Below are 72,089 nucleotides of genomic sequence, written 5' to 3'. Positions count from 1 at the left end.
CCAAAACTGCTAGAACCAAAGTAGGTGCCCAGAAAATCTGGGTTAAACCAATCCGGCCAGTCATGTTCAAATAGCCATATCTTGGGCTATAAAACTTCAAATAGAGTGATTCAAAAAGGAAATTAAATATAAGATAATAAGGAACAACTTTTATGAAGAACACTTTATCAAATTTCCACATCAACTTAATCAATGGAACAGTGCAAAACAGAACACCAAATCTAAAATTTTGAAAATGCAATTAGGAGACCTAAAAATTGAAAGGGTAACTAAAACCAACAAATTTAGTAACCAAAATGTGGTATGTGGGTGTAATTGAAATTCCCATACCTATTAAGCATAAGAAAGTCAAAAGTTTGACTTGAATAGTATCATGAATAGTAACCCCAAAATGTAAAATTTAAAAAATATTAAATTAAGCATATTAGGGCTAGACATACATAATTGTGAACTTATTATTGAATTTATTATACGTTATAATACTGAAATACTATAAAATTGTGTGTTTCAATTGAAAAGAATACTGGGAAAGAACCCGAGACATCGAGTCAAGGCCTAGAGGCGACTCGCACAAGGTTTGTGCACAACATAAAATTTTTCTGTAAATTCTCTTTGACAATTTGTTTTGATGAATAAATTATAATTTATCTTTATTGCAAATTTGTGACTGAAATGAATATTATGCTTTTGACCTAAATTGTTAGAAATGCAATTGTATGTGTTTAAATTGTTAATAAATGTTTAGTAAAATGTTAAGATTGTTTTGAAACCACAGTGTCATGACCATATATCTAAATGCCTCACTAGCATGCCTAGTGGAAGGAATTAGTTTTGAATTTTGATTTCCTCTCTGGCTGAAGTGTTGAGGTGTGTGCTAATAGAGGAATAAATTGAATGGGTACCCATAGTTTGAGCTAGCTAGCCTTGAGATTCCTCATAAGCCTCCGGCTATTGAGATGAATATTGTTCTGATGGCATGATATAACTGTGTGTTTTTATGAAATTGTTTTGTGACTTCCGAAATGAGAATGTTTGACTAAAAGTATAAATTGTGTTTTTTTTTTCTGCTTTTCCTTTTCGGTACCATAATTGAATAAATGTGATTTGATTTACATATAAAATTGCATTTTTGTTATGTTGTGCACCACTGAGTCATTATACTCAGCGATAGCTTTTCATTGCTGTCGTAAATAGAGAGACTATTAGAACAGCGAAGTGAGCTTCTAAGGATTTCAAAGCTACTTCTAGACCTTTTGTCGGGTATAATCTTATACCTTGATTGTACATGTTTATTTTGATGTAATTAACTGTATGTACATTTGCAAATTGGTTATGAGCAGTTGTACAGATTTTGTAATAATATTATTTTAGATTTTTCGATGTAATTTTGGACTGATGAATGGAAATTAATTTTTTTTTTCTTTAATGCAATGTGTATGAAATTAATTATTACTAATTTTAGAAATAATTGAATTGACATTTTGAGTCGTGACATATTGATTTGAATTATGGAGTTGGGAGAAATTGTGTTGAGTTGAATTTGGTGGTTGAATTTGGTTGAAGTGCTACTATTAGAAGTGTTTTTCTACAGGTAAAAATTTTTTGTTTTTCTCAAATACTGCCGGCACTCTGCTGAAATTGTTCCAAAATTTACGGAAAAATAAAAATGGACAAAAATTTTAACTAGTTTTTAAAATTCAATTAAATGTTTTTAATACCTGCTAGAAAAGCTCACCACTTTCAAAAAGTAAGAAAATTATTTTAAAATCCCTTGTAGTGTATTTAATGGGTTATCAGTAGACGGAGTCGGTAATTCATTAGGTATACTACAGGATCATGTTATGCATTACAGAGGGGTAAGGTGTGATGTGTTTTAGTGGTATTAGAGCAAATTTTTAAAGTATGTTTTGACTTGTGAATTTGTATATTTTCTTTGATAAGTACAACTGCTCAATGTCCTTATTTGTTACATACAGTGCATTACATTATAATTATGAACTAACATAGGGAAATCTCCTTGTGTTATTTGTTCAGGAGATATCCTCACCCCAATTTGAAATGGAAGAAGGGGATCACTTTGTTGAGCAGTCGGTAGAGGCTGAGGCCCAAGAGGAAGCCCCAGCCCTCCAAAATTTTAGTGGTTCAACGGCACCGGCTCCACAAATGCCACAGTTTTCTACACAGTTTGCCCAACAAATGGCTGTAATGTTTTAACAGATGGCTGGGGGTATGCCTGTTCAAGCTCCACTTCAGACTCCTGTGGTGCAACCTTAGGCTCCAGTCAGACAGTATGATAAATTATTAAAATATGAGGCTACAGAATTCAAGGGTACAATAGACCCTTTAGAGGTAGAGCAGTGGCTAGAGAGAATGGACTGAGTGTTCAAGAAACTGCACTGCCCAGATGAACTAAAATTTGAATATTTCGTGTCATTACTTCAAGGTGATGCTTACGATTGGTGGAAGACCATCACCCATAGCTTGGCAGAACCACCAGTATTGACCTGGGATGACTTCATCAGAGAATTCAGATAGAAATATGTCCCAGATGCATATGTGGATCAGAAGATACAAGAATTTTTAAGTCTGAAACAAGGCAACAGATCAGTGGTAGAGTATGAGAGGGAGTTCTCCTGCTTAATCCACTATGCTGGGAGTCTCCTATCTACCAGTAGAGAAAGGTGCAAGAGGTTTGAAACCGGCCTGAAGCCTAGTTTAAGAGTACAAGTGGTCGGCTTTAAATACAGTAACTTCTCTGAACTCATGTCTCAAGCACTTGAGGTAGAAAGAATTGAGTCAGAAGCGACACCAGTGAAAGAGAAAATAGAGAAGACTGAAAATTAGAGAAAGATAAAGGTGAAAAATCAGTAGAGCAAAGTCCTAGTGGTACTTTGGGGGACCAAGCAGAGGTAGAAGGTTTGGAAGGGGCAGATCTTTTGGGCAGAGACCTCCTCAGTCTGATCAGCAGTCGACCAGGGGTTCTTATCCTCCCCACCCCTGTGAGACATGTGGTAAGACCCACAGTGGTGTTTGTTATTGGGCTACAAAAGCTTGCTTTAACTATGAAGGCACAGGTAATCTGGCCAAGGACTGTACCAGTGCCCGTAGATTTGGGCCAACTCCTACTACTGCAAAAAGATCCATCCAGAGTTCTACTACCAAAGGTTCACAATCGGTTAGCAGAGAAAGAGGCAGAGGTAGAGGCAATACTTATGGAAATCAGGGTACCATTAATCAATCAGAACAAGGGAGTGCTCCGACCAAAGTTTACACGATGAGACAGCGGGAAGAGGCTGAGACTTCCGATATTGTAGCCGGTACTTTTTTTATCTCTGATCAGGATGTCTTTGTCTTGTTTGATCCGAGTTCTACCCACTCATATGTTAGTGCTAGCATAGTCAGTTCCCTTGCTGTTCCGTGTGTTAAAATGGGGTTTGAAGTGCTAGTAACTAATCCGTTAGGACAAGAGGTCTGGGTCAATAGAATCTATAGAGATTGTCCTTTGGTGATCCAAGGACATGTTTTTCTGTCAGATTTGATCAAAATGCCCTTCAGAGATTATGATATCATCTTGGGCAAAGATTGGTTAGCCAGGCATCATGCAATGATTGACTGTAGACTGAAGACAGTCACTTTTGGTCTCCCTCAATATGGTGATGTGGTAATACACAGGGAGAGGCAGTTACTGCTATCAAATATAATTTCGGTTGCACTAGCCAGAAAGATGATCAGAAAAGGGTGTGAAGCATACTTGGCACATGTGATAGACACCCAAGTGGGGAGTCCAGTATTGAGGGACATCCCTACAGTATGTGACTTTCCGAATGTGTTCCCTGATGAGTTGCCAGGATTACCTCTAGAAAGAAAGGTGCAGTTTGAGATTGATGTCATGCCTGGTGTGGACCCAATCTCCATAACACCATACAGAATGGCACCAGCAAAACTGAAAGAATTGAAAGTGCAGTTACAAGAGCTGCTTGACAAGGGCTTTATTTGCTTTAGTGTGTCACCTTGGGGAGCGCCAATGTTGTTTGTTAAGAAGAAAGATAGCACTCTCCGCTTATGTATTGACTACCGGCAGTTGAATAAGGTGACAATAAAGAACAGATATCCATTATCCCACATTGATGACTTGTATAATCAGTTGAGGGGTGCAGTTGTATTCTCTAAAATTGACCTGAGATTGGGTTATTATCAGCTGAAGGTGCAAAAGTAGAGTATCCCTAAAACTGCCCTTAGAACTCGATATGGCCATTATGAGTTCCTGGTCATGCCATTCAGGTTAACCAATGCTCTGGCTGCTTTTATGGATCTGATGAACACTATTTTCAGACCACACCTGGATCAGTTTATGGTGGTATTCATCGATGACATATTGGTTTATTCGAGGAGTGCAGAGGAGCATGATCGACATCTGCGGATTATACTGCAGACTTTGAGGGAGAAACAGCTATATGCAAAATTATCGAAATGTGAATTTTGGCTGAAAGAGATTGCTTTCTTGGGGCACATAGTATCAACTGAGGGCATTAAGGTAGATCCCAGCAAGATAGAAGCTATCCTTTATTGGAAACCACCCAGGAATGTCACAGAAATTCACAGTTTTTTGGGTTTCGCTGAATACTACTGTCGTTTTGTAAAAGGGTTCTCCATATTGGCATCTCCATTGACCAAGCTACTTCGAAAAGATGTGACATTTCAGTGGACTGACAAATGCTAGCAGAGTTTTGATGAATTGAAGAGATATTTGATTGAAGCTCCAGTCCTTACTTTACCTACACCGGGTAAAGAATACACAGTTTACAGTGATGCTTCTCATAATGGGTTAGGTTGTGTATTGATGCAAGATCGGAATGTTATTGCATATGCATCACGCCAGCTAAAACCGCATGAGAGGAATTATCCAACACATGACTTAGAGCTTGCAACTATTGTATTTGCTCTTAAGATCTGGGGACACTACTTATATGGAGAGAAGTGTTACATCTACACAAATCATAAGAGTTTAAAGTATCTGGGCACTCAAAAAGAGTTAAATTTGAGACAGAGGAGATGGTTAGAACTGATTAAAGATTATGATTGTCTGATAGACTATCAGCCAAGGAAAGCTAATGTGGTGGCTGATGCCTTAAGTCGCAAGACTATGGCAAGTCTATAAGTTTCTCCTTTGTCCGTGGTACATGAGTTGAGAGCATTACATGCTAAATTAGAAATTAATGATAAGGGGCAGACAGTAGTTGCATGGCCTGTACAGCCAGTGTTAATCGATCAAATCAAAATGGCTGCACAGAATGATGAGAAATATCAGAAGCTATTAGAAGAAGTTTAGCAGGGTAAGAAACCATAATTCTCAATAATAGATGACGGTCTACTGCTACACCAGGGTAGAATGTGCGTTCCTAATAACGTTGACATGAGACAGATCATTATGAAGGAAGCACATGAATCACCTTTTTCTATGTACCCTGGTAGTACTAAAATATATAGAGGACTGAAAGAACATTACTGGTGGATGGGTATGAAAAGAAATGTAGCTCATTTTGTCTCTAAATGCCTAACTTATCAGCAAGTTAAGGCAGAACATCAAGTGCCAGCTGGTTTGTTACATCCACTACCAGTACCAGAATGGAAATGGGAGAGAATAACTATGGATTTTATTATGGGACTTCCGAGGACACAGAAGAGTCATGATGCAGTATGGGTTATAGTTGACAGACTGACCAAGTCTGCTCATTTTCTGCCAGTTTGGATGGACAACAGTTTAGAAAGATTGGCCAAGTTGTACATTGATGAGATAGTAAAACTACATGGAGTGCCAATATCCATTGTATCTGACAGAGATCCTAGGTTCACTTTTAGATTCTGGGGTAGTCTTCAGAGAGCCCTAGGAACTAGATTGAACTTCAGCATGGCATTCCACGCACAAGCAGATGGCTAGCCTAAGAGGGTAATTCAGATCTTAGAGGACATGCTACGGGCTTGTGTGATTGAGTTTGAGGGCAGTTGGTACACACGCTTGCCTCTGATTAAGTTTGCTTATAACAACAGCTACCAATCAAGCATTGAGATGCCTTCATATGAAGCTCTATATGGCAGAAAGTACAGAACTCCCCTGTAGTGGGATGAGGTAGGTGAAAGAAAGATGATTGGGCCAGAAATTATTCAGCAGACTGAGGAGAAAATTCGATTGATCAAAGATCGCCTCAAAGCTGCATCAGACAGTCAGAAGTCCTATATTGATCTGAAGAGAAGGGATATTGAGTATACAGTGGGTGAGAAAGTATTCTTCAAGGTTTCCCTTTGAAAGAAAATTATGAGATTTGGCAGAAAGGGGAAACGAAGTCCTCGTTTCATCGGGCCATATGAGGTTCTGGAGAGAGGTGGTCCTTTGGCATACCGTTTGGCACTACCTCCAGAGTTGGGGAAGATACATTATGTCTTTCATGTGTCTATGTTGAGGAGGTACAAATCTGACCCATCTCATGTGTTACTAGTGGAAGAAATTGATGTAAATCCAAACCTCACATATGAGGAAGAACCCATAGAGATTCTGGCTTATGAGGTGAAGCAGCTACGGAACAAGCAGATACCATTGGTAAAAGTGTTGTGGAACCATCATTCAAGCCAAGAAGCTACTTGGGAACGTGAAGAGGACATGAGGAGACAGCACCCACAGCTATTCGGAGACTAATGCCAGGTAAAATTTCGAGATAAAATTTATTTTAAGGGGGGGGAGAATTGTAACATCCCTATTTGCATAGCTTGGTACATTTTACTATTCTGGTGACCGATGTCGGTCCGAAAAATTAAGGGAATTAGAACTACATCTAAGACACCTAAATAAGCCCTAAATGCAAATAAGTAGTGATTGTTAGATAGTTAAGCATAAATAAGAAAAACAGAACATAAAAAGTTAAATGAGCCGGGAGTTACAGTGATAGGTGACCTTCCCGGGAAGTGACTACGAGGTCAGTCTTAACCCGAATTTTGAATCGAAAAATGCAACGCCGCGGTCTTTATGACTACTGTGAACACAGTGGAAAAGAGAAAATAACGAAAAAGAATTGTTAAGTAGGTCAAATAATTAGATTAGAGATCCGGAAGAAATATTGAATAACTTGCAAACCGAATTGAATCAGCGAGGGGTAATTTTGTCAATTCACCCCTAGACCTGACTCTTGACCTAACTGTCCAACAAAATCAAAGAAAAAAAAATTTCGAGATTGAGAATTAAATTAAAGAAACTATTGAAAAATAAAGGAAAAAGAAAAAGAAATTGAAAAAGCTTTATTGCATCATGTGGATGACATCATTGGTGATGTCAAAATTAAAATTTATTTGCCCCCAATAATTGACCAAGTCAAATACATAAATTAACATAAAATACCTAAAAATTAAACAAACCAATCACTCTTCTTCTCCTTCCTAAGTTTGGTCACCCATCTTCCCTTAGCCATCTCAATTGTTAAACCACCATGAGAGCTTGTTTCAAGCTTGGATTTCTTTACTAAACCCTAACTTCCCCCAAAATTAACCCACAAAAGCTTGTTATTTTCACTTGAGGAGGCATTAGAAGAAGGAAAGAAAGGAAGAAAAGGAAGAAAGTGAAGAATCGGAAGTCAAGTGGAGGTAAGCAATTTAAATTGAAAATTTTAGTTTATTATGTGTGCGTTTAGCTCAATTAATCTAGAATTCAACGTAGAAATCAAAAGAAAATAACTATAGGGGAGTAAGATGGAATTTGGCCAGCTTATGTGAGGGTTTGAATTGATTGAAATTGGTGTAATGGAAGGGTTGTTTAAGTTGAATTATGTACATAGAGTATGGATATATACTTTGAATGCATTAGATTTTAACTTTATGTAATTAGGGTTCTTGAGCATTTTTACAATTTGGGGAAAAATTGACAAAATTGGTCAATTGATGCAATTGACCTAAATTGAGTTGAGAAATGGTCAATTGGGACCATTTGTGGTGTGTGTGAATTGATAGAACCAAATTGTAATTCGGATTGGTTAGTGTGCATATTCTGGCAGCTTGACCTAGGTCCCTTTCAGGGACCAAAACTTAAAATTTACCAACCCAATTTGTGTGAGGCCAATTGGGCATGAAAACAAACACATAATAGCACATTTTTTATTTAGGAATCATACCCAGAAAATGACCATAACATAGTGGACAATTAGGTCAAACTCGGGTGTAGTGCATTGCCACTGTACCAAAATGACCAAATAAATAATATTTGTTCATTTGACCATAACTTGGGCTATATAGGTCCAAATGACCTGATTTTTATGGAATTGGAAAGGTATGACATAGCACTACAACTTTCATGAAGAACACCAACTCAAATTCTACCCATAACCCTGTCATTTTGCCACCTAAAGTTAATGGTCCAAAACTGCCAGAACCAAAGTAGGTGCCCAGAAAATCTGGGTTAAACCAATCCGGCCAGCCATGTTCAAATAGCCATATCTTAGGCTACAAAACCCCAAATGGAGTGATTCAAAAAGTGAATTAAATATAAGACAATAAGGAACAACTTTTATGAAGAACACTTTGTCAAATTTCCACAGCAACTTGATCAATGGAACAGTGCAAAACAGGACACCAAATCTAAAAATTTGAAATTGCAATTAGGAGACCTAAAAATTGAAAGGTAAAACCAATAAATTTGGTAACCAAAATGTGGTATGTGAGTGTAATTGAAATTCCCATACCTATTAAGCATAAGAAAGTCAAAACTTTGACTTGAATAGTGTCATGAATAGTAACCTCGAAGTGCAAAATTTAAATAATGTTAAATTAAGCATATTAGGGCTAGACATACATAATTATGAACTTATTATTGAATTTATTATACGTTATGATGCTGAAACACTGTAAAATTGTGTGTTTCAGTTGAAAAGAATACCGGGAAAGAACCCTAGACATCGAGTCAAAGCCTAGAGGCGACTCGCACAAGGTTTGTGCACAACATAAAATTTTTCTGTAAATTCTCTTTGACAATTTGTTTTGATGAATAAATTATGATTAATCTTTATGGCAAATTTGTAACTGAAATGAATATTATGCTTTTTACCTAAATTGTTAGAAATGTAATTGTATGTGTTTGAATTGTTAATAAATGTTTAATAAAATGTTAAGATAGTTTTGAAACTATAGTGTCATTACCATATATCTGAATGTCTCACTAACATGCCTAGTGGGAGGAATTAGTTTTGAATTTTGATTTCCTCTCTGGCTGAAGTGTTGAGGTGTGTGCCAGTAGAGGAAGAAATTGAATGGGTACCCATAGTTTGAGCTAGCTAGTCTTGAGATTCCTTATAAGCCTCCGGCTATTGAGATGAACATTGTTCTGATGGCATGATATAACTGTGTGTTTTTATGAAATTATTTTGTGACTTCTGAAATGAGAATGTTTGACTAAAATTATAAATTGTGTTTTGTATATGCTTTTCCTTTTCAGAACCATAATTGAATAAATGTGATTTTATTTATATATAAAATTGAATTTTTGTTATGTTGTGCACCACTGAGTCATTGTACTCAGCAATAGCTTTTCATTGCTGTCACAGATAGAGAGACTAGTAGAGCAGCGGAGTGAGCTGCTAAGGATTTCAGAGCTACTTCTGGACCTTTTATCCGGTATAATCTTATACCCTGATTGTACATGTTTATTTTGATGTAATTAACTGTATGTACATTTGTAAATTGGTCATGAGCAGTTGTACAGATTTTGTAATAATATTATTTTGGATTTTCCGATGTAATTTTGGACTGATGAATGAAAATTAATTTTTTTTTCTTTAATGCAATGTGTATGAAATTAATTATTACTAATTTTGGAAATAATTGAATTGACATTTTGAGTTGTGAAATATTGATTTGAATTATGGAGTTGGGAGAAATTGTGTTGAGTTGAATTTGGTTGAAGTGCTACTATTGGAAGTGTTTTTCTATAGGTAAAAATTTTTGTTTTTTCTTAAATACTGCCTGCACTCTGCCGAAATTTTTTCAAAATTTGTGGAAAAATAAAACTGGATAAAAATTTTAACTGATTTTTAAACTTCAATTAAATGTTTTTAATACCTGTTAGAAAAGCTCACCACTTTCAAAAAGTAAGAAAATTGTTTTAAAATCTCTTGTAGTATATTTAATGGGTTATCGGTAGATGGAGTCGGTAATTCATTAGGTATACTACGGGATCATGTTATGCCTTACAGAGGGGTGAGGTGTGACATTATGCAAATGAGTGTCCTAACAAAAGAGTGATGTTTATGAGAGATGATGGAGAATGGGAAAGTGGTGAAGAACGTGCTATAGAAAATGAGCATGATGATAGTGATGTTGTGTTTGTGGATAAGGGAGACCAGGCGCCCATGAAGTGTCACGCCCTTGTCTCCATGCGCACACATAGTGAACAAGCTGAATTGGAGGATAATGATGCTATACAAAGGGAGACAATCTTTCATACAAGGTGTTTGGTGAATAACAAAGTGTGTAGTGTGATTATTGATGGAGGGAGCTGCTGTAATGTTGCTAGTTCTCTTATGGTTAAAAAGTTGGGATTGTGCACTACCAAACATCCCAAACCATACAGCTTGCAATGGCTAAATGATTGCAACAAGGTGAATGTGGTGAAGCAAGTGGTTGTTCCATTTAGCATTGGGAAGTATTATGATGAAGTTGTTTGTGATATGGTGCCAATGGTTGCTACGCATCTTTTACTTGGAAGACCTTGGCAGTATAACAGGAGTGTTTTGCATGATGGGAGAAAGAACAAATACACCTTGGTGAAGGATGGTGCTGATATCACTTGACACCATTGGTACCTTCTCAAATTCATGAAGACCAAATGAGGATCATGAAATCCATGGGAGAAAGGAAAGAGAATCTGAGAGAAAAATCAAGAGAGGCCGAGCTTGATAAAGGGAAAAATGAGAGGAGTGTGAGATCAAAAGAAGTAATAGAAAAGAAAAAGAGTGAGGGCTCGGGGTAAAAGGAGAGCCGAGAGAAGAGCATGAGCTTGTATGTGAAAGGAATGGATGTGAGGGAGGCTTTACATTATGAGAGACCTCTTTGTGTACCTTTGTACGAAGAGGCACATTTATGTATTTCTGACCTTCACGCCAATTTGCCTAGTGGTGCTATTTCTTTGTTGTATGAGTATAATGATGTCTTTCTGGAGGAGTTGCCACCTAGATTACCATCCATTCGATGGATTGAGCACCAGATTGATCTTATTTCTAGGGCACCCATACCAAATAGACCCGCTTATAGAAGTAACCCAGAAGAAACAAAGGAGCTCCAAAGGCAAGTGGAAGAACTCTTAGCAAAGGGATATGTGCGTGAGAGCATGAGTCCTTGCGTTGTTCCAGTGATTCTTATACCAAAGAAGGATGGGAGCTATCGCATGTGCGTGGATTGCAAAGCCATCAACAAAATCACTGTAAAATATAGGCATCCCATACCTCGACTGTGACACCCCTTACCCGTCTATAGTGTAGCCGAGCAAGTTATGCCACTCAGTGTGTCGGAACACCAATTCATGTTTCAATTTCAATTAATCACTTTTAATTCATTTATTTATAATTTCTGATAAAACTAAATTTTTTCGCAAATTTTATAGAAAATTCGGCAGAGTGCCGGCTATAAATTGGAAAAACAGTTCTTCTGAACCTGTTAAAAACACTCCCAATAATATCATCACATTATTCTCAATCAACCTCCAATATATACTCAACAATTTCTTAATTCACTTCAATATCTCAAAATTCAATTCAATTCAAAACAGGGTCAACTCAATGAAAAATGCTCAATTTATTACTGAACATATTTCATAGATACTTACATCAAAAGCTTGATTACATGAATTTATAATATACATTACAGAAAGTTACAAAATACAAAATATCAAAATATCAAGAGTGGCCTAATGTCCTACCAAATGCACTGCAATGTGAGGTGACTATGAACTCTGAGTGCAGATATGAAGGCTCACCCTGTATGAGGCCTGCTAGACTCCCCAGCTATGTCTCCAGTACCTGTGCGTGGCAAAAGCGACGCGCTAAGCAATTCTGCTTAGTGGTGACAATATAAAATAAAATAAAATAAAATAAAACATGTGTACATAATGTATATTTACATTTTTGGGTGAACTAAGTCTCAAATGTTTATTGCAATATTATTCAATTGAAGTTTGGTAAGATTTATTAATACTGCCTGAGTAACCTATACTAGTTGGATCGGATGGATAAATGGGTAACCGCATCGGGTACTAAGTACCTCGCACCATCACACCATCGGTCACATTGTGTCTCCGGCAGCAATGTAGCGCTAATAAGCTGTGATAATTATCGGGGATTAAACCCGAGTATAACAACTCAATATCATAGCCAAAGGCTATTATGTCACAGAATGGCATGGGAAGCCATGAAATACAGAATGGCATGAAGCCATATGCAGTACTGCTAACAAAACCCTATTGGCATGCCAACCTATCCAAACCAATCACATTAGGCCTACTAGGGCATTTAACACTTTTTATTTATGTAATTCTTTGAAATTAAATTTTTATTATTACTATTCATTTCATTGGTCAACCAAAATGTTGACTTTTGCATTGGCTATAGGTAAATTAGTTTAAATATCATCAACATACCACATTTTGTATTTTAAACTTGTTGGTATTGGTTGCCAATACCATCTCTAAGCTTAATGTGAATTGGACAAAATTTTCAGTTTTCAAGCTTTGGATTTACTATTCTATTAGTTACTGTTGCAGTGGGAATTTGGAAAAATGATAAACATGAAAGTTGTTTCTTATTTTGTCTAGTTGAATTTCTTTTTTTGAATCACTCCATTTGGAGTTTTGTATCTCAAGTTATGGCCTAAAAACCATAACTGGCCGGATTGGACAGATTCCAAAATTCTGGGTAAAATTGTTTCTTCCAGATTTGGTAACCCAAGTTTGGTTGGCAATTTGACTAGGTTATGATCATAATTTGGGTCAGGTTTCTTCATGAAAGTTTTTGGTCTATATCTCAACTTGTTGGTGGTAAAATTTCAGGTCAATTGGACCTTGATACATTGAGTTATGGCCAAATGACCAAATATTATTCATTTGGTCATTTTGCCCAGGCAGATTGCAGGTCACCCGGAATGGAGCAAGGTTTTGGTCCACTTAGTTTGGTCTTATGGGCATGGTTTCTTCACCAAAGTTGTGCCATTTTGTGTCTAGTTTCATGTATATTTGGCCAAACACCAATTGAACCTCTACAATTTAAGTTATGGCTGTCCAAACAGGCTGGGCTCACATCTAAACCTGCAGGTCACATAAGGCAGCCACTCCAACCTCAAATCCCACAACCCAAATCACTTCATTTTTTATTCAAACCAAACCAAATGGTCACTAATTGACCATTAAAACCTACTCCCATCATCACAAGATCAAAGTCTCATTCTTCAACCCAAACCCTAACTCAACATCTCCAAACCATGCATTATCATTGTATTTATCAATTCACTTATAAGATACACATTAAGGGCAGCCATACTAGCATGTTAGCTCTCCAAAAATCATCATCATATTACCCTAACTAGCGCTGCCAAAATCTAGGGTTAGCATACCAATGGTGTTTCATCAAATTTCTTTGTCATTTACACACATTTTATAGTTCTTAACATGAAATTTAAGTGAAATTCAAGGTTTAGGTCACTAACCTCTTTTAGCTCAAATCCAAGCCAACCAAAACTTTAATTTTTCTTCAAAATTTTGCTGCCCAAAGCTTCCTCAAGGTGTGGGGTGAATTTTTTGTGAAGACAACTAGGGCTTTTAGTGGAAGAAAGCTAGGGAAATGGAGGTTTAGAAATTTGTTAATGGTGGTTATGGTGGAATGGTTCATGGCAAGAGGAAGAAGAAATAAAGAAAAGTCTGATTTTCTTCATTTTCCAGCCCATTTGACCTCTTTTAAGTTAGTTTATGCCATGTGTCACCATGTAATTGGGTGAAGGCACACTAATGACATCATGTGATGTCATAAATTCCCATTTAATTTATTTTTTTTTCTTTTCTTTTCTACTCATTTTCAATTCAATTTTTAGTAATATTTATTCACATTTTATGTCATAATAATTATTTACTTAACTGGACAAGTCGGCCAAAAATCATCTCTGAATACAAAATGACCAAACTGCCCTCCGTTTGGCTTAACGGGCCAAAATTGTCTGTACCGATTGAAATTTTTTTCTAAGTATTTTCTTGGCATTCTAATGCCATAAGAACCTCTATAACCCTTCTCTGGAGTCCCAGAAATTATTTTATAATTTTTCCCCCTGGTCTAGGGCTTCTAGTTGCGAGAACCGCAATTTCTCACTAGGTTACCTATTGCTAGGGCACTGGCTCATTTAACTTGGTTGTATTTTATTTCTAAAATTTTTACTAAATTTTTCTTATTAATATTTGAGTTAATTATGGTTCCTCACTTTAGTTTAAATATTTTTTCGAATGTTCTAGCTATCCGAACCGACACTGGTCACCGGAACAGTAGAATGTACGGAGTTGCTACCGGGAGGGTGTTAAAACTCTTCCCCTCTAATTTAAGTTTCGTCCTTAAAATTTACCTAATGCAAACAGTGAAGGAACGGAAGCATGAAAAACACAAGTTTATACCATTGAATTCAAAAATTTTCACCTAGGGTCACATGCATCATGCAAGATTTATTTTTTATCTATTTGATTTCAATGATAAACAACATATTAAAACTCTTTTAATATGTTTTTGGATCTGTATTTGCCATTTAAGATTTTAAAATTAATCAGATTAATTTTAGAACCCTAGATTAAATCAAGAACGATTACACTAACCTCTTGATGCACTGCAGCGTGTCTGCGCCTTTGAGATTCGTCTTCAGGACACCAGATGTTGTCCCTCTAGCTTGTCCATACCAAGAACACCTATGGCAGCCCTTGAAGAGCTTCTAAAGCTTTTTCTATTAATTAGAAAATCAAGTTCTGCCTTTTAAGAGATTAGAGATGTAAACAGGATACTAGAAACAATTTCTAGCATTCTTAATTCAAGAGATTGATGGCTAATCTCTTTGAATTGATGAGAGATGAAGAAGAATAGAGGGAGGGCTGCAAAATGGCGTGACAAAGGAGTGTGGCTGCTGGTTGTATTTTATTTTCTCATAACAACACTTAAATAGCTAGGTTAACACATTAAACCCTTGCCACATGTCACCCTTTGATTAGCTCTAGGTTTAAGTGACCCAATCACATTGTGCCAAGTGTCAAACCTATATTTAATCTTGATTTTAATCATCTTACATGATTAAAAAACATTTGGCAAGCTTATGTGTTATGCCATGTGTCACCATCTCATGGTGCCACGTGTCACACTGCAAAATGACCAAAATGCCCCTGTGTCTTAATTTTGAGTTCTTAACCCAAAATAATTATTTTCTTCTTCTAATTAATTTATATCAAGTATAAATTAATTAATTAATCTCTATTAATTAATTTCTCATTAATTAAATTCATATTTAAACACTTTAAATATAAATTTAACTTATATTATACATCCAATAATCTAGATTTAGTTTCAAGTCATGCTAGGGACTTTGCAATCTAATTGCAAACCAAACCTATTTAATTAATCAATTTAAACTCTTTAATTAATTAATTAAATCATATTTAATTAGGTGATAACTTGTGTATGTGTGTGACTTACTAGGCTCATCACTAATTGGCAATGAGACATGATATCAACTCTTAATATCATCAAAACTCTTTCTTACCATAAATGATTTCTCTAAATCATTTTATGAACCTCATAGACCATGGTTAACACCTAGCATAGCATGCCCAATTAGTCATAAGGTTTACCTTAAATGAACCTATAATCATATGTTACCATGCACTAGAATCTCTCTGTTACAAAATCCCAACTCAAGCTGGAGTCATGGTTTATGTCAAACTCCATTTGCTATGAATATTATGTTCTCTTTTAATTCCAGTTCTTGATTAAAAGATTTTCTCATCGTAAACTCTTTTACAATAAATCTATCTGTCTGCCAGAACTTGAAATATCAAGAACAATTAAATGAACATAGGATTTTATCTCTATTTACTTAGAGGAACATATTCCATCTTGATCAACACCTACCTCCATATATAACTAGTAGGAGCCAACACATGCCCATATACTTATACACAATACAAGTATGAAAGCAGTATCAAACTCAAACTACCTATATACAAGATAACTGTGCTATCTCAGGTCTAAAGATTATATGAACTGATATGATTTATGACAAAACATTGACAAGAGTAAACTCCATGTGCTTGTTATAACCGTCACTGGTTCGGCCTACTTATCATTTATAAGTGCCTATCATGTTTGTTATATGGCATGAGACTCACCATTCCATCTTATTTATATCTCATATAAATAACTTGGGAACAAACATGAATACAATCTTTCTGGATAAGTCATGTCCTTATTATGAAGTATCCTCGATTGTGAACCTATTTATGATACTTTGTGCTAGAAATATTGTCACTCATATTCTTAACAACTTAAGAATAATATTTCTAACAAAATATCAATGGACCTTTTCTATTACACATAAATATATTATGTAAACGGAAAAGTGGAAATGCCTTTTATTAATAAAAATATGTACAAGATACATACTAAATGATATGCTCTAGGGCATACTACTAACAATCTCCCACTAGCACTAGAGCCATTCATTACAATATCTTAGACCTATCTTCTCAAGATGTCGGTCTAACTAAGTCTGTAACATAGGCTTAGTGAATGGATCAGCTAGATTTTCAGCTGATGCTATTTTCTGCATGGCTACATCGCCTCGCCCAACTATTTCTCCGATAATGTGGTAGCGCTTTCTATGTGTTTGGATTTCTGGTGAGACCTTGGTTCCTTAGCTCAGTATGATCGCTCCATTATTGTCACAGTGTAGTGGAACTACTGACTCAATGGAAGGAACTACTGTAAGTTCAAACACGAACTTCTTAATCCAAACAGCTTTCCTTTGCAAAGATCTCGATGCAAAGAATATACTCGACCTACGTAGTGGAATCTGCAGTCGTGCTCTGTTTGGAACTCTTCCAACTGATTGCACCTCTATTACAAATGAACACATATCCAGAGGTAGACTTTCTATCATCGATATCTGATTGGAAATCAGAATCAGTATAACCATCCAATCGCAAGTCTCCACCTCCATAAATCAAGAATAAATTCTTAGTTCTTCTCAAGTACTTAAGAATATTCTTGACAGCTATCCAGTATTCCAAACCTGGATTGGATTGATACCTGCTAGTCAAACTAACAGCATATGCGAAGCTGTTAATACCTGGATTGGATTAATACCTGGATTGGATTGATACATTGCATACATTAAACTTCCAATAGCCGAAGCATATGGAATCCTGGCCATCTTATCTCTTTCTTCAGGTGTCTTTGGAGACATCTCTTTAGAAAGATGGATACCTTGTCTCACTGGTAACAATCCTCTCTTGGAATCAAGCATGTTAAACCTCTTTAACACCTTTTCCAAGTATAGAATTTGGGATAAACCAATTATTCTTTTCACTCTATCTCTATAGATGCGAATCCCAAGAATATAGGTTGCCTCCCCTAAGTCTTTCATGGAGAATGTATTTGACAACCATACCTTTATAGTCGTCAACATACCTGTGTCATTACCCATCAACAGTAAGTCATCCACATATAAGACAAGGAAAGTGATAGCACTGTCACTAACCTTCTTATATACACATGGCTCATCCTCATTTTTGATAAAACCAAAGGATTTAATGGCTTCATCAAAACGAATGTTCCAACTCCTCGAAGCTTGTTTCAACCCATAAATGGATCGCTTTAGCTTGCATACCTTGGAACCATCTTGGGATTCAAATCCCTTAGGTTGTTCCATGAAAATGTTTTCTTCAATGTATCCATTGAGAAAAGCTGTTTTGACATCCATCTGCCAAATCTCATAATCATAGTACGCAGCTATTGCTAATAAAATCCTAATTGATTTAAGCATGGCAACAAAGCAGAAAGTCTCCTCATAGTCGATTCCTTGCCTTTGGCGAAACCCTTTCGCTACTAGCCTTGCCTTATAGGTCTCTACCTTTCCATCGTAACCAATGTTCTTCTTGAAAACTCATTTGTTCCCTATAGGTATAATCCCTTCAGGTGTGTCAACAAGATCCCAAACTTGATTCTTATACATGGAATCAATCTCGGATTTCATAGCTTCAATCCATTTTGAAGAGTCTATATCTGATATAGCTTCTTCATAGATAAGTGGATCATCTCCATGATCTACTTCTTCATGTGTAGACAACTCTTGTTCTTCTTCATGAAGAAAACCATATCTCACTGGTGGGTGAGATACCTCGGTTGTTCTACGAGGAACAGTGTAGATGTTTCATCAACTGTATTGGTTGACTTGTTGGTTCTTTATCCATTTGATCTATTGGTTGGTCAAAATTCTCCAATTCTAACTATATTTGCCTTCCTTTGCCTCCTTCTTGAACAAACTGTTGTTCAAGAAATGTGGCATCTCTACTTATCACAACCTTTTGTGAAGTAGGCAAATAAAAATAATATCCAAAACTATCTTTTGGATATCCAACAACTCGACCTTTTCTCGATCCGTCTCCAATTTATCGTTGTTCAACTTTTTGATATAAGTGGACAACCCCAAATCTTAACATGCTTAAGACTTGGTTTTCTTCTATGCCATATCTCATAAGGTGTGGAAGAAACTGATTTTGATGGAATCCTATTCGAATATACAAAGTCGATTCTAGTGCAAATCCCAAAAGGAGATTGGCATATCAAGATAGCTCATCATACTACGTACCATATCCAATAGGGTACAATTTCTCCTTTCAGATACACCATTCACCGTATGCGTTCTGGAGGAGTCACCGAGAAACAATGCCATGCTCTCTCAAGTATTCATCAAATTCAAGATTTCAAATATTCACCTCCACGATCTGATCGAAGAGCTTTAATATTCTTTCCTGTTTGATTTTCTACTTCAGATTTAAATTCTTTGAACTTTTCAAAAGATTCATGTTTGTATTTCATCAAATACAAATACCTAAACCTTGATTTATCATCAGTAAAGGTAATAAAATAATGAAAACCCCCTCTAGCCATTTCTTTAAATGGACCACATACATCACTATGTATTAGCTCCAAAATATTTTCAGCTCTTAGCCCTTGTCCAACAAAGGATGATCTAGTCATTTTACCCTGAAGGCAAGATTCACAAGTTGGAGTAGGCTCAGAGCCCAATGAGGATAGAATCCCCATTTTCTCCAATTTTGCAATCCTATCTTCTGCAACATGACATAACCTTAAGTGCCAAATATATTTTGAACTTGAATTGGTTTTCACCATGGCATTGCATTCTTTTAGATCACTTGCATTCAATTTGTGTTTGTCATTTTTATCCAAATAATAAAGGCCATCATTCATATAACCCGAACCAACATATTTATTTCCAAAATAAATATTGCAAACATCATCGATGAATCAAATTCATAGCCATTTCTAGTCAAACTAGATATAGAAATGATGTTCTTAAAAGCATCAGGTACATATAAAATATTATCCAAACACAAAACATGTCCAAACATGTAAAAAGATTTAGATTCTATGGCTAAAGCTTCAACAGTTGAGCCATTGCCAATCCGGACTCTAATATCTTGAGAACACAAGTCGCCATCGCTTGCTAGTTCCCGCATATCATTAGAAATGTGAGAACCGGCACCAAGATCTAAAACCCAAGTCGTAGATGAACTATGAGTATCATCGAATCTAAATAACAAGATATGGACATACCTTCCGAAGGTGTATCCTTCTTGTCCTTCAAAGAAGCAAGATACTCTGGGCAGTTCCTTTTTCAGTGCCCATCCTTTTGGCAGTGGAAACACTTTCCTTTGCCACCATCAGCTTTAGTCTTCCTTTTCTGTTTAGCTATTTTCTTAGAAGGACCAGGAATCTGAGGTTTCTTTTTCTTATTGCCCTTCTTCTTGTTGGACTTTCCAGTAGAAGAAGATGCAACCAAAGCTACCTCTTTTCCTTTATTGCCTGGCATATTCTTTTGGGCAATAACCAGCATGTTGAGTAAACTAGCTAAGGTGCATTCCTGTTTAGTCATATGGAAATTTATCACAAAATTCCCAAAAGACTCAAGAAGGGACTGAAGGATCAAATCCGTCTGTAGTTGGAAATCCATGTTAAAGTCAAGATGTTCCAACTGCTCAATCATCCGAATCATCTTGTGGACATGATCCCCAACATTCTATCCCTCAGACATCCTCATACGGAATAGCTGTCTAGATATCTCATACCTAGCATTCCTGTTGTGCTCACCATATAACTCTTGTAGGTGAAGGAGGATCTCACTCGCACTCTGCATGTTCTCATGTTGCTTATGTAACTCATTACTCATGGAAGCAAGCATGTAACACTTAGCTCTCATATCATGCTCCTTCCACTTGTCCAAAGTATCATGTTCCTCTTGTGTGGCCTCTGGAGGTAAGGGACCAGGAACATTTGAGTCTAGAACATATCCTATATGTTTAAGGTTTGGCTTTTAATTCTGCAATTGTTGTATGATCTAAGGCCTATTCTTTGACTAATTAAAGTGTTTAATTAGTAGTTTTAATCACACAATTAAATTATGATTCAAATCAGAATTTTAAAAATTGTTTGAATGTGATTCAAATCTGAATTTTAAAAGTTGTTTGAATGTGATTCAAATCTGAATTTTTAAAGTTGTTTGAATCATATTTAAATCTGATTTTTTAAAATTGATTGAATAAAATTCAGATCTGATTTTTTTAAAAATGTTTGAATGTGATTCAAATCTGATTTTTTAAAAAATGTTTGAATGTGATTCAAATATGAATTTTTGAAGTTGTTTGAATGTGATTCAAATTTGAATTTTTAAATTTGTTTGAATGAGATTCAAATCTGAATTTTTAAATTTATTTGAATCATATTCAAATCTGAATTTTTAAGTTGAATATGAGATATTCAATTTAATTTAAGTATGTATGTTTTATTTAATTGTTAAATAGTGATATGCATGATGGATGATCATGGACTATAAAAGACCAATGTGATTGGATTTATTTTTTTTATGTTTCTTTGGAATTGTAAATTAATTAATTTATTTTAATTTATTTTGGGCATGTATTATTAAGTTTGTAATAATTTTTGGGTTGTAATTTCATTTATTTAAGTTCTTGTAAATTCACCTTGGTATGCCAAGGATTACTATGTAATATTGGATTGCAAGAAGTTCAAGGAGGTCAAGAGCATTGGTGGGACCAGTGGAAGGAATTCAAGATCAAGTGTTGATTATGTACTCCTTCAGCAACTCTTGTAAAATGAATGAATGAAATGCACCTAGGAATGCCCTGATTCAATTATTGGTGGCTCAGAATTGAATCCCTTAGAAAGTCCATGATCATACCATATTTACTACTTATCCATGAATGCATGAGATGTATGGGAATGTATGCAATTATATGATATATGCATGCTAAATGGATAATGTGCAAAGTGAGACTTTAATAGTAAATAGAATGACCATAAAATCTTCCAAACAAATGATTAAGTTGGAAATGCTATAATTAAAGTAATTATAACATAGGCCCTCCATTGGGGCAATTATTTTAAGAAATTTTAAATAGTTGCATGAGATGCAATTAATTTAAGAGATTTTCTTAAGAATAATTGTTAAGCATGAGATGTTGTAAATATGTAAATGGTTTGGTGGCCAATATTGGATGTACCTGAGGACATTAAAATTATTTACATAATTACTGGCTCAATGGGATCAACTTAACTAATGCAAGATAAGTCAATAATGGATGTACCTGAGATTTTGAGCATTAGAGGCTAGGTAAAGGATTGAACCTCACATGAGATGTGATGGGCAAGAAGATAATTATTTTCTTCTTCTAATTAATTTATATCAAGTATAAATTAATTAATTAATCTCTATTAATTAATTTCTCATTAATTAAATTCATATTTAAACACTTTAAATATAAATTTAACTTATATTATACATCCAATAATCTAGATTTGGTTTCAAGTCATGCTAGGGACTTTGCAATCTAATTGCAAACCAAACCTATTTAATTAATCAATTTAAACTCTTTAATTAATTAATTAAATCATATTTAATTAGGTGATAACTTGTGTATGTGTGTGACTTACTAGGCTCATCACTAATTGGCAATGAGACATGATATCAACTCTTAATATCATCAGAACTCTTTCTTACCATAAATGATTTCTCTAAATCATTTTATGAACCTCATAGACCATGGTTAACACCTAGCATAGCATGCCCAATTAGTCATAAGGTTTACCTTAAATGAACCTATAATCATATGTTACCATGCACTAGAATCTCTCTGTTACAAAATCCCAACTCAAGCTGGAGTCATGGTTTATGTCAAACTCCATTTGCTATGAATATTATGTTCTCTTTTAATTCCAGTTCTTGATTAAAAAGATTTTCTCATCAGAAACTCTTTTCTGAATAAATCTATCTGTCCTGGCCAGGAACTTGAAACATCAAGAACAATTAAATGAACATAGGATTTTATCTCTATTTACTTAGAGGAACAGATTCCATCTTGATCAACACCTACCTCCATATATAACTAGTAGGAGCCAACACATGCCCATATACCCATACACAGTACAAGTATGAAAGCAGTATCAAACTCAAACTACCTATATACAAGATAACTGTGCTATCTCAGGTCTAAAGATTATATGCACTGATATGATTTATGACAAAACATTGACAAGAGTAAACTCCATGTGCTTGTCATAAATGTCACTGGTTCGGCCTACTTATCATTTATAAGTGCCTATCATGTTTGTTATATGGCATGAGACTCACCATTCCATCTTATTTATATCTCATATAAATAACTTGGGAACAAACATGAATACAATCTTTCTGGATAAGTCATGTCCTTATTATGAAGTATCCTCGATTGTGAACCTATTTATGATACTTCGTGCTAGAAATATTGTCACTCATATTCTTAACAACTTAAGAATAGTATTTCTAACAAAATATCAATGGACCTTTTCTATTACAGATAAATATATTATGTAAACGGAAAAGTGGAAATGCTTTTTATTAATAAAAATATGTATAAGATACATACTAAATGATATGCTCTAGGGCATACTACTAACAAACAGTTGAGGGAACTGTTGTCTCATCGTCTCTTCACTTTCCCAAGTTGCCTCTTCAATGTTGTGGTGCCTCCAAAGCACTTTCACCAGTGGAATTTGTTTATTTCTCAATTCCTTCACTTCTCGAGCTAGGATCCGTATAGGTTCCTCTTCATATGTCAAATCTGGTTGTACTTCAATTTCTTCCATGGAGATGACATGTGAAGGGTCTGAGCGGTATCTTCTTAGCATAGACACGTGAAACACATTGTGGATCTTGTCCAGCTCTGGTGGTAAAGCTATCCTGTAGGCTACTGGTCCCACACGTTCAATGACTTCATATCCATTGAACCTAGGGCTCAACTTACCTTTTCTTCCAAACCTCAGTACCTTCTTCCACGGTGACACCTTGAGGAACACTTTATCGCCAACCGCATATTCTATTTCTTTTCTCTTCAGGTCGGCATAAGATTTCTGTCTATCTTAGGCAACCTTCAGATTGGCTTTGATTAGTTTTACTTTCTCCTCAGTCTGTTTCACCAGGTCTGGCCCTACCAGTTTGTCTTCGCCCAATTCAGTCCAGCACACTGGAGTTCTACATTTCCTCCCATACAGTGCTTCATACGGGGCCATTTGGATGCTAGCTTGGTAGCTATTGTTGTATGCAAATTCTGCCAGTGGGAGGTATCTATCCCAACTTCCCTCAAACTCAATTACACAACTCCTCAGCATATCCTCAAGGACCTGACATATATTTCATGTTATTATTATCATTTTAGTTCAATATTTGTATTAATTCAATTGGTTCAATTGTTTACCTGGATTACTCTTTCTGATTGCCCATCCGTCTGAGGATGGAAAGCTGTGCTGAAGTGGAGTTGTGTACCCAAGGACTCATGCAACTTCTTCCAAAATCTCGATGTAAACCTTGGGTCTCAATCAGATATGATGGAAAGTGGAATTCCATGCAGTCTAACTATCTCACTGATATACAATTCTGCTAACTTCTCCAGTGAGTAGTCAGTCCTAACTGGCAGAAAGTGTGCTGATTTCGTCAATCTATCTACTATCACCCATACTGCATCATACTTCTTTTGGGTGAGAGGTAGACCACTTACAAAATCCATGGTGACCCGGTCCCATTTCCATTCAGGTATGCGTATAGGCTGTAGCAAACCTGATGGAACTTGATGTTCTGCCTTAACTTGCTGACATGTCAAGCATTTAGTCACATAGTCAGCTATGTCCTTCTTCATACCAGGCCACCAATACTGAAGCTTCAGATCATGATACATTTTTGTACTTCCTGGGTGCATAGCATAAACACTGGTATGTGCCTCTTTCAGAATACTGGCCTTCAATTCCCCATCATCTAGTACACATACTCTTCCTTTGTAGTACAGACACTCATCTGCTTTCACCTCATAGTCAGTTGCTTTTCCCCTGAGATTTTGCTCATAATAGCCATTAACTTTTCATCTGCCTTTTGCCCATCTAAAATCTGTTGTAGCAGGTTTGGCCTCACTTGCAACTCAGCCAAAATAGCTCCATCTCAAACCAAAGATAGACAGGCATTCAATGATCTCAAAGCTGTGATGGACTTTCTGCTCAAAGCATCAGCAACTACATTTGCCTTCCCAGGATGGTAGTCAATTACACAATCATAGTCCTTCAGGAACTCAATCCATCGTCTTTGTCTAAGGTTGAGCTCCTTCTGGGTTGGCAAGTATTTTAAGCTTTTGTGGTATGTGTAAATGTAGCACTTTTCACCATACAAGTAATGCCTCCATATCTTCAGTGCGAAGATAATTGCTGCAAGCTCTAGATCATGGGTAGGGTAATTCTGTTCATGTGGCCTTAGCTGTCTGGAAGCATAAGCGACCACCTTTCCCTCTTGCATTAATACACACCCTAACCTATTATGAGAGGCATCACTGTAGACCACAAAGTCCTTTCCTGACACTGGCTGTGTTAATACTGGTGCCTCTGTCAACATAGCCTTCAACTTCTCAAAACTAGTTTGACACTTGTCATTCCAATCAAATCTGACATTCTTGTGTAACAACTTGGTCATTGGAGCAGCTATTAAGGAAAATCCCTTCACAAATCTCTTATAATACCCAGTTAGCCCCAAGAAGCTTCTGACCTCAGTTGTATTTCTAGGACGCTTCCATTCCATCACTGCTTCTATTTTCTTGGGATCCACTCTAATCCCATCAGCTAACACTATGTGTCCAAGGAATGCAATCTCATTCAACCAGAAGTCACACTTGGACAACTTAGCATACAGCTTCTTTTCTCTCAGGGTTTGCAGAACAATCCTCAAATGCTCATCATGTTCTTCCCTGGTCTTGGAATACACCAAAATATCATCAATAAAGAGCACTACGAACCAATCTAGGTATGGATGGAAGATACAGTTCATAAGGTCCATGAATGCTGCTGGTGCATTTGTTAGGCCAAAGGGCATCATTAGGAACTCATAATGCCCATATCGGGTCCTGAATGCAGTCTTTGGCACATCTGCATCCTTCACCCTCAACTGATGATAACCTGATCTGAGATCAATTTTAGAAAATACTCCTGATCCCTTCAACTAATCAAACAGATCATCAATTCTAGGCAACGGATATTTGTTCTTCACAGTCACTTTATTCAACTGCCGATAATCGATGCATAACCTCAAAGTCCCATCTTTCTTCTTTACAAACAGCACTGGAGCTCCCCATGGTGACACACTAGGGCGTATGAACCCCTTATCTAGCAACTCTTGTAACTGGATTTTCAGTTCCTTCAATTCTGTGGGTGTCATCCTATAAGGAGCAATAGATATTGGTGCTGTACCCGGCAGTGTCTTAATAGCAAATTCAACTTCCCTTTCTGGTGGCAAACCAGGCAACTCTTCAAGAAATACCTCTGGGAAGTCTCTTACTGTGGGTATATCACTCGGGTTTGGCTTAGCCTGCCTAGTATCCACCACATGTGCTAGGTAGGCTTCACAGCCTTTTCTCATCAGTTTTCTTGCAGCTATAGCTAAGATAACATTGGACAAGAAATCTGTCCTTTCACCCACAACAGTGATCTCATTACCCTCAGAAGTTTTCAGAGAAATTCTCTTCAATTTGCAATCAACTATTACCTGATGACGTGATAACCAGTCCATTCCCAAAATCACATCAAACTCGTGGAAGGGCAACTCAATTAGATCTACCGAGAATTCATACCCCTGAATCCTTAACGGGCAACCCTTGTACACTTTGTTCATCACTACACTGTGGCCCAACGGATTAGTGACCAGAATGTCTTGGTCACTCTCCCCTACTAGTATCCCCCTTTCTACGGGTAAGTTGATGCAGATATATGAATGAGTGGATCCTGGATCCACTAATGCATGCACAGATGTATTTTAGAGGGAGAATGTACCCCTGATGACGTTCGGGGCATCTTGCTCCTCCTGGGCTCTGATGGCATAAGCCTTGGCTGGTATTCTAGTGTCTGGCCTCTCAGTTGACTCGGATGTAGGCCTCAGTGATGGACCAGCTGCCTCAGGTTTACCAGGCTTCCTACCTCTTTGTGGTGCAGGAGTAGGTCTGTCAGTTTGTGTTGAAGCAACAGTAGTAGTCCTTTTCGGACAATTCTTGATTTGGTGTTCTGTCAATCCACACCGTAAGCATGCACCGGTCACTCTCCAACACTCCCCCTTATGCCACTTCAGGCAATGTGGACATGCAGAAGTTGCTGGGTCTGGTCCCCTGAACCCCATCCCTGGAGAGCTACCCACTAATGGTGTGGACTGACCTCTCCTAGGGGTAAACTGTGGCCTGGGCCCCTGAGACTGACGCTGACCTTGTGGTTGACCTAAACTCTGTACAGGTGGACCTTTGAACTTTTTCCAAGGTGTAGGAGATGAACTAGATTGACCTGGGCCCCTCTTCTGCTGTCTCTCTCTTCTGGTCTGCTCACTTATTCTTACTTTTTCAACTTTTATTGCAGCTTCCACTAACTTGGTGAAGTCGGTGATTCCCAAGGCAGTGATCATAATCTTTATGTTGTCATTTAATTCCTCTTCAAATCTCTTACACCTTTCGGCCTCATTAGGGACTATCTCCCTCCCATAGCGGTTTAATCTGACAAATTCTTTTTCATACTCGCCATCACAACCTGTCTCTGCCTCAGATTAATGAATTCCCTTCTTCTCTCTTCCAGGTATACACTACCCACATATTTCTTCTTGAATTCGGAGAGGAAGAAGTCCCAAGTTATTACTTCTGGCTGTACTTCACTGGACACCGTATCCCACCATTCATATGCATCATCTTGCAACAGAGATACAACAGCTTCTAGATTTTGCTCTGGAGTGCAGTGGAGTTGTTTTAAAACTCTGCCTGTTCTGTTCAACCAATTTTCGGCTGCAACAGAATCATCTTCTCTCTTGCCAAAGAAGTCCACTGCTCCAAATTTTCTCAATTTTTCCAGGTGTGATTTCGGTTGTGGAGGTGGTGGTGGTGGTGGCATTACCCCAGCCATTTGTTTGAAGAATTTGGCCATTTGTTGGAACACGGCCTGTGGAGGCCGAAAGGTGCTCGCTTGAGTCAAGCGAGTAAGTTCTCCCTACCCCCGCCTCACCGCTGCAGTGGAGCATGACTCTCCACTTCCTCCTCAACTGCCCTCTGAGATGTAGGGTCCATATCCTATTCAAAATAACAAAGACAAACAGATCTGCATTAGTGTCACCTCAACTCTTACAAATGCAATGCATGGTATGGACTCAATCTAGGCTCAGAAACGCCTAAACCGTGCTCTGATACCACTAAATGTGACACCCCTTACCCGTCTACAGTTTAGCCGAGCAAGTTATGCCACTTAGTGTGTCGGAACACCAATTCATGTTTCAATTTCAATTAATCCCTTTTAATTCATTTATTTATAATTTCTGATAAAACTAAATTTTTCCACAAATTTTATAGAAAATCCGTCAGAGTGCTGGCTATAAATTGGAAAAACAGTTCTTCTGAACCTGTTAAAAACACTCCCAATAATATCATCACATTATTCTCAATCAACCTCCAATATATACTCAACAATTTCTCAATTCACTTCAGTATCTCAAAATTCAATTCAATTCAAAACACGGTCAACTCAATGAAAAATGCTCAATTTATTACTGAACATATTTCATAGATACTTACATCAAAAGCTTGATTACATGAATTTATAATATACATTACAGAAAGTTACAAAATATCAAAATATCAAGAGTGGCCTAATGTCCTACCAAATGCACTGCAATGTGAGGTGACTCTGAACTCTGAGTGCAGATATGAAGGCTCACCTCAGATGAGGCCCGCTGACTCCCAGCTATGTCTCCAGTACCTGCGCGTGGCAAAAGCGACACGCTAAGCAATTCTGCTTAGTGGTGACAATATAAAATAAAATAAAATAAAATAAAAACAAGTGTACATAATGTATATTTACATTTTTGGGTGAACTAAGTCTCAAATGTTTATTGCAATATTATTCAATTGAAGTTTGGTAAGATTTATTAATACTGCCCGAGAAACCTATACTAGTTAATCGGATCGATAAACGGTAACTGCATCGGGTACTAAGTACTTGGACCATCACACCATCGGTCACATTGTGTCTCCTGGCAATGTAATGCACTAATAAGTCGTGATAATTGTCGGGTATTAAACCCGAGTATAACAACTCAATATCATAGCCAAAGGCTATTATGTCACAGAATGGCATGGGAAGCCATGAAATACATAATGGCATGACGCCCTATGCAGATCGCTAATGTAACCCTATTGGCATGCCAACCTATCTAAACCAATCACACTAGGCCTACTAGGGAATTTAACACTTTTTATTTATGCAATTCTTTGAAATTAAATTTTTATGATTACTATTCATTTCATTGGTCAACCAAAATGTTGACTTTTGCATTGGCTATAGGTAAATTAGTTTAAATATCATCAACATACCACATTTTGTATTTGAAACTTGTTGGTATTGGTTGCCAATACCATCTCTAAGCTTAATGTGAATTGGACAAAATTTTCAGTTTTCAAGCTTTGGGGTTACTATTCCATTAGTTACTGTTGCAGTGGGAATTTGGAAAAATGATAAACATGAAAGTTGTTCCTTATTTTATCTAGTTGAATTTCTTTTTTTGAATCACTCCATTTGGAGTTTTGTAGCTCAAGTTATGGCCTAAAAACCATAACTGGCCGGATTGGACAGATTCCAAAATTCTGGGTAAAATTATTTCTGCTAGATTTGGTAACCCAAGTTTGGTTGGCAATTTGACTAGGTTATGGTCATAATTTTGGTCAGGTTTCTTCACAAAAGTTGTTGGTCTATATCTCAACTTGTTTCTGGTAAACTTTCAGGTCAATTGGACCTTGCTACATTGAGTTATGGCCAAATGACCAAATACTATTCATTTAGTCATTTTGCCCAGGCAGATTGCAGGTCACCCGGATTGGAGCAAGGTTTTGGTCCACTTAGTTTGGTCTTATGGGCATGGTTTCTTCACCAAAGTTGTGTCATTTTGTGTCTAGTTTCATGTACAATTGGCCAAACACCAATTGAACCTCTACAATTTAAGTTATGGCTGTCCAAACAGGCTGGACTCACATCCAACCTGCAGGTCATATAAGGCAGCCACTCCAACCTCAAATCCCACAACCCAAATCACTTCATTTTTTATTCAAACCAAACCAAATGGTCACTAATTGACCATTAAAACCTACTCCCATCATCACAAGATCAAAGTCTCATTCTTCAACCCAAACCCTAACTCAACATCTCCAAACCATGCATTATCATTGCATTTATCAATTCACTTATAAGATACACATTAAGGGCAGCCATACTAGTATCTTAGCTCTCCAAAAATCATCATCATATTACCCTAACCATGGCTGCCAAAATCTAGGGTTAGCATACCAATGGTGTTTCATCAAATTTCTTTGTCATTTACACATATTTATAGTTCTTAAACATGAAATTTAAGTGAAATTCAAGGTTTAGGTCACTAACCTCTTTTAGCTTAAATCCAAGCCAACCAAAACTTTAATTTTTCTTCAAAATTTTTCTGCCCAAAGCTTCCTCAAGGTGTGGGGTGAATTTTTTGTGAAGACAACTAGGGCTTTTGGTGGAAGAAAGCTAGGGAAATGGAGGTTTAGAAATTTGTTAATGGTGGTTATAGTGGAATGGTTCACGGCAAGAGCAAGAAGAAAGAAAGAAAAGTCTGATTTTCTTCATTTTCCAGCCCATTTGACCTCTTTTAAGTTAGTTTATGCCATGTGTTACCATGTAATTGGGTGAAGGCACACTAATGACATCATGTGATGTCATAAATTTCCATTTAATTCATTTTTTTTCTTTTCTTTTCTACTCATTTTCAATTCAATTTTTAGTAATATTTATTCACATTTTATGTCATAATAATTATTTACTTAACTAGACAAGTCGGCCAAAAATCATCTTTGAAGATGAAATGACCAAAATGCCCTCCGTTTGGCTTAACGGGCCAAAATTGTCTGTACCGATTGAAATTTTTTTCTAAGTATTTTCTTGGCATTCTAATGCCATAAGAACCTCTATAACCCTTCTCTGGAGTCCCAGAAATTATTTTATAATTTTTCCCCCGGGTCTAGGGCTCCTAGTTGCGAGAACCGCAACTTCTCACTAGGTTACCCATCGCTAGGTCACCGGCTCATTTAACTTGGTTGTATTTTATTTCTAAAATTTTTAATAAATTTTTCTTATTAATATTTGAGTTAATTATGGTTTCTCACTTTAGTTTAAATATTTTTCCGAACATTCTAGCTGTCCGGACCGACACTGGTCACCGGAACAGTAGAATGTACGGAGTTGCTACCGGGAGGGTGTTACATTGACTTTATGATATGCTTGATGAGTTGTTTGGTGCATGTGCGTTTTCTAAGATTGATTTGAAAAATAGTTACCATCAGATTAGAATGAAAATAAGAGATAAATGGAAAACTGCTTTCAAAACTAAGTATGGCGTGTATGATTGGATAATAATGCCATTCGAACTCACTAATGCACCTAGCACTTTCATGCGTTTGATGAATCATGTGTTGAGATCATTCATAGGCATATTTGTGGTAGTTTATTTTGATTAAATCTTGATCTATAGCAAAGACATGGATGAGCATTTGCATCATTTGAAACTTGTATTTGATGTGTTGAGACATGAGAAATTATATGCGAATGCAAAGAAATGTTCTTTTTGCTTGGAAAAAGTTGTCTTTCTCGGTTTTGTTGTGAGTGGTAATGTAACACCCCTAAGTTTAGTAGTGCGTTCTACTGCTCCGGTGACCAGTGTTGTCCGAACAGCTAGGATGCCTAGAACCACACTTCAATATGAGTGAAGAGACATAAAATAATGAAATACAAGAAAAGAAAATACAAGAAAAACAAAGGAAAAATAATAGCAAAGAAATGTAACCAAGTTAAGCGAGCCGGGAACCCTAGCGATGGGTGACCGCACCAGGAAGTCACGGCGTGGACCGTTGACTAGCTCCTGATCATGGGAACCACGGAAAATATTTTAGGACTTAAATAGACCCTTATTGAAGAATAAATATCATTAGAAAGATCAAAGAAAAATTAAATAATTAGTACAAAGAAAAGTGAGAAATCGAAAAACAGATAAAACCCGGTGTTATCAAAAAATCGGGAATGCAACCCGAACAGGGGCATTATGGTCATTTGACATCCCGAATTGTCTTTTGACCTAAATTTCCATTAAAAATAAATAATATTACAATTAGAAAATAAAATGAAAAATTAATTTGGTGGTACCTAAAGTAAATAACAAAAATTAAGGGTTTAATGTGGAATAAGTGGGAATTAAATATATTATATGATTAATTGAGTGAGTGGGCCACTAAAGGAATAAACTAAGAGTTAAATGGGGCATGTGTACACCTAATATAAAATCTACAAATTCATTTCTTCAAGGTTCCTCATCCATGCCGAATTGAAGAGAAGAAAATCCTCCATTGCTGTTTGGTTTAGAGCTTGATCCTTCCCTCCATTTCACCTCCAATCACTTAGATAGCTTCATTAAAGATTGTCTACACATCATAAGGAAGAGCTTGATACCAAAATCAAGAAGTTTAATGAAGGTTTAGCAAGTCCCAACCATAGGTAAGTTTACATTTTTGAATATTGCTTTGTTAAACTTTGTGTACATGTTATGGGTGTGTGCTTTGTGAAGAAAATTTTCAAGTTTGAAGAGTTCTTGATATATCCAATTTGGACAGCCATGGAGTTGTGTATTTGATGATTTATTATTACATATATTTGATGTAAATTCATGTTGAGTAGAGGGATTTAATATCCTAGTAAGTTATTTCCATGAAAATGTGGTGATTGTGCACTTGAATTGGAGATTGACGAATTCGAATTGTGGGACACTTTGGTATTGTAGAATATTTCGGCAGGCAGCCTTGGGACACTTTGATAAATGTATGAGTTCATGAAGGTATTGGCAGAATATTGACATTGAGGATTGATGGATATGTATATAAATTAGTGGTGTAAAGTGTATGTAAGAATTAGTAATGTTTATGTGTATATGTGATTGTACTTAGACTTTGTAAATTTGAGTTTTAATTGGTGTATTGAGGATAATTGTAATCTGCCCAAAGTGACTTTAAAGTGAAGTGGTATATGGTTTTGGTAATGTACCAAAACAGAATTGGTAAGGGAAGTGAACATATAGTAAGGTAAATGTGTCATTGATATATGTTTAAGCAAGGTAATTAAGGGCAGTATGCATTTTAGCCTATAACTTTAAATGTGTAACCTCAATTGGTATGAGACCAATTGGAGGTGAAACTAGGCACAAAATGTGCCAACTTTCATTGAGAAAGTATACCAAAATTCTGCTTGCAAGGTGGCATGAAAAATGACCAATTCGGATTAGGTGTAAGTGAAACCTGAAAACTGACCAATTGGGCAGCAGTTAGTGTTTAGGCCATAACTCACTCAAAACAGGTCCAATTGACCTGAAATTTTAACCATGAATAGTTAATACCCATACCTACAAGTCTTATGAAGACACCAAAGCCCAGAAATGACCAGAAGTAAGTCAAACAGCTTGCACAAGTTCGGGTCCAAAAACTGGCCAAACCAAAGTTGACCAAATTGACCTAAAATTGACCTAATTTGATGCCATTTGACCAGTAATAGTATAATGACCATAACTTGGTCTACTTAACTCGGAATGACCTAAAATTTTGCCCCGCTTTCCATAATACATAGATCTACAAGTTTGTAGTTTTGACCGAAACCCGAAAACCGAGGGAACTAGGTTGTCCGGCTAGGTCAAACTAGTATCCCGGAATCCAGCAATTTGCAATAAAATGCAAGGAAACGCAGTATACATAGAAATGAGTTTGGTAACACGTACCAACCCTAAAATACTATCGAAAATGATATATTAATAACTTCAAAACCTAATTTACCTAGAACGCATCGAGGGTCGATATATTAGGTGATTAAGCAAATAAAGGTATTCAGTGAATAATTGAATTCAGTGAATTACTTATCGAACATTATCGATAGAGACAGTTTAATTTAGTACTGAAACACTTCAAATTGTGTTTCTCAGTTAGTAAAGACTCAGGAAAAGGGAAGGAAACACTGAGTCCAAACCAGGAGACAGTCATCAGAGGTTTGTGCACAACAACTATTTCTTTTGAATTATTTTCAATTGAAATAAATTATGACTATTTGCATATTATTGTTTTAAGTTGTGAAATTGTGAAAAATGGTTTGAATGGTATTTGATGGATACTTATTGATTGAAAAGCACTGTAATTGGTTTGAAACCACAGCTATCATGTACATTGATTGTATTCCTCGCTAGCTTGTCTAGTGGGATGAATTGAATTCCCTCTCTGGCTGAAGTGTTGAGGTGTGTGCCTGTTGAGGACGAATAGAATGAGTACTCATATTTTTGCTAGCTAGCTGTGTTATTTCTCATTAGTCATTGACTTTTGGGATGAATTGAATACCTCATTAGCCATCGGCTTTTGGGATGAATTGAACTTGAGAACATGATTAAAGCTGTGTGTGATTTATTGTTGCATATTGTAAGATTGTGAAATGAGTTTAAATTCTTATTGACATTTATTGTCTTGAATTTAACTATAGTTTTAAGTATCTACTATTTACATGACTTATGAATTGTGATTTAAATTGTATTTGGTTAATGTTGTGCACCACTGAGACATTGTCTCAGCGATAGCTTTTTATTGCTGTCGCAGGTAGACAGACAAACAGACAGGGCAGCAGACTAGGCTGCTAGTATCTACAGCAAGAGATTTTCGGGTATAATGAGTATACCACTTTTTGCATTTTATACTGTAATGTATGACCACTGTATGTACATATTGTTTTGGTTTGAGCAGTTGTAAATTCAAATTGTAACTTGAGGTTGCAAGATAATTATGAGTTATTTTGGCTTGTAAAAGTTGTATTATATTTCTTATATCTCAATCTTTGAAAAATCACTATGGAATTGAGTTGATAAATATGTTGTGTTGAGAAATGTGTTGGAGTTGAGATTTGGAAATATATTGAAGTGTCTTTTTACAGGTTTTCTGAAGAACTGTTTTATCCAAAATACAGACGGCATTCTGCCAAAATTTTTACAGAAATTCCAAATAATTCAAATGCATTAGTTCTATCACTTCAGTTCAAAAAGGTTTTTAACACCTGTAAATAGTGCTCACCACTGTAAAAGAAGTAAGAAAAGTTTTTAAAATCCCTTGTAGTGTATTTAATGGGTTATTAGTAGACGGAGTTGGTAATTCATTAGGTATACTACGGGATCATATTATGCCTTACAGAGGGGTAGGGTGTGACATGTTTCAGTGGTATCAGAGCAAAGTTTTTAAATTCTGTTTTCACCTGTTATTTGAATGTTCTTTCTTCATAGTACAACTACTCAATATCATTGTTTGATACATACAGTACATTACATTATAAATATGCACTAACGGGAGGAAATCTCCTTGTGTTATTTGTTCAGGAGATCTAAAATCCTCGCATTGAATATGGAAGAGGGTGATCGTTCAGTCGATCAATTTATTGAGGCTGAGGTGTAAGGATGCCCTGTGCCTACATAATGTTAGTGGTTCAAGAAGACCACCGCAGCATCTGTAGTTTCCTGCTCAGTTCGCTCAGCAGATGGCTGCAATGTTCCAACAAATGACTGGTAATGCGCCTACTCAAGTCCCAATACAGACACCAGTGGTACAACCACAGTCTCCTACCAGGCAGTATGATAAATTGATGAAATATGGGGCTACAGAGTTCAAGGGGACAGTAGATCCTCTAGAGGCTGAACAATGGTTAGAAAGGATGGATAGGGTATTCAAGAAACTGCATTGCAAAGAGGAGCTCAGATTTGAATACTCAGTGTCTTTGTTACAGGGGGATGCTTATGATTGGTGGAAAACCATTCCCCACAGTCTGGTAGAACCTGCAGTGCTCACCTGGAATGACTTTCTCAGGGAATTCGCATGAAATATGTCCCCGATGCTTATGTAGACCGTGTCGTAAGAGTTCCTAAGTCTAAAACAGGGGAACAGATCAGTGGCTGAGTACGAAAGAGAATTTTTCCCGCCTTAGCCATTATGCAGTGAGTCTACTCTCTACCAGCAGGGAGAGATGCAAGAGGTTTGAAACTGGCTTGAAGCCCAGTATCAGAGTACAAGTAGTCGACTTCAAACACACTAACTTCTCTGAACTTGTTTCTCAAGCCCTAGAGTTGGAAAGAATTGAGTTTGAGACTGCTCCTGAGAAAAAGAAATCAGAGAAGACAGATAAAGAGGGAAAGTTAGTAGAACAGAGTTCCAGTGGTCATACTGGAAAGAGGAAGAACCATGGGGGACATGGCAGAGGTGGCAAGAAGTCTGGTAGGGGAAGATATTCAGGACAGAGACCTCCCCTATCTGGTCAGCAGAGTTCCAGAAGTTCCTACCCTCCCTGCCAATGTGAAACTTGTGGAAGAAATCATGGTGGGATATGCTACAAGGCTATTGGAGCCTGTTATAACTGTGGAGGCACAGGACACTTTGCCAAGGACTACACCAGTAGTCGCAGAGTTGGACCACCTCCTACTACTGCAGAAGGGTCAGTTCAGAGCCCTGTCACCAGAAGTTCACAACCACCTAGCAGAGGTAGAGGCAGGGGTAGAGGTAACCCAGCAGGCAGCCAAGGCACAGTGAAGCATTCAGAGCAAGATAGTGCTCCAGTCAGAGTCTATGCAATGAGGCAGAGGGAAGAGGCCGAGACATCTGATGTTGTGGCTGGTACCTTCTCAACTTTTAACCAAAATGTGTTTGTGTTATTTGATCCGGGCTCTACCCATTCTTATGTGAGTGCTAGCATCATTGATTGCATTGTTGTTCCATGTACAAAAATGGACTTTGAGGTGCTAGTAACAAGTCCGTTAGGACAGGAGGTCAGGGTTAATAGAATGTATAGAGATTATCCTTTGGTGATCCAAGGACACACTTTCCTGTCTGATTTCATTGAAATGCCCTTCAGAGATTATGATATCATCTTGGGCATGGATTGGTTAGCCAGACATCATGCCATGATTGACTGTAGGCTGAAGACAGTCACTTTTGGCCTTCCTCAAGATGATGATGTGGTAATACATGGGGAGAGGCGTTATTGCCATCAAACCTCATTTCGCCGCACTAGCCAGAAAAATGATCAGAAAGGGGTGTGAAGCCTACTTGGCACATGTGGTAGACACCCAAGTGGGGAGTCCAGCATTGAAGGACATTCCTACAGTATATGACTTTCCAGATGTGTTTCCTGATGAATTGCCAGGATTACCTCCGGAAAGAGAAGTGCAGTTTGAAATTAATGTTATGCCTGGTGTGGAACCAATCTCCATAACACCATACAGAATGGCACCAGCAGAGTTGAAGGAGTTGAAGATACAGTTGCAAGAATTACTTGAAAAGGGCTTCATCCGCCCTAGTGTGTCACCTTGGGGAGCACCAGTGTTGTTTGTTAAGAAGAAGGATGGTACTCTCCGCTTATGCATTAACTACCGGCAGTTGAATAAGGTGACAATAAAGAACAGATATCCATTGCCTTGCATTGATGATCTGTTTGATCAATTGAAGGGTGCAACTGTATTCTCCAAAATTGATTTGCGATCTGGTTACTATCAGTTGAAGGTGCAAGAGCAGAGTATTCCAAAAACTGCTTTCAGAACTCGGTATAGCCACTATGAGTTTCTAGTAATGCCATTCGGGTTGACAAATGCTCCAGCTGCTTTTATGGATCTGATGAACACTATCTTCAGACCATATCTTGATCAATTTGTGGTGGTGTTTATTGATGACATTTTGATATACTCGAGGAATGCAGAGGAGCATGACAGCATCCGCGATTGTACTGCAGACCTTAAGGGAGAAACAAATATACGCCAAATTGTCGAAGTGTGAATTTTGGCTGAAAGAAATCTCCTTTAGGACATGTTGTGTCAGCTGAAGGGATCAAGGTAGATTCCAGCAAGATAGAAGCTATCCTTAATTGGAAGCCGCCCAGGAACATCACAGAAGTTCGCAGTTTTCTGGGTTTAGCTGGATATTACCGTCGGTTTGTGAAGGGGTTTTCTATGTTATCTTCTCCACTGGCTAAACTGCTTCGGAAAGATGCGAAATTTCAGTGGACAGATAAATGCCAGCAAAGTTTTGATGAGTTAAAGAGGTGTTTAACTGAAGCTCCAGTTCTCACTTTACCTACTCCGGGTAAAGAATACACGGTTTATAGTGATGCTTCTCACAATGGGCTAGGCTGTGTACTGATGCAAGATCGGAATGTCATTGCTTATGCATCACGCCATCTAAAACCGCATGAGAGGAGCTACCCAACACATGATCTGGAGCTAGCAGCTATTGTTTTTGCTCTGAAGATCTAGAGACACTATTTGTATGGGGAGAAATGCTATATTTACACAGATCATAAGAGCTTGAAGTACTTAGGCACCCAGAAGGAATTAAATTTGAGGCAGAGGAGATGGTTAGAACTCATTAAAGACTATGATTGCTTAATAGACTATCAGCCAGGTAAAGCAAATGTAGTGGCTGACACCTTAAGTCGCAAGACTATGGCAAGTCTCAGAGTTTCTCCTTTGTCCATGGTATATGAATTGAAAACACAGCATGCCAGTTTAGAGATTGATGATGAGGGACAGACAGTAGTTGCATGGCATGTACAGCCAGTGTTGACTGATCAGATCAGAATGGCTACTCAGAGTGATGAAAAGTATCAGAAGCTACTGAAAGAAGTCCAGCAGGGCAAGAAACCTAAATTCTCTGTGAGAGATGATGGTTTATTGCTACATCAAGGTAGAATGTGCGTTCCTAGTGATGTGGAATTGAGACAAATCATTATGAACGAAGCACATGAGTCTCCATTTGCTATGCACCCTGGTGGAACTAAAATGTACAGAGGGCTGAAGGAACATTACTGGTGGATGGGTATGAAGAGAGACATAGCTAAATTTGTTTCCAAATGCCTAACTTGTCAGCAAGTAAAGGCAGAACATCAAGTTCCAGCTGGTTCGTTACATCCTTTGTCAGTACCAGAGTGGAAATGGGAACGAATAACTATGGATTTTGTTACAGGACTTCCAAGGACACAGAGTAGTCATGATGCAGTATGGGTTATAGTTGATAGATTGACCAAGTCTACTCACTTTTTGCCAGTTCGGATGGATTATAGCCTGGAAAGATTGGCCAGATTGTACGTATATGAGATTGTAAAATTGCATGGAGTGCCAGTATCAATTGTGTCTGACAGAGATCCTAGGTTCACTTCTAGATTCTGGGGTAGTCTTCAGAGAGCCCTAGGAACTAGATTGAACTTCAAAGACATTCTACCCACGTATTGCATGGCCACCAAAGGGTTATTCAGATATTGGAGAATACGCTACGGGCTTGTGTGATTGAATTTGAAGGTAGTTGGGATACACACTTGCCTTTGATTGAGTTTGCTTATAACAACAGCTACCAATCAAGCATTAGGATGCCTCCATATGAAGCTTTGTATGGCAGAAAGTGCAGAACTCCCTTATGTTGGGATGAAGTAGGTGAAAGGAAGATGATTGGGCCAGAAATTGTTCAGCAGACAGAGGAAAAGATTAGATTGATCAGAGATAGACTCAAGGCTGTATCAGACCGTCAGAAGTCCTATGTTGATCTGAAAAGAAGAGATATTGAGTATGCAGTGGGTGATAGAGTATTCCTCAAAGTTTCTCCTTGGAAGAGGATTATGAGATTTGGCAGAAAGGGAAAACTGAGTCCTCGTTTCATCGGACCATATGAGGTTCTGGAAAGAGTGGGTCCTCTGGCATATCGGTTGGCATTACCTCCAGAGCTCGCAAGGATACACAGTGTCTTCCATGTGTCCATGTTAAGGAGGTACAGATCAGACCCATCTCATGTACTATCAGTTGAAGAGATTGAAGTAAATCCAGACCTCTCATATGAGGAAGAACCCATAGAAATTCTGGCTTATGAGGTAAAGCAGCTGAGAAACAAACAGATACACACAGTTAAAGTCTTTGTGGAACCATCATTCAGGCCAGGAAGCTACTTGGGAACGTGAAGAGGATATGAGGAGACAGCACCCACAACTGTTCAGAGACTAATGCCAGGTAAAATTTCGAGACGAAATTTATTTAAGGGGGGGAGAATTGTAACACCCCTAAGTTCAGTAGTGCGTTCTACTGCTCCGGTGACCAGTGTTGTCCGGACAGCTAGGATGCCTAGAACCACACTTCAATATGAGTGAGGAGACATAAAATAATGAAATACAAGAAAAGAAAATACAAGAAAAACAAAGGAAAAATAATAGCAAAGAAATGTAACCAAGTTAAGCGAGCCGGGAACCCTAGCGATGGGTGACCGCACCGGGAAGTCACGGCGTGGACCGTTGACTAGCCCTGGACTGCGGGGAACTCAGGAAAACATTTTTAGGACTTAAATAGACCCTTATTGAAGAATAAATATTATTAGGAAGATCAAAGAAAAATTAAATAATTAGTACAAAGAAAAGTGAGAAATCGAAAAACAGACAAAACCCGGTGTTATCGAAAAATCGGGAATGCAACCCGAACAGGGGCATTATGGTCATCTGACATCCTGATTTGTCTTTTGACCTAAATGTCCATTAAAAATAAATAATATTACACTTAGAAAATAAAATGAAAAATTAATTTGGTGGTACCTAAAGTAAATAACAAAAATTAAGAGTTTAATGTGGAATAAGTGGGAATTAAACATATTATATGATTAATTGAGTAAGTAGGCCACTAAAGGAATAAACTAAGAGTTAAATGGGGCATGTGTACACCTAATATACAATCTACAAATTCATTTCTTCAAGGTTCCTCATCCATGCCGAATTGAAGAGAAGAAAATCCTCCATTGCTGTTTGGTTTAGAGCTTGATCATTCCCTCCATTTCACCTCCAATCACTTAGATAGCTTCATTAAAGATTGTCTACACATCATAAGGAAGAGCTTGATACCAAAATCAAGAAGTTTAATGAAGGTTTAGCAAGTCCCAACCATAGGTAAGTTTACATTTTTGAATATTGCTTTGTTAAACTTTGTGTACATGTTATGGGTGTGTGCTTTGTGAAGAAAATTTTCAAGTTTGAAGAGTTCTTGATATATCCAGTTTGGACAGCTATGGAGTTGTGTATTTGATGATTTATTATTACATATATTTGATGTAAATTCATGTTGAGTAGAGGGATTTAATATCCTAGTAAGTTATTTCCATGAAAATGTGGTGATTGTGCACTTGAATTGGAGATTGACGAATTGTGAGACACTTTGGTATTGTAGAATATTTCGGCAGCCTTGGGACACTTTGATAAATGTATGAGTTCATGAAGGTATTGGCAGAATATTGACATTGAGGATTGATGGATATGTATATAAATTAGTGGTGTAAAGTGTATGTAAGAATTAGTAATGTTTATGTGTATATGTGATTGTACTTAGACTTTGTAAATTTGAGTTTTCATTGGTGTATTGAGGATAATTGTAATCTGCCCAAAGTGACTTTAAAGTGAAGTGGTATATGGTTTTGGTAATGTGCCAAAATAGAATTGGTAAGGGAAGTGAACATATAGTAAGGTAAATGTGTCATTGATGTATGTTTAAGCAAGGTAATTAAGGGCAGTATGCATTTTAGCCTATAACTTTAAATGTGTAACCTCAATTGGTATGAGACCAATTGGAGGTGAAACTAGGCACAAAATGTGCCAACTTTCATTGAGAAAGCATACCAAAATTCTGCTTGCAAGGTGACATGAAAAATGACCAATTCGGATTAGGTGTAAGTGAAACCTGAAAACTGACCAATTGGGCAGCAGTTAGTGTTTAGGCCATAACTCACTCAAAACAGGTCCAATTGACCTGAAATTTTAACCATGAATAGTTAAGACCCATACCTACAAGTATTATGAAGACACCAAAGCCCAGAAATGACCATAAGCAAGTCAAACAGCTTGCACAAGTTTGGGTCCAAAAACTGGCAGAACCAAAGTTGACCAAATTGACCTAAAATTGACCTAATTTGATGCCATTTGACCAGCAATAGTATAATGACCATAACTTGGTCTACTTAACTCGGAATGACCTAAAATTTTGCCCCGCTTTCCATAATACATAGATCTACAAGTTTGTAGTTTTGACCGAAACCCGAAAACCGAGGGAACTAGGTCGTCCGGCTTGGTCAAACTAGTATCCCGGAATCCAGCAATTTGCAATAAAATGCAAGGAAACGCAGTATACATAGAAATGAGTTTGGTAACACGTACCAACCCTAAAATACTATCGAAAATGATATATTAATAACGTCAAAACCTAATTTACCTAGAACGCATCGAGGGTCGATATATTAGGTGATTAAGCAAATAAAGGTATTCAGTGAATAATTGAATTCAGTGAATTACTTATCGAACATTATCGATAGAGACAGTTTAATTTAGTACTGAAACACTTCAAATTGTGTTTCTCAGTTAGTAAAGACTCAGGAAAAGGGAAGGAAACACTGAGTCCAGACCAGGAGACAGTCATTAGAGGTTTGTGCACAACAACTATTTCTTTTGAATTATTTTCAATTGAAATAAATTATGACTATTTGCATATTATTGTTTTAAGTTGTGAAATTGTGAAAAATGGTTTGAATGGTATTTGATGGATACTTATTGATTGAAAAGCACTGTAATTGGTTTGAAACCACAGCTATCATGTACATTGATTGTATTCCTCGCTAGCTTGTCTAGTGGGATGAATTGAATTCCCTCTCTGGCTGAAGTGTTGAGGTGTGTGCCTGTTGAGGACGAATAGAATGAGTACTCATATTTTTGCTAGCTAGCTGTGTTATTTCTCATTAGTCATTGACTTTTGGGATGAATTGAATACCTCATTAACCTTCGGCTTTTGGGATGAATTGAACTTGAGAACATGATTAAAGCTGTGTGTGATTTATTGTTGCATATTGTAAGATTGTGAAATGAGTTTAAATTCTTATTGACATTTATTGTCTTGAATTTAACTATAGTTTTAAGTATCTACTATTTACATGACTTATGAATTGTGATTTAAATTGTATTTGGTTAATGTTGTGCACCACTGAGACATTGTCTCAGCGATAGCTTTTTATTGCTGTCGCAGGTAGACAGACAGACAGGGCAGCAGACTAGGCTGCTAGTATCTACAGCAAGAGATTTTCGGGTATAACGAGTATACCACTTTTTGCATTTTGTACTGTAATGTATGACCACTGTATGTACATATTGTTTTGGTTTGAGCAGTTGTAAATTCAAATTGTAACTTGAGGTTGCAAGATAATTATGAGTTATTTTGGCTTGTAAAAGTTGTATTATATTTCTTATATCTCAATCTTTGAAAAATCACTATGGAATTGAGTTGATAAATATGTTGTGTTGAGAAATGTGTTGGAGTTGAGATTTGGAAATATATTGAAGTGTCTTTTTACAGGTTTTCTGAAGAACTGTTTTATCCAAAATACAGACGGAATTCTGCCAAAATTTTTACAGAAATTCCAAATAATTCAAATGCATTAGTTCTATCACTTCAGTTCAAAAAGGTTTTTAACACCTGTAAATAGTGCTCACCACTGTAAAAGAAGTAAGAAAAGTTTTTAAAATCCCTTGTAGTGTATTTAATGGGTTATCAGTAGACGGAGTTGGTAATTCATTAGGTATACTACGGGATCATGTTATGCCTTACAGAGGGGTAGGGTGTGACAGGTAAGGTGTTGAAGTTGATGAAGAGAAGGTTAAAGCCATTAGAGACTAGCCAACTCTTAAAAATGCATCTAAAGTTGGGAGTTTTCATGGATTGGCTAGTTTCTATAGGAGATTTGTGCCTCATTTTAGTTCTATTACTGCTTCTTTGAATGAACTTGTTAAAAAAGATGTTGCATTTGAGTGGAAGAAGAAACATGAATTTGCATTTGCTGAATTGAAAGATAGGTTGTGTTCTGCACCATTGTTGAGCTTGCCTGATTTTGATAAAACATTTGAAATTGAGTGTGATGCTAGTGGTGTAGGTATAGGTGTTGTTCTTATGCAAGAGAAAAGACTTATTGCATATTTTAGTGAGAAATTGCATGGTGTTGCCTTGAATTACTCTACTTATGACAAGGAATTGTATGCATTAGTTAAAGCTTTGGAGACTTGGCAACATTATTTATGGAACAAGGAGTTTGTCATACATTCTGATCATGAATCTTTAAAGCATATTAAGAGTCAAAATAAGTTGAGTAAAAGGCATGCAAAATGGGTTGCTTTTGTTGAGATGTTTCCATATGTAATTAAATACAAGCAGGGAAAAGAGAATGTTGTTATTGATGCTCTTTCTAGGAGGCAAACATTATTGTCCACTCTTGATGCAAAGCTACTTGGTTTTGAGTTCATGAAGGATTTGTATGTTAATGATGATGATTTTGCTATTTTGTTTGATGCTTGTGAGAAAGGTACATTCCAAAAGTATTATAGACATGATGGGTACTTATTTAAAGAGAATAAGCTTTTTGTGCCTAAATGTTCTATACGTGACCTGCTTGTTTTAGAGTCTCATAGTGGTGGTCTGATGGGTTACTTTGGTGTATCCAAGACTTTGGACATATTGCAAGAACACTTCTTTTAGCCTAAAATGAGAAAAGATGTGAAAAAGTTGTGTTCTAGTTGTGTTAAGTGTAAAAAGGCCAAGTCTAAGAGTATGCCACATGGTTTGTATACATCATTACCTGTACCTAAGGAACCTTGGACTGATATTTCTATGAATTTTATATTGGGGCTGCCTAGGTCACAGCGTAAACATGATAGCATATTTGTGGTTGTTGATAGATTTTCCAAAATGGCACACTTTATACCTTGCCATAAAACAGATGATGCCACATATATTGTTGATTTGTTCTTTAAAGAGGTTGTCAAATTACATGGCATACCTACGACAATAGTAAGTGATAGAGATGTTAAGTTCCTAAGTCACTTTTGGAAAGTGTTGTGGGGTAAATTAGGCACTAAGCTCTTGTTTTCCACTACTTGTCACCCACAAACTAATGGACAAACTGAAGTAGTGAATAGAACACTTACCACTCTATTGCGTGCTGTGATTCAAAAGAATTTGAAGTGTTAGGAAGATTATAACACCCCTATTTGTATAGCTAGGTATATTTCACTGTTCCGGTGACCGGAGTCGGTCCGGACAATTAAGGGGATTAGGACCACACTTAAGACAACTAGAGAAACCATAAACACAAATAATTAGTAATGTTCAATTAGTTAAGTATAAATAAGAAAAACAGAACATAAGAAGTTAAACGAGCCGAGAGTCACAGCTGTAACACCCCTAAGTTCGGTAGTGCGTTCTACTGTTCCTGTGACCAGTGTTGTCCGGACAGCTAGGATGCCTAGAACTACACTTCGATATGAGTGAGGAGACATTAAATAATGAAATACAAGAAAAGAAAATACAAGAAAAACAAAGGAAAAATAATAGTAAAGAAATACAACCAAGTTAAGCGAGCCGGGAACCCTAGCGATGGGTGACCGCACGGGGAAGTCACGGCGTGGAACGTTGACTAACCCTGGACCGCGGGGAACCCTGAAAAATATTTTTAGGACTTAAATAGACATCAATTGAAGTAGAAATATCATTAGAAATATCAAAGAAAAATTAAATAATTAGTACAAAGAAAAGCGAGAAATCGAAAAACGGACAAAACTCAGTGTTATCGAAAAATCGAGAATGCAACCCGAACAGGGGCATTGTGGTCATTTGACACCCCGAGTTGTCTTTTGACCTAAATGTCCATTGAAAATACATGATATTACACTTGGAAAATATAATGAAAAATTAATTTAGGGGTACCTAATGTAAATAGCAAAAATGGGAAGCTTAATGTGGGAAAATGAAATTTTAGATTAAACTAATAATTTATTTTGACATAGTGCTCCACTAATTCATGAAAGTGGACCACTACCACTTCATTTGGACAGCAGATCATCTTCTTCCTCACTTCTCCAAGAACCAGCCAAATTTCTCCCAAGAAAATCCACCATTGACGTCCATTTGAAAGCTTCATGCAAGCTTGATTTAAGCTTCCTTCTTTGCACCTTCCTTCATTAAAGTTAATCCTCACACCATGGGCAGTAGATAGGCAGCAAGAAGAACAAGTTTTGGAGAGATTTTGAAGAATTTCCAAAGTGGTAAGTTTGTATTTTTGGGTTATTGCTTCATTAAAGTTTGTAAGGGTGTTATGGGTGTTTGATTTATGGAGAAATTCTTAAGTTTTGATGTTGAATGGGAATGTGCACTTTTGGCAGCCATGGGAACACCTTGAAGGCAGTTTAATTGTGCTTGTAAATGGTGAATTAAATGATTGATTAAATGTATATTGTGTAGGAAATTGTTTGGGTGATGTATACTTAGTATATATAAATGTAAAATGAGATTTAAAGCTTGGAAAGTAATGGAATGTAAGTGTACCATTGTGGCAGTTTATTAGCTTTTGAAGAGTGCTGGAATTCATGCTTGGTTTATGGAATAATGATGTTAAAATGTGTTGGTTGTTATGGCAGTTTGAGTGTGTGTAAGGTGGTGTGAAGTGGGACATGTAAATGAGCATAAAAAGGTGATTGAATTGTTGTAAATTGGATTGAAAAATTCTGCACTTGTTGGTGTATGTTGAATGTAATTGTAAGCTACCGAAATGACCTATAATGTGTTGTGAATTATGTTTAGGTTGTGGTACAACCAAAATTGGTTTGAATGTTAAGTTTGGTGAGTGTTAAAAGTGATGCTTGATGTGTATGCAAGAAATGCAATAAGGCAGTTTGAGTTTTAGGCCTATAACTTTAAGTGTGTGGCTCCAATTGGTATGAGACCAATTGGAGGTGAAACTAGGCACAAAATGTGCCAACTTTCATGAAGGAAGCTTGCCAAAATTCTTCCTGCAAGGTAGCTTGAAAAATGATCAAATCCGGATTAAGTGCAATTGAGGCCTGAAAATTGACCAATTGGGCAGCAGTTAGTGTTTAGGCCATAACTCACTCAAAACAGGTCCAATTGACCTGAAATTTTAACCATGAATAGTTAAGACCCATACCTACAAGTCTTATGAAGACACCAAAGCCCAGAAATGACCATAAGCAAGTCAAACAGCTTGCACAAATTCAGGTCCAAAAACTGGCCGAACCTAAAGTGACCTAAAATGACAAATTTTAGTGCAATTTGACCAGCAATAGTAAAATGACCATAACTTGGTCTACATAACTCAGAATGACCTGAAATTTTGTCCCGCGTGCAATAAGACATAGATCTAAAAGTTTGTAGTATTGACCGAAACCCAAAAATCGAGGGAACTAGGTAGTCCGGCTAGGTCAAACTAGTATCCCGGAATCCAGCAAATTGCAAGAAAATGCAGTATACACAGAAATGAACTTGGTAACATGTACCAACCCTAAAAGACTATTGAATGTGACATGTTAGTAACATTAAAACCTAATTTACCTAGAACGCATCGAGGGTCAACATATTAGGTTGACTAAGGAAATAATGGAATTTGATAAATTAATTATTGAACCTTATTCTTAGAGACAATTTAAATGAGTACTGAAACACTTCAAATTGTGTTTCTCAGTTAGCAAAGACTCAGGGAAGGGGAAGGAAACACTGAGTTAGAGCCAAGAGACAGTTATCAGAGGTTTGTGCACAACTAGTTTTTAACTGATTTTATTTTGAATATTTCATATGATTAAATGACATATTTTCTTATGTATTATGTTTAACAAGCATTAGATTTAATTCAATGATTATTGAAAATTGTTATAGTATGTATGAATTTAGCTTTGTGAAATGGTATTTCCACAAGTATTAAGCATTGTTATGGATTGAATAAATTATGTTTTGGAAAATTGTGATAGAACATGTTTTGAATGGTGATGGTAATTTTCATGGAAAATTGCAAATTTATGATTTGAATTGTGATGAGCATAAAAATTATTGGATATTGGAATTGAATTTGAATTAAATTATATTGTGATTTATGCTCACAAAAAGGATTGTGATATTGTTTTATATCTCACTATTGATGCTTGACTAGGTTATTACCCATCTCTCTCATTTGTTGAGAAGACAATGGAGATAGTTGTGTTTTGATTACCATGGTACGTGCACAAGCTTAGATTTTCCTCTGATTTGAGGTTAGATCTAAGTTTATTTTATCGTTATGGCCCTTGCAGAAAATTCATTATTGTGATGGTACTGTGCACGATGATTCGACCTCCCCGACCATAGGGAGTTAGAATCTGATTCGACCTCCCCGACCATAGGGAGTTAGAATCACATCGAATATGGCCCTTTCGGATTAGTCTAGCATAGTTAGTGAGATAAAGATTGATTTTTGAGATACAACAAGGTTTTTGAGATACATAATTATTTTTGAGATACATAATGATTTTTGAGATACATAATGGCTTTTGAATGATAAAGAATTTTGATTTCAATTATGGTTTATGTATAATTGATTTTGTTAGAATTACTTAAATGGTTAGTCATGATTTGATAAATTGAATTTTGTGATCAAAGTCATTTATACAAACGATTTACATTATTGGCAATGAATATTTTGAGTTTTGGAATTTGATGAGTATTCAGATTTCCAAATTATTTATCAGAATTTTGTCAATGTATATTGTACTATGTTTTAAATTATAGTTGTGCACCATCGAGTTCACCACTCAATGATAGCTTTGTATCTTGTCGCAGTAAGAAGAGCATAGAGCGTTGAGTAAGTTTTTGAAGACACTTTGGATCACCTGTGTATATCATAGGTATACCCATGTACATAGGTTTTGATGTATGCATGTAATAATATGTATGTAAATTATTTGAGCAGTTGTATAAAAACTCTTGTAAAATATTTTGGTATGTAATTAAATGTAAATTATTGTAAATATAAAGTTGAGATTTCATTTAATTAAATAGTTTTGTATTATAAATTTTGAGCTTGTAATCAATGAAATGTTTCTTTATGATAAGAGTAGTTTGAAAATGAATTGATTGTTTATTGAGAATTGAATTGTGAATTGAAATGAAGTTATTGAAGTTGTATTTGAGAAAACATATTGGGAGCATTTTCTTTTGCAGGATTAAAGAACTGTTTTCTCAAAATACAGTCGGCACTTTGCCGAAATTTTGAAAAAATTTTATAACACCAGATTTTAATCGATGATTTATATTTCACGAAAATTGTTTTAAAATCCCTTGTAGTATATCTAATGGGTTATTGGTAGGCAAAGTACGGTAATTCATTAGGTGTACTACGGGATCATGTTGCATCTTACAGGGGAGTAGGGTGTGACATGTTTTGTGGTATCAGAGCAATGGTTTTAAAGTGAATTTCGAACTGTGAATTTGAAATCTTTTTGTCGGTAACTACAACTGCTCAAATGTTTGATACATATAGTATATTTACATCATAAATATGAACTAATGGAGAGGAATCTCCTTATGTTGGTTGTACAGGAATAGAAAATCTTGTGAAAAGATATGGAAGAGAAGAATGAGACAATAGAACAGTGTCACACCCTACTCTCCTGTAAGATGTAACAAGATCCCGTAGTATACCTAATGAACTACCGTACTTCTCCTACCGATAATCCATTAAATATACTACAAGGGATTTTAAAACAATTTTTGGGAAATTTAAGTCATGGATTAAAATCTGGTGTTATAAAATCTTTTCAAAATTTCGGCAAAATGCCGACTGTATTTTGAAAAAACAGTTCTTCAATCCTGCAAAAGAAAATGTTCCCAATATGTTTTCTCAAATACAACTTCAATAACTTCATTTCAATTCTCAATAAACAATCAATTCATTTTCAAACTACTCTCATCATAAAGAAACATTTCATTGATTACAAGACTCAAAATTTATAATACAAAACTATTCAAGAAAATGAAATCTCAAATTTACATTTACAATAATTTACATTTAATTACATACCAAAATATTTTACAAGAGTTTTTATACAACTGCTCAAATAATTTACATACATATTATTACATGCATACATCAAAACCTATGTACATGGGTATACCTATGATATACCTAGAGCTGATCTGAATGTATCCTCAAAGAAATTTACTCACTGCTCTATGCTCTTCTTACCTGCGACAGCATACAAAGCTATCGCTGAGTGGTGAACTCAGTGGTGCACAACTATAATTTAAAACATAATACAATATATATTGACAAAATTTACAGTAAATAATTTGGAAATCTGAATACTCATCAAATTCCACAACTCAAAATATTCATTGCCAATAATGTAAATCATTTGTATAAATGACTTTGATCACAAAATTCAATTTATCAAATCATGACTATCCATTTAAGTAATTCCAGCAAAATCAATTATATATAAACCATAATTGAAATCACAATTCCTTACCATTCAAAAGCCATTCTGTATCTCAAAAATCAATCTTTATCTCACTAACTACGCAAGACTAATCCGAAAGGGCCATATTCGATTTGATTCTAACTCCCTATGGTCGGGGAGGTTGAATTAGATTCTAACTTCTATGGTCGGGGAGGTCGAATCATCGTGCACAGTACCATCACAATAATGAATCTTCCGCAAGGGCCATAACGATAAAATAAACTTAGATCTAACCTCAAATTAGAGGAAAATCTAAGCCTGTGCACATACCATGGAAATCAAAACACAACTAACTCCATTGTCTTCTCAACAAATGAGAGAGACGGGTAATAACCTAGTCAAGCATCTATAGTGAGATATAAAACAATATCACAATCCTTTTAGTGAGCATAAATCACAATATAATTTGATTCAAAGTCAATTCCAATATCCAATAATTTTTATGCTCATCACAATTCAAATCATAAATTTGTATTTTTCCATGAAAATTACCATCACAATTCAAAACATGTTCTATCACAATTTTCCAAAACATAATTTATTCAATCCGTAATAATGCTTAATACTTGTGGAAATACCATTTCACAAAGCTAAATTCATACATACTATAACAATTTCAATAATCATTGAATTAAATCCAATGCTTGTTAAACATAATACATAAGAAAAATATGTCATTTAATCATATGAAATATTCAAAACAAAATCAGTTAAAAACTAGTTGTGCACAAACCTCTGATAACTGTCTCTTGGTCTTGACTCAGTGTTTCCTTCCCTTTCCCTGAGTCTTTGCTAACTGAGAAACACAATTTGAAGTGTTTCAGTACTAAATTAAATTGTCTCTGACGATAATGTTCGATAAGTAATTCACTGAATTCAAATATTTACTTAGTCAACCTAATATGTCGACCCTCGATGCGTTCTAGGTAAATTAGGTTTTAACGTTACTAATGTGTCACATTCGATAGTCTTTTAGGGTTGGTACATGTTACCAAACTCATTTCTATGTATACTGCGTTTTCTTGCATTTTGCTGGATTCCGGAATACTAGTTTGACCTAGCCGGACGACCTAGTTCCCTCGATTTTCGAGTTTCGATCAAAACTACAAACTTGTAGATCTGTGTCTTATGGAACGTGGGGCAAAATTTTAGGTCATTTCGAGTTATGTAGACCAAGTTATGGTCATTTTACTATTGCTGGTCAAATGGCATCAAATTTGGTCAATTTAGGTCAATTTGGTCAACTTTGGTTCGGCCAGTTTTTGGACCCGAACTTGTGCAAGCTGTTTGACTTGCTTATGGTCATTTCTGGGCTTTGGTGTCTTCATAAGACTTGTAGATATGGGTCTTAACTATTCATGGTTAAAATTTCAGGTCAATTGGACCTGTTTTGAGTGAGTTATGGCCTAAACACTAACTGCTGCCCAATTGGTCAATTTTCAGGCCTCAATTGCACCTAATCCGAATTGGTCATTTTTCATGTCACTTTGCAAGCAGAATTTTGGTATGCTTTCTTAATGAAAGTTGGCACATTTTGTGCCTAGTTTCACCTCCAATTGGTCTCATACCAATTGAAGTTACACATTTAAAGTTATAAGCTAAAATGCATACTGCCCTTAATTACCTTGCTTAAACATACATCAATGACACATTTACCTTACCATATGTCCACTTCCCTTACCAATTCTGTTTTGGTACATTACCAAAACCATATACCACTTCACTTTAAAGTCACTTTGGGCAGATTACAATTATCCTCAATACACCAATTAAAACTCAAATTTACAAAGTCTAAGTACAATCACATATACACCTAAACATTACTCATTCTTATATACACTTTACACAACCAATCTATATACACATCCATCAATCCTCAATGTCAATATTCTGCTAATACCTTCATGAACTCATACATTTATCAAAGTGTCCCAAGGCTGCCGAAATGTTCTACAATGCCAAAGTGTCCCACAATTCGTCAATCTCCAATTTAAGTGCACAATCACCACATTTTCATGGAAATAACTTGCTAGGATATTAAATCCCTCTACTCAACATGAATTTACATCAAATATATGTAATAATAAATCATTAAATACATAACTCCATGGCTGTCCAAAATGGACATATCAATAACTCCTCAAACTTGAAAATTTTCTTCACAAATCCAACACCCATAACATGTACACAAAGTTTAACAAAGCAATATTCAAAAATGTAAACTTACCTAAGGTTGGAACTTGCTAAACCTTGATTAAACTTCTTGATTTTGGTATCAAGCTCTTCCTTATGATGTGTAGACAATCTTTAATGAAGAAACCTAAATGATTGGAAGTGAAATGAGGAGGTTAGGTGAGCTTGAAAGAAAACGGCAATGGAGGTTTCATTTCCTTCAATTCGGCAAGGTTAAGGGAAATGGAGAAGATGAACATTTCAGCTTGTATAATGGAATTATAGCTGCCCCATTATGTTTTTATTTTATTCATTAGTGGCCCACTCACACAAATTAATCATTTAATAAGTTTAATTCCCACTTATTCCACATTAAACCCTTAATTCTTGCTATTTACTTTAGGTACCACCAAATTAATTTTTCATTATATTTTCCAAGTGTAATATTATTTATTTTTAATGGACATTTAGGTCAAAAGACAATTCAGGATGTCAAATGACCATAATGCCCCTGTTCGATTTGCATTCCCAATTTTTCGGTAACACCGGGTTTTGTCCGTTTTTCGATTTCTCACTTTTCTTTGTACTAATTATTTAATTTTTCTTTGTTATTTCTAATGATATTTATACTTCAATTGATGTCTCTTTAAGTCCAAAAAATATTTTCTAGGGTTCCCCGCAGTCAAGGGCTAGTTAACGGTCCACGCCGTGACTTCCCGGTGCGGTCACCCATCGCTAGGGTTCCCGGCTCGCTTAACTTGGTTACTCTTCTTTGCTATTATTTTTCCTTTGTTTTTCTTGTATTTTCTTTTCTTGTATTTCACTATTTTATGTCTCCTTACTCATATCAAAGTGTAGTTCTAGGCATCCTAACTGTCCGGACAGCACTGGCCACCGAAACAGTAGAACACACTACCGAACTTAGGAGTGTTATAATTCTCCCCCCCCTTAAATAAATTTCGCCTCAAAATTTTTACCTGGCATTAGTCTCTGAACAGCTGTGGGTGCTGTCTCCTCATATCCTCTTCACATTCTAAAGTAGCTTCCTAGCCTGAATGATGGTTCCACAGCACTTTAACCAGGTGTATCTGTTTGTTTCTTAGTTGTTTCACCTCATAAGCCAGAATTTTTATGGGTTCTTCCTCATATGAGAGGTCTGGATTTACCTCAATCTCTTCAACTGATAGTACATGAGATGGGTCAGATCTATACCTCCTTAACATGGACACATGGAAGACATTGTGTATCCTTGCTGACTCTGGAGGTAATGCCAATCGAGATGCCAAAGGACCCACTCTTTCCAGAACTTCATATGGTCCGATGAAACGAGGACTCAGTTTCCCCTTTCTGCCAAATCTCATAATCCTTTTCCAAGGAGAAACTTTGAGGAATACCTTATCACCCACTGCATATTCAATATCTCTTCTTTTCAAATCAATATAGGACTTCTGGCGGTCTGATGCAGCCTTGAGTCTATCTCTGATCAATCTGATCTTTTCCTCTGTCTGCTGAACAATCTCTGGCCCAATCATCTTCCTTTCACCAACTTCATCCCAACATAGGGGAGTTCTGCACTTTCTGCCATACAAAGCTTCATATGGAGGCATCCCAATGCTTGATTGGTAGCTGTTGTTATAAGCAAACTCAATCAAAGGCAAGTGTGTATCCCTTCTACCTTCAAATTCAATCACACAAGCCCATAGCATATCCTCCAATATCTGAATAACCCTTTCAGACTGGCCATCTGTCTGTGGGTGGAATGCTGTGCTGAAGTTCAATCTAGCTCCTAGGGCTCTCTGAAGATTACCCTAGAATCTAGAAGTGAACCTAGGATCTCTATCAGATACAATTGATACTGGCACTCCATGCAATTTTACAATTTCACAAATGTACAATCTGGCCAATCTTTCCAAGCTATAGTCCATCCGAACTGGCAAAAAGTGAGCAGACTTGGTTAATCTGTCAATTATGACCTATACTGCATCTTGACTATTCTGTGTCCTCAGAAATTTCATCATAAAATCCATAGTTATTCGTTCCCTTACAATGTTTCATAGGGTGCTGTTTGTATGCTAGCATAACACTTATTAATGTATACAAATTCTGTTAGTGGGATGTATCTGTCCCATCTCCCCTCGGATTCAAGGACAGAAGTTCTCAGTATATTCTCGAGGGTTTATTACATTTTACAGGTTATTATTATCACTTCATTTCATTATTTATAGAAACTCAACGAGTTTTAAAATTTACCTAAATCACTTGTTTCGACTGTCCATCCGTCTGAGGATGATAAGTCGTACTGATATCTCTAAGCTTATAGCAATTACTGTGGTACAGGTAATTCACATTAATATAACTGAGTCACTGACTCTAGCTACCTTACAAGTGTAATCGTTTGATAGGCTAGTTCTGAAGTTTTAAATTTCTGACTAAAATTTTCACATTTATTTCCAGTAATAGTACTCTATTCGGGTGCAACTGTATCAATTTATAGATTACTTACAATTATTCTTAATTTATTATACCACAAGGAAGCACGTAGCTCTACACAATAATCCCGTGTCGGTACTATAATCTGCAGCTTACAATACAAACATCGAGAACATTATATAGTCACTACGTTATAACCTCATGGACTAGGTTTTCTAACATCTTATCTTTCTCGAATCCACTAATATCCTAAATCGATTCTGATTACAATATCCATTAATAATTTCTAACAGTAACATCTTTGCCCTCATCTAGAGCAATTCTATTACTGTAACTTACTTTTAGGTCCTCTTGCCTTCCATTAAGTAGGCTCGCCAATTAGCTTTATAATTTATGGTATGTTAGAAAATACTTTTAGCTAATAATTCTTCCAAAATTAATGTCAATCATACTTGTTATTGTAGTTTTGATCCTAAAAGACTGGTCACTAATACATCAAAATTCATTCCCATGTAAAGGAATAGCAACAAAACATAGAATTCTAACACTAACATATAAACAAGTAGTGCTGGGATCAAATAATAACTCATTGTTTCCTTCAAAAATTAAGAACTTACTAGCAGCTACATCTAAAATTTCTGCTCTTTCTCCTTGGTGCATAGTGGACGCTTTGACTGGTGCGCTACTATATTCGGGCTGATTCACTGTGTTATAGTGGTGAGGAGTACCAACTCTATTTCTATCTTGACTCTGACTGACGGTCTGTGAACTCCGGAGAGCAGATCGAGGTGGTTTAGTACAATATTTAGCAAAGTGTCCAAGTTTTTCACAATTGTAGCGGGCTCCAGAGGTCTTATAGCATATCCCACCATGATATCTTCCACAAGTTTCACATTGGCGGGAAGGGTAGGAACTTCTAGTTGTTCGACGACTGGACCTTGGTGGTCTCTGTCTTAATGATCCACCTCTATCGTATCCCTGAGCTCTGGGTTTCTCAAATTCTTTTCTCTTTCTCAAATTACTGTTCGAGCTCTGACCCATAGGTTTCTCCCTCTTTTCCATTTCACACTGCCCTTGTGGGGGTTGGGTCTGTACTTGGGCTTGGGCTGACAGATTATCAGCCATTTGTTGGAAGAATGTGGCCATTTGCTGGGCCATTTGTGCATTAATTTGTACTAGTAAAACTGGTACAGTCGAGCCTTCGACACCTTGTGGAGTTGGGGCCTCAACTTGTACTTCTGCCATCATGGACTGTTCTATTATTTCATTCTTCTCTTCCATATCTTTTCACAAGATTTTCTATTCCTGTACAACCAACATAAGGAGATTCCTCTCCATTAGTTCATATTTATGATGTAAATGTACTATATGTATCAAACATTTGAGCAGTTGTGGTTACCGACAAAAAGATTTCAAATTCATAGTTCGAAATTTACTTTAAAACCATTGCTCTGATACCACTAAAACATGTCACACCCTACTCTCCTGTAAGATGTAACATGATCCCGTAGTATACCTAATGAACTACCGTACTTCTCCTACCGATAATCCATTAAATATACTACAAGGGATTTTAAAACAATTTTTGCGAAATTTAAGTCATGGATTAAAATCTGGTGTTATAAAATCTTTTCAAAATTTCGGCAAAGTGCCGACTGTATTTTGAGAAAACAGTTCTTCAATCCTGCAAAAGAAAATGTTCCCAATATGTTTTCTCAAATACAAATTCAATAACTTCATTTCAATTCATAATTCAATTCTCAATAAACAATCAATTCATTTTCAAACTACTCTCATCATAAAGAAACATTTCATTGATTACAAGACTCAAAATTTATAATACAAAACTATTCAAGAAAATGAAATCTCAAATTTACATTTACAATAATTTACATTTAATTACATACCAAAATATTTTACATGAGTTTTTATACAACTGCTCAAATAATTTACATACATATTATTACATGCATACATCAAAACCTATGTACATGGGTATACCTATGATATACCTGGAGCTGATCTGAATGTATCCTCAAAGAAATTTACTCACTGCTCTATGCTCTTCTTACCTGCGACAGCATACAAAGCTATCGCTGAGTGGTGAACTCAGTGGTGCACAACTATAATTTAAAACATAATACAATATATATTGACAAAATTTCTGATAAATAATTTGGAAATCTGAATACTCATCAAATTCCACAACTCAAAATATTCATTGCCAATAATGTAAATCATTTGTATAAATGACTTTGATCACAAAATTCAATTTATCAAATCATGACTATCCATTTAAGTAATTCCAACAAAATCAATTATATATAAACCATAATTGAAATCACAATTCCTTACCATTCAAAAGCCATTCTGTATCTCAAAAATCAATCTTTATCTCACTAACTATGCAAGACTAATCCGAAAGGGCCATATTCGATGTGATTCTAACTCCCTATGGTCGGGGAGGTCGAATCATCGTGCACAGTACCATCACAATAATGAATCTTCCGCAAGGGCTTAGATCTAACCTCAAATCAGAGGAAAATCTAAGCCTGTGCACGTACCATGGAAATCAAAACACAACTAACTCCATTGTCTTCTCAACAAATGAGAGAGACGGGTAATAACCTAGTCAAGCATCTATAGTGAGATATAAAACACTATCACAATCCTTTTAGTGAGCATAAATCACAATATAATTTGATTCAAAGTCAATTCCAATATCCAATAATTTTTATGCTCATCACAATTCAAATCATAAATTTGTATTTTTCCATGAAAATTACCATCACAATTCAAAACATGTTCTATCACAATTTTCCAAAACATAATTTATTCAATCCATAATAATGCTTAATACTTATGGAAATATCATTTCACAAAGCTAAATTCATACATACTATAACAATTTCAATAATCATTGAATTAAATCCAATGCTTGTTAAACATAATACATAAGAAAAATATGTCATTTAATCATATGAAATTTTCAAAACAAAATCAGTTAAAAACTAGTTGTGCACAAACCTCTGATAACTGTCTCTTGGTCTTGACTCAGTGTTTCCTTCCCTTTCCCTGAGTCTTTGCTAACTGAGAAACACAATTTGAAGTGTTTCAGTACTAAATTAAATTGTCTCTAAAGATAATGTTCGATAAGTAATTCACTGAATTCAAATATTTACTTAGTCAACCTAATATGTCGACCCTCGATGCGTTCTAGGTAAATTAGGTTTTAACGTTACTAATGTGTCACATTCGATAGTCTTTTAGGGTTGGTACATGTTACCAAACTCATTTCTATGTATACTGCGTTTTCTTGCATTTTGCTGGATTTCGGAATACTAGTTTGACCTAGCCGGACGACCTAGTTTCCTCGGTTTTCAGGTTTTGATCAAAACTACAAACTTGTAAATCTGTGTCTTATGGAACGCGGGGCAAAATTTTAGGTCATTACGAGTTATGTAGACCAAGTTATGGTCATTTTACTATTGCTGGTCAAATGGCATCAAATTTGGTCAATTTAGGTCAATTTGGTCAACTTTGGTTCGGCCAGTTTTTGGACCCGAACTTGTGCAAGCTGTTTGACTTGCTTATGGTCATTTCTGGGCTTTGGTGTCTTCATAATACTTGTAGATATGGGTCTTAACTATTCATGGTTAAAATTTCAGGTCAATTGGACCTGTTTTGAGTGAGTTATGGCCTAAACACTAACTGCTGCCCAATTGGTCAATTTTCAGGCCTCAATTGCACCTAATCCGAATTGGTCATTTTTCATGTCACCTTGCAAGTAGAATTTTGGTATGCTTTCTTAATGAAAGTTGGCACATTTTGTGCCTAGTTTCACCTCCAATTGGTCTCATACCAATTGAAGTTACACATTTAAAGTTATAAGCTAAAATGCATACTGCCCTTAATTACCTTGCTTAAACATACATCAATGACACATTTACCTCACTATATGTCCACTTCCCTTACCAATTCTGTTTTGGTACATTACCAAAACCATATACCACTTCACTTTAAAGTCACTTTGGGCAGATTACAATTATCCTCAATACACCAATTAAAACTCAAATTTACAAAGTCTAAGTACAATCACATATACACCTAAACATTACTCATTCTTACATACACTTTACACAACCAATCTATATACATATCCATCAATCCTCAAAGTCAATATTCTGCCAATACCTTCATGAACTCATACATTTATCAAAGTGTCCCAAGGCTGCTGAAATGTTCTACAATGCCAAAGTATCCCACAATTCGTCAATCTCCAATTTAAGTGCACAATCACCACATTTTCATGGAAATAACTTACTAGGATATTAAATCCCTCTACTCAACATGAATTTACATCAAATATATGTAATAATAAATCATTAAATACATAACTCCATGGCTGTCCAAAATGGACATATCAATAACTCCTCAAACTTGAAAATTTTCTTCACAAATCCAACACCCATAACATGTACACAAAGTTTAACAAAGCAATATTCAAAAATGTAAACTTACCTATGGTTGGAACTTGCTAAACCTTGATTAAACTTCTTAATTTTGGTATCAAGCTCTTCCTTATGATGTGTAGACAATCTTTAATGAAGAAACCTAAATGATTGGAAGTGAAATGAGGAGGTTAGGTGAGCTTGAAAGAAAATGGCAATGGAGGTTTCATTTCCTTCAATTCAGCAAGGTTAAGGGAAATGGAGAAGATGAACATTTCAGCTTGTATAATGGAATTACAGCTGCCCCATTATGTTTTTATTTTATTCATTAGTGGCCCACTCACACAAATTAATCATTTAATAAGTTTAATTCCCACTTATTCCACATTAAACCCTTAATTCTTGCTATTTACTTTAGGTACCACCAAATTAATTTTTCATTATATTTTCCAAGTGTAATATTATTTATTTTTAATGGACATTTAGGTCAAAAGACAATTCGGAATGTCAAATGACCATAATGCCCCTGTTCGGGTTGCATTCCCGATTTTTCGGTAACACCGGGTTTTGTCCGTTTTTCGATTTCTCACTTTTCTTTGTACTAATTATTTAATTTTTCTTTGTTATTTCTAATGATATTTATACTTCAATTGATGTCTCTTTAAGTCCAAAAAATATTTTCTAGGGTTCCCCGCAGTCCAGGGATAGTCAACGGTTCACGCCGTGACTTCCCGGTGCGGTCACCCATCGCTAGGGTTCCCGGCTCGCTTAACTTGGTTACTCTTCTTTGCTATTATTTTTCCTTTGTTTTTCTTGTATTTTCTTTTCTTGTATTTCACTATTTTATGTCTCCTTACTCATATCGAAATGTAGTTCTAGGCATCCTAACTGTTCGGACAGTACTGGCCACCGGAACAGTAGAACGCACTACCTAACTTAGGGGTGTTACAAACAGTCTGTGATGGTAGAAGAACAAGTTGAGGCCCCAGCTCGACAAAATGTCGAAGGTCTGACTGTACCAGTTTTACCGGCACAAATTACTGCACAAATGGCCCAGCAAATGGCCACTTTCTTTCAACAAATGGCTGATAATCTGTCAGCCCAAGCCCAAGTACAGACCCAACCCCTACAAGGGCAACATGAAATAGAGAAGAGGGAGAAACCTATGGGTCAGAGCTCAAGCAGTAATTTGAGAAAGAGAAAAGAAATTGAGGAGCCCCTAGCTCAGGGATATAACAGAGGTGGATCATCAAGGCAGAGACCACCAAGGTCCAGTCGTCGAACAACTAGAAGTTCCTACCCTTCTCGTCAATGTGAAGCTTGTGGAAGATATCATGGTGGGATATGCTATAAGGCTATTGGAGCCTGTTATAACTGTAGAGGCACAGGACATTTTGCCAAGGACTGCACCAGTAGTCGCAGAGTTGGACCACCTCCTACTACTGCAGAAGGGTCAGTTCAGAGCCCTGTCACCAGAAGTTCATAACCACCCAATAGAGGTAGAGGCAGGGGTAAAGGTAGCCCAGCAGGCAGCCAAGGCACAGTGAAACAATCAGAGCAAGACAGTACTCCGGTTAGAGTCTACGCAACGAGACAGAGGGAAAAAGTCGAGACATCTGATGTTGTGGCTGGTACCTTCTCAACTTTTAACCAAGATGTGTTTGTGTTATTTGATCTGGGTTCTACCCATTCTTATGTGAGTGCTAGCATCATTGATTGCATTGTTGTTCCATGTACAAAAATGGACTTTGAGGTGTTAGTAACAAGTCCGCTAGGACAGGAGGTCAGGGTTAATAGAATGTATAGAGATTGTCCTTTGGTGATCCAAGGACACACTTTTCTATCTGATTTCATTGAAATGCCCTTCAGAGATTATGATATCATCTTGGGCATGGATTGGTTAGCTAGGCATCATGCCATGATTGACTGGAGGCTGAAGACAGTCACTTTCGGTCTCCTTCAGTACAGTGATGTGGTAATACATGGGAAGAGGCAGCTATTGCCATCAAATATTATTTCGACTGCACTAACCAAAAAATGATCAGAAAGGGGTGTGAAGCATACTTGGCACATGTGGTAGACACCCAAGTGGGGAGTCCAGCATTTAGGGACATTCCTACAGTATATGACTTTCCAAACGTGTTTCCTGATGAATTGCCAGGATTACCTCCGGAAAGAGAGGTGTAGTTTGAAATTAATATTATGCCTGGTGTGGATCCAATCTCCATAAAACCATACAGAATGGCACCAGCAGAGTTGAAGGAGTTGAAGGTACAGTTGCAAGAACTACTTGAAAAGGGTTTCATCCGCCCTAGTGTGTCACCATGGGGAGCGCCAGTATTGTTTATTAAGAAGAAGGATGGCACTCTTCGTTTATGTATTGTTTGACCTAGGGTCTGCATACTTTTATGTTAGAGTTAGAACTATATGTTCTGTTGTTATTCCTTTACAGGGGAATAAATTTTGATGCATTAGTGATTAGTCCTTAAGATAAGGATTGTGATAATAAGTGAAATTAGTTTTGGAAGAGTTTATCGGCGAAAAGTATTTTCTAACACACCATAAATTATAAAGCTAAACGGCAAGCCTACTTAATGTAAGGCAAGAGGACCTAAAAGTAAGATGCGGTAATAGAATTGTTCTAGATGAAGGCAGAGATGTTACAGTTGTTAATTGTTAATAGATATTGTAATCAGAATAAGTTTCAGATATCGGTGAATTCGAAAAGGATAAAAGATAGGAAAGTTTGATCTATTGGGATGTATCGTAGTAACTATGCAATGTTCTTGATGTTTATACTGTAAGCTGTAGATTACAGTACTGACTTGAGATTATTATGTAGAGCTACGTACTACCCGATAGTATACCTAGATAAGAATAGTTACCAATGGCATCTGTTTTGGTATAGTTATGCCAGGACAGAATTTAATTATTAGAAATAAGTTTGAAAATCCTACTTAGGGATCTAAAACTTAAAGGTTAGAATATCGAAAGGTTATAATTCAGTACAAAAGGAAGTAAGCTATAGAATATTAACAGATAAACAGAGTTATGAAAGTAAAAAAATTTGAACAATTGATTCAAATATAACAAAGAAATGTTACGAATGTGAGGAAGACTATGGACTAGAATGGTCAGAGGACCAATGACTAGAAAAATGATTCTAACATGACCTCAAGGGTCATTCAAGAAGGAACATGAATCAAAATATTAGACAGGACAATAGTAAAAGAAGATTGGTGATATACAAACAAATTAAACGTTGTATTAGATTGTTAAAAGTCTTATACAAATTTGAGGAAAAGAAGATTATACGATCGTATAAAAAGGAAAAAAAAAATAAATGTATGACTATTGTAAGATGACTATTGGGTAAAATTTCGTGCACGAAATTTATTTTAAGGGGGGGGAGAATTGTAACACCCCTAAGTTCGGTAGTGCATTCTACTGTTCCTGTGACCAGTGTTGTCCGGACAGCTAGGATGCCTAGAACTACACTTCGATATGAGTGAGGAGACATTAAATAATGAAATACAAGAAAAGAAAATACAAGAAAAACAAAGGAAAAATAATAGTAAAGAAATGCAACCAAGTTAAGCGAGCCGGGAACCCTAGTGATGGGTGACCGCACGGGGAAGTCACGGCGTGGACCTTTGACTAACCCTGGACCGCGGGGAACCCTGAAAAATATTTTTAGGACTTAAAGAGACATCAATTGAAGTAGAAATATCATTAGAAATATCAAAGAAAAATTAAATAATTAGTACAAAGAAAAGCGAGAAATCGAAAAACGGACAAAACTCGGTGTTACCGAAAAATCGAGAATGCAACCCGAACAGGGGTATTGTGGTCATTTAACACCCCGAGTTGTCTTTTGACCTAAATGTCCATTGAAAATACATGATATTACACTTGGAAAATATAATGAAAAATTAATTTAGGGGTAACTAATGTAAATAGCAAAAATGGGAAGCTTAATGTGGGAAAATGAAATTTTAGATTAAACTAATAATTTATTTTGACATAGTGCTCCACTAATTCATGAAAGTGGACCACTACCACTTCATTTGGACAGCAGATCATCTTCTTCCTCACTTCTCCAAGAACCAGCCAAATTTCTCCCAACAAAATCCACCATTGGCGTCCATTTGAAAGCTTCATGCAAGCTTGATTTAAGCTTCCTTCTTTGCACCTTCCTTCATTAAAGTTAATCCTCACACCATGGGCAGTAGATAGGCAGCAAGAAGACCAAGTTTTGGAGAGATTTTGAAGAATTTCCAAAGTGGTAAGTTTGTATTTTTGGGTTATTGCTTCATTAAAGTTTGTAAGGGTGTTATGGGTGTTTGATTTATGGAGAAATTTTTGAGTTTTGATGTTGAATGGGAATGTGCACTTTTGGCAGCCATGGGAACACCTTGAAGGCAGTTTAATTGTTCTTGTAAATGGTGAATTAAATGATTGATTAAATGTATATTGTGTAGGAAATTGTTTGGGTGATGTATACTTAGTATATATAAATGTAAAATGAGATTTAAAGCTTGGAAAGTAATGGAATGTAAGTGTACCATTGTGGCAGTTTATTAGCTCTTGAAGAGTGCTGGAATTCATGCTTGGTTTATGGAATAATGATGTTAAAATGTGTTGGTTGTTATGGCAGTTTGAGTGTGTGTAAGGTGGTGTGAAGTGGGACATGTAAATGAGCATAAAAAGGTGATTGAATTGTTGTAAATTGGATTGAAAAATTCTGCACTTGTTGGTGTATGTTGAATGTAATTGTAAGCTACCGAAATGACTTATAATGTGTTTTGAATTATGTTTAGGTTGTGGTACAACCAGAATTGGTTTGAATGTTAAGTTTGGTGAGTGTTAAAAGTGATGCTTGATGTGTATGCAAGAAATGCAATAAGGCAGTTTGAGTTTTAGGCCTATAACTTTAAGTGTGTGGCTCCAATTGGTATGAGACCAATTGGAGGTGAAACTAGACACAAAATTTGCCAACTTTCATGAAGGAAGCTTGCCAAAATTCTGCCTGCAAGGTAGCTTGAAAAATGACCAAATCCGGATTAAGTGCAATTGAGGCCTGAAAATTGACCAATTGGGCAGTAGTTAGTGTTTAGGCCATAACTCACTCAAAACAGGTCCAATTGACCTGAAATTTTAACCATGAATAGTTAAGACCCATACCTACAAGTCTTATGAAGACACAAAAGCCCAGAAATGACCATAAGCAAGTCAAACAGCTTGCACAAGTTCGGGTTCAAAAACTGGCCGAACCTAAAATGACCTAAAGTGACCTAAAATGACAAATTTTAGTGCAATTTGACCAGCAATAGTAAAATGACCATAACTTGGTCTACATAACTCAGAATGACCTGAAATTTTGCCCCGCGTGCAATAAGACATAGATCTAAAAGTTTGTAGTATTGACCGAAACCCGAAAACCGAGAGAACTAGGTAGTCCGACTAGGTCAAACTAGTATCCCGGAATCCAACAAATTGCAAGAAAATGCAGTATACACAGAAATGAACTTGGTAACATGTACCAACCCTAAAAGACTATTGAATGTGACATGTTAGTAACATTAAAACCTAATTTACCTAGAATGCATCGAGGGTCAACATATTAGGTTGACTAAGGAAATAATAGAATTCGATAAATTAATTATTAAACCTTATTCTTAGAGACAATTTAAATGAGTACTGAAACACTTCAAATTGTGTTTCTCAGTTAGCAAAGACTCAGGGAAGGGGAAGGAAACACTGAGTCAGAGCCAAGAGACAGTTATCAGAGGTTTGTGCACAACTAGTTTTTAACTGATTTTGTTTTGAATATTTCATATGATTAAATGACATTTTTTCTTATGTATTATGTTTAACAAGCATTAGATTTAATTCAATGATTATTGAAAATTGTTATAGTATGTATGAGTTTAGCTTTGTGAAATGGTATTTCCACAAGTATTAAGCATTGTTATGGATTGAATAAATTATGTTTTGAAAAATTGTGATAGAACATGTTTTGAATGGTGATGGTAATTTTCATGGAAAATTGCAAATTTATGATTTGAATTGTGATGAGCATAAAAATTATTGGATATTGGAATTGAATTTGAATCGAATTATATTGTGATTTATGCTCATAAAAAGGATTGTGATATTGTTTTATATCTCACTATTGATGCTTGACTAGGTTATTACCCATCTCTCTCATTTGTTGAGAAGACAATGGAGATATTGGTGTTTTGATTACCATGGTACGTGCACAGGCTTAGATTTTCCTCTGATTTGAGGTTAGATCTAAGTTTATTTTATCGTTATGGCCCTTGCGGAAGATTCATTATTGTGATGGTACTGTGCACGATGATTCGACCTCCCCGACCATAGGGAGTTAGAATCTGATTTGACCTTCCCGACCATAGGGAGTTAGAATCACATCAAATATGGCCCTTTCGGATTAGTCTTGCATAGTTAGTGAGATAAAGATTGATTTTTGAGATACAACAAGGTTTTTGAGATACATAATTATTTTTGAGATACATAATGATTTTTGAGATACAGAATGGCTTTTGAATGGTAAAGAATTGTGATTTCAATTATGGTTTATGTATAATTGATTTTGTTGGAATTACTTAAATGGTTAGTCATGATTTGATAAATTGAATTTTGTGATCAAAGTCATTTATACAAATGATTTACATTATTGGCAATGAATATTTTGAGTTTTAGAATTTGATGAGTATTCAGATTTCCAAATTATTTACTGTAAATTTTGTCAATGTATATTGTACTATGTTTTAAATTATAGTTGTGCACCATCGAAGTTCACCACTCAATGATAGCTTTGTATCTTTATCACAGTAAAAAGAGCATAGAGCAGTGAGTAAGTTTTTTGAAGACACTTTCAGATCAGCTCCAGGTATATCATAGGTATACCCATGTACATAGGTTTTGATGTATGCATGTAATAATATGTATGTAAATTATTTGAGCAGTTATATAAAAACTCTTGTAAAATATTTTGTTATGTAATTAAATTTAAATTATTGTAAATATAAAGTTGAGATTTCATTTACTTAAATAGTTTTGTATTATAAATTTTGAGTCTTGTAATCAATGAAATGTTTCTTTATGATGAGAGTAGTTTGAAAATGAATTTATTGTTTATTGAGAATTGAATTGTGAATTGAAATGAAGTTATTGAAGTTGTATTTGAGAAAACATATTGGGAGCATTTTCTTTTGCAAGATTGAAGAACTGTTTTCTCAAAATATAGTCGGCACTTTGCCGAAATTTTGAAAAAATTTTATAACACCAGATTTTAATCGATAATTTATATTTCACGAAAATTGTTTTAAAATCCCTTGTAGTATATCTAATGGGTTATCGGTAGGCGAAGTACGGTAATTCATTAGGTGTACTACGGGATCATGTTGCATCTTACAGGGGAGTAGGGTGTGACAACAGCGATGGGTGACCTCCTCAGGAACGACTACGAAGTCGTTTTAAACTCAAATTTTGAACCGTAAAAAGTGACGCTGCGGTCCTTAGGACCCTTATAAACACAGTGGAAAAGAGAAAATCACGAAAAAGAACTGTTAAGCCAGTCAAATAATTAGGTCAGGGAGCCGGAAGAAATATGGAATTAATTGCAAACCGGGATGAACCGGCGAGGGGCAATTTGGTCAATTGACCCCGAGAGCTGACTCCTGACCTAATTGTCAAATAAAATTGGACAAAAGAAAATTTCGGAATCGAGAATTAAATTAAAGAACTAATAGAAAAAGAAATAAAAAAAAAGAAAATGAAAAAGGTGTAGGGATATGACGTCATGCATGACATCATGCATGATGCCATAAATCCCATAATTAATAATTTGATTAAATGAATTTTTGGGGTCTTCCATAAGACAAAATAAATAAAGAAAAGAAAAACAAAAAAACCAAAAGTCTTCTTCTTCCTTTCTCCCTTGCCACCCTCACTCTCCCTCATTTCCCCATGGATATCCTCCATTAAAGCTTGCACTCAAGCTTACAATCCTTCATTAAACCTCAATAGCTTCCATAGAAACTTCATAAAAACTTGTTCTAGTCACTTGGGAAGGAGATTGGTCATCAAAGAAAGAGGAAAAAAGGAAAGCTCAAAGACACCTAACAAGGTTAGTGATTTAAGATGTGAAGTTAGTTTAATTGTTGCATTTTTAGCTTGATTAACTTGTAAATAAACTTAAAATGGAAAGAAAATTTATTGAGGGACCAAACTGAAATTCGGCCAGCATGAAGGGGGAGGGTGATTTGCATGATTTGAATGGTTTAAATGGGTTTAGAAACTTAAATTAGTGAGTGGTTATGATTAAAGACCTTGAAAGTAGCTAAATGCAACAAATGACATGAATTAGGGTTTTGAACTTAGGGTTTGTGAACCAAAAATGCAAGAAATGAGTAAATGGCATGTTTGACCTATTGTGAACTGAAAAATGGTCAATTGTGACCAAATAAGTTGTGTTTGAATTATTAGAAGTGAAGCCAAATTCGGAGGTTGTATGATCATGCTGCTGGCAGCATGACCAAGTCAACTTTGAAGGACCAAAACTGAAATTTTACAAGTCCAATTGATATGCCACCAATTGGGGATGAAAATAGACGTAAAATGACACAATTTTCATTTAGGAACCATGCTCAAAAACTGACCAAAACCTAGTGAACAAATTGACCAAAGTTGAATAAGAGCAGTCTGTCATTGCACAAACTGACCAAATGAATGTTCATTTAGTCATAACTCGAGGTAGGTAGGTCAAAATGACCTGAAATTTTACCAGTAATTAGATAAGATATAGATCTAAAACTTTTATGAAGAACACCAACCCAATTTATGCCATTAACCTAACCAAATTATTGAGCAAAGTTGGGTTACTGAACCTGCAAAACTGCAGATTTCCATTTGAACAGTAAAGTTCCAATGGCTATAACTCTCTCTAGAAAACTCCGATTTAGGCGATTCTTGAACTGATGGAAACCTAAGATATAGTAGAACATTTTTTATGTAGGAAATTAGACCAAATTATGCACTTAACTTGATCAAATTACTGAACAAAGTTGGATCAAAAATCTGCCAGAACCAAAATTGCAGCATGAACAGTGCACGTGAACAGTAATTGTATTTTGGCTATAACTTGAGCTAAAAAACTCCAATTGGGGTGATTCAAAAATGAGAATACACTTAAGACAATAAGGAACATTTTCTATGAAGGAAGGTTTGCCAAATTCCAACAGTAAAAGGACTAATGAAACAGTGCAACTTAGGACTCCAAAACCGAAAATTGGCAATTTTGCCTAAAAGACCTAAGCTTTGAGAAAATGACCAAAACCAACAAATTTAATGACCAAAATGTGGTATGTGGGTGAAGTTGGAATTCCCATACCTATTAAGCCTTAGAAAGTCAACAATTTGACTTGAATAGTGTAGTGAATAGTAACCCCGAAATGAAATTTTCTAAGAACGTTAGTTTAAGCATATTTGAGCTAGAATTAAGTATTTATGAATTAATTATTGGATTTATGGTAAGTTATGATACTGAAAGACTGTGAAACTGTGTGTTTCAGTGGAAAAGAACACCGGGAAAGGACCCGAGGAATCGAGTCAAGGCCGATAGGCGACTCGCATCAGGTTTGTGCACAAAAATTTTTATATTATAGTTTTCATAATGGAAATTGATTTGTTATACATTGTGAATGTGTTTTGTTCATTGTGAATTTCGAGAATGTTGTGTTGCCTATTTTTCAATGGAAATTTGGAATGAAAATTATTTATTGATTTCTATGAAATATTTGAACAAATGGTTTTGAATTTAGTTATGACTTTGAAAGTCTTATTTGAAAAATAGTGTGTTGCCTACTTTGAAAATGAAAAGTTTGGAATGAAATATGATTTGTGAATTGTATGAAATGTTTGAATAACTTGATTTAAATTGTTTTGAATAATTTGAAATATTGAATTGTGACATTACCATGATGAAGTATTTATGATGCTTTTGATTTAAATTGTTTTTAATTCACACTTGGTATGACAATATTAATATGTTCCTCATCCACTTGTGGGGTGAGTTTGATATTTGATCAGTTTCCTCCCTCTCTGACTTTCCAGTTTGAGGGGCGAGTTTGGATGAGTACTCATTATCTAGCTAGCCACCTCCCTCATTGATTTCGATTAGTGGGGGTGTTTGCCTTGTCGTGATGTACACACGGCATGTTCGGAAATTTTGTGTCATTGCCTAAGTTGTGTTATTGATTGGCAACACTATCTTTATTGAATTATTTGATCAAAGTTGTGTTGTGTTAAGCTTTGAAAATTATGATTTGTTATAAATGTGATTTGAAAATTTGAAATATGATTGTGAAATATTTGAATTATGAATGGTTCATGAATGTTTTAAATTATATATTTTACGTTTTTATTGTGCACCACTGAGTATCTTTATACTCAGCGATAGCTTTAACTTGCTGTCGCAGATAGAGAAAAGGACATAGCAGTAGAGTGAGCTGCTACAGTCAGAGAGGAGCACGGTTGAAGAAATTCTGTACGGGTATTGTCTATACCCTGGTAGTTTAGTTTGATGTAAATATGATAGTATGCATATGTATCTCTGTAATTTGAGCAGTTGTACAGATAAAATTGTAATAATATTATTTTTGAGATTTTGCATCTGTAAATTAACTTATGATTGTAAATTAACTTATGATTGTAAATTAATGATTTGAAATGCAATGTGCATGAGTTTATGAAATGTTTTGAGTTATTAATTTTTGATTTGAAATTTGGATTTTGAGTTGAAGTGTTGCCATTGTTGTTGATTTGAAGTTTGGTGGTTGCAAATGAAGTTGTGATTGAGAAAAATATTGGGAGTGTTTTTATTTTCAGGTTTTGAAGAACTGTTTTCTCAAAATACAGACGGCACTCCGCCGAAATTTTTATAAAATTATGGAAATCTTAAATATCTAAAAATTTGATTTATGTTTGGACTTTAAATAAAGACTTTTAATATTTGAAAAAAAATTTACCCACCAATTCCAAAATGAACGAAAATTGTTTTAAAATCCCTTGTAGTATATTTAATGGGTTACCGGTAGGTGAAGTACGATAATTCATTAGGTGTACTACGGGAACATGTTACATCTTACGAGGAGTAGGGTGTGACATGTTTAGTGGTATCAGAGCAAAGGTTTTAAATAAATTTTGAACTGTGAATTTGAAATATTTTGTTAGTAAATACAACTGCTCAAATGTTTGATATATATGACATATTTACATCATGAATATGCGCTAACGGAGGTCAACCTCCTTGTGTTTGTTATCAGAGAGTAGAAAATTTCTGGAAAATGGAATGGAATAGGGAGATCATTCCGTAGACAAATCTATTGAGGCTGAGACCCAAGGAGAAGTCCCAGTACTCCAGAATGTGAGTGGGTCAGCCACTCTTGCTCCTCCTCAAGCACAGCAGTTCCCTGCTCAGTTTGCACAGCAGATGGCTGCATTCTTTCAACAATTGGCGAGGAATGTGCCGCCTCAAACACAGACACAAGCATTGGTTGCACAACCACAGTCACCGGCTCGGCAATATGAGAAGTTAATGAAATTTGGGGCTATAGAATTCAAAGGAACAGTGGATCCACTAGAAGCAGAACAGTGGTTAGAGAGGATGGAATGGGTTTTCATAAAACTACAGTGTGCTGAAGAGTTGAAGTTTGAATATTCAGTATCACTTCTGCACGGAGATGCATATGAGTGGTGGAAGACCATCCCCTACAGTCTGGTAGAGCCACCAGTCCTCACATGGGTAGACTTTTTAAGGGAATTTCAACAAAAGTGGGTCCCCGATACTTATGTAGATATGAAGCTGCAAGAGTTTTTAAGTTTAAAGCAAGGGGATAGAACTGTAGCAAAATATGAGCGGGATTTTTCAAGGCTAAGCCATTATACTGGAAGCTTAGTCACCGCCCCCAGAGACCGGTGTAAGAGATTTGAGGCTGGGTTGAGGCCTAGCTTGAGAATGCAAGTGGTGGGGTTCCGACACCAAAATTTTTCTGAATTGATTTCACAAGCCCTAGAACTAGAAAGGATAGAATCATAATGGGCAGTGAAAAAGAGTACACAAGAGAAAGAGAAAACTGAAAAGGTTACTGGTCAAGCTACTAAGAGTGGCTCTAGGAAAAGAAAACATTTTGGAGCGTCTAGCTCACGCGAATCGGGTAGAGGTATATCTTCTAGACAGAAACCACCCCAATCCGATCAGCAAACTCAACAGACACGCAGAAAAACGCTGTCGGATCGACTTTGTGAGACTTGTGGTAAACCACATAGTGGAGTATGTTATAGAGCTATAGGAGCATGTTTTAATTGTGGAAGGACTGGTCATTTTGCTAAGGATTGCATAAGTCCACGCCGTTATGGATCATTTACCACATCAAAAGGATCAGCTCAAGTTTCTACCCCGAAGACTTCACCAGCAGTTGGTAAAGGCGGAGGCAGAGGTAGGGGTAGTATGCTTGGAAGTCAGAATATTGTAAATCAACCAGGACAAGGTAATGCTCCAGTGAGAGTATACACTATGCGACAGAGGGATGAGGATGAAACTTCTGACATGGTTCCTGGTATTTTCTTGATTCTTGACTAAGATATGTATATGTGCTGAAAA

Source organism: Hevea brasiliensis, chromosome 18, assembly GCF_030052815.1.
Source record: "Hevea brasiliensis isolate MT/VB/25A 57/8 chromosome 18, ASM3005281v1, whole genome shotgun sequence".
Taxonomy (NCBI): Eukaryota; Viridiplantae; Streptophyta; class Magnoliopsida; order Malpighiales; family Euphorbiaceae; genus Hevea; species Hevea brasiliensis.
The sequence above is the reverse complement of the archived record's forward strand: the minus strand, read 5'-3'. Positions refer to the sequence as shown.